At 44.5% G+C, this 62,493-nt stretch overlaps 1 protein-coding gene across 1 annotated transcript; it reads left to right on the top strand.

The window, feature by feature from the left end:
- The first annotated feature begins 4,139 nt into the window (after positions 1–4,139).
- On the top strand, positions 4,140–47,376 carry pla2g15 (phospholipase A2, group XV). Its single transcript, XM_078211036.1, has 6 exons — positions 4,140–4,632; positions 22,316–22,472; positions 33,814–33,932; positions 41,461–41,559; positions 43,486–43,710; positions 44,541–47,376. The coding sequence occupies exons 1-6, from the start codon at positions 4,497–4,499 to the stop codon at positions 45,059–45,061; spliced, it is 1,257 nt and encodes a 418-aa protein (XP_078067162.1). The 5' UTR covers positions 4,140–4,496; the 3' UTR covers positions 45,062–47,376.
- The last annotated feature ends 15,117 nt before the right edge of the window (positions 47,377–62,493 follow it).

The raw sequence follows: 62,493 nt of genomic DNA, 5'->3' as shown, positions 1-62,493 counted from the left end.
ATAAACCAGAAACCAAACAGACAGGCAACAAACTCATCAGGGGCTGTAAAGTAGAACTGGTGACCTATTCTTTGCTGATCACTTCGTTGAATATCCTATTTACTTATCTTCATTTTAACCTGATTACTTGTGTCCAGGAAGGGTTTGAGATTGGGGAGGTGAATGGCACAGTGGTAGTGTCACTGGACTGGTAATCCAGACTCCAAGATAATACTCTGGGTTCAAATCCCACCATAGCAGATGGTGAAATTTAAATTCAATCAAAATCTAATGATGTCTACGGACCCCTCTCTAAAACAATTCCTATGGATTTAAAGCAATGTACAGGTGATGCCAGCAGATACAGGTTTGGGTTGTTCTATTGCTTTCTTATATTCGGAACTTTCCACCTGTTCAACTGGGAAAAATTCAAGATGGCGGCGGCAGTTCCACCTAGCATCAATAGGCTTTTGCTGATGCAATTTTAATTAGTGGTAGCTGGTTCTGATTTCCCTTTTTGTTTTGTAAACTCTCCCAGTTTAATTTTAGCATGATGGGTTTCAGTTGTTATTAGAATGATTCCTAGCTGCTCAGTGAAGACTTGCTTCTGCTTAATGAGGCAGTCAACAAGAATTGTACATATATAGTATAACATTGAAGAGTGATGATAGGAAGTGTGACAGATACTTTTGAATCTCGTTTAGTCATGCTCTGTGTTCTGCTGATTTTGTGGAAACAATACGATATAATTTTTAAAATGTGTTATTTGTGGTGAAAATGCTCAACACCTGAAATGTAGGTGGGGTTCTCACTCTGTCCCTGTGATTACCCTGCTCAATACCCATCTTCTTTTTATTCATTCATGGGATGTTGGCATCTACTGTTGGCCAGTATTTATTGCCCATCCCTAATCACCCATGAACTGAGTAGCTTGCTCGGCCATTTAAGAGTTAAACACATTGCTGTGGGTCTGGAGTTACACATAGGCCAGGGTAGGAAAGGGTGGCAAATTTTCTTCAGGTGAGTTTTTAAAACCATAGAATCCCTATAATGCAGAAGGAAACCATTTGGCCCATCGAGTTTGCACTGACCACAATCCCATCCAGGCCCTATCCCTGTAACCCCACTTATTTACCTTGCTAACCCCCTGACACCATGGTCAATTTAGCATGGCCAATCAACTTAACCTGCACATCTTTGGAGTGTGGGAGGAAACCAGATCTCCCAGAGGAAACCCACGCAGATATGGGGAGAATGTGCAAACTCCGCACGGACAGTGACCTGAGGTCAGAATTGAACCCGGGACCCTGGCACTGTGAGGCAGCAGTGCTAACCACTGTGCCACCCAATCAACAATCATTTCATAGTCATCAATAGATTATCAATTCTAGATTTTTATTGAATTTAAATTTCACCATCTATGGTGAGATTCAAGCCCAGGACACCAGAGTACTATCCTGGGTCTAGCTGGATTACTAATCCAGCGGCATTACCACTACACCATTCACCTCCCCAATCTCAAACCCTTCCTGCACACAAGTAATCAGGTTAAAATGAAGATACATAAATAGGGTATTCAACTAAGTGATCAGCAAAGAATAGGTCACTCTCATTCTCAGGATTACAAGCACAAATTAAAAGACATTTTCACCTTTCTAAAATTGCACAAATTCTGCAATGTTGTCAACTGAAGGAGATAAAGAGGATTCTATCAGCGCACGTTGACTGATTATAGCAAATCAACAGGAATCAAATGAAAGATTTGAATCTTACGCAACAGAACCGGGCATGTCATTCTAGATCCATATAAAATATTTCAATTCAGCAGGTTTTGCATGTATTTTTGCTGAAATTGACTTGAAATTGCCAAGTAGCTGGAGACATATAGCTGGTTGTGAAACTAAATCCGTGCTTTTCTGGATTTCAGGAAGGTTTGTTGCTGATTTAGATCTTGTGATTTTTATAGTGACGCTCTTGTAGTATTAGCAAGGTCAGTAGAGGCAAGTCAGCTGCAAATGAATTACCTGGACAATGACAAGAGCTGATGGAACAATTTTAACAGTGGTTATACGGTAGGAGAAGGAGTGAGGGGAGGGATCTGGAGGCAGGACACTTACCGCAGAATAATTTTAGTTTTGACATTTCATTTGGTCTATTTTACAATACATAGCAATTGGAAGGATTATATTCTTCATCAACAGACACCACTGAACTGAAGTAAAAAGTATTAAGAGTGACTCATGGATTGTGTGGTAGTTATTAGCAAAATCTTCATCTTTAAATAACTTGTTGAGTTTTATGTGCAGTCTTCTTATAATGACTGATGGCTCCCAAATCTCTTTGGGCTGATGTGGAGTTCAGGGCCTGTAGGAGACATGGAGGGGAGTTCAGAGCTGCAGTGTCCCCGGTTGAATGGCCCACAGATCAGACAAGGAAAAGGCCAGAAACAAAAAACAGAAAATGCTGGAAAGTCTCAGCAGAACTAAAGAGAGGGAGAAATGTGTTGGATATTAAACTGTGGCTGGGACAGATTGCAACAAGTTGCAGCAACATTAAGAACAAGCGACAGGTGGCCTGGTGTGGGGCGGGAGGTGGGTGAAGGGGGGGATTTTGTATTGAGACAATAAATGTATGGCACATTAAAAAAGGGTTTAAGATGGATCGGTAGGGATTAGCAGGGTAAATATGTGGGGTTTTGGGGATAGGGCCTGGGTGGGATTGTTGTCTGTGCAGCCTCGATGGGCCAAGTGGCCTCCTTCTGCATTGTAGGGTTTCTATGGGGGAGAAAAATTGCAATTTAATGTTGTTGAATTCAATGTTGAAAAGGACCAGGACCTCCACCATTTTGCTCCTCCCAATTGTGAAGTCTGCTTTCTATTATTGCACCTTAAGCGAGCACTAATTGGGCTGGATTTCATGGATTCAAACTGGACACTCTCTCCCCCCCGGCCGGAACATTAAATACCACATGATGATGATGCCCAGTTGGCAACACAACGTCATCGTGCCAGTCTCAGATCCTACGGAAAGTGAGCAGATGCAGAATTCGGAAGCCCATCACCCATTTCAAAACAACCAATTAACAAGCAATTGTTACATAGCCAATAGTCTGCAGTTTTTCACTGCATTTGTTGGTCATTGGGTGGGGAACAAAAGTTTGGGAGTGCCTCAGAACTCTGTGAGGCAGCAGTGCTAACCACTGGGCCACCATGCTGGCCAGCTTCCTATCGTCCCATGACTTGATTCATCGTGCTGAGGTGGTGAGAGCAGGATTGAGCAGACAACTCATTTTCCATTCCACTCCCTCCACCCCGCTAAAAACTGTAAAACCACTGTTTCAAAAACAGGTTTGAGAGTGAAAAAAAGCTGGAGAATAAACAGGGCAAATCATTTACACTGGAACCAGTCATAACTCAGCCTGTTTCAGTTCCCTGCCAACAGAATATATTTTGTTTTGCAAAAGTACACTTCATTCATAAAATATCTGAAAGAAGATGACACAACATGGACAGCACGGTGGCACAGTGGTTAGCACTGCTGCCTCACTACACCAGGGACATGGGTTCAATTCCAATCTTGGGTGACTGCCTGTGTGAAGTTTGCACATTCTCCCCGTGTCTGCATGGGTTTTCTCCGGCCGCTCCGGTTTCCTCCCACAGTCCAAAAGACGTGTAGGTTAGGTTGATTGGCCATGCCAAATTGCCCCTGAGTGTCAGGGGAATTAGCAGGGTAAATATGTGGGATTATGCAGATAGGGCCTGGATGGGATTGTTGTTAGTGCAGGCTCGATGGGCTGAATGGCCTCCTTCTGCACTGTAGGGATTCTATGATTTCAAAATGACTATCACAGTGCAGTAATATTCAACTTTTCTACATAGATCCTGTTGCACCTGGAGATGCTTCAATACAATCAACAAACACCCTTTTTTAACCAACAGAATATTACCCTGCTGGGAAAAACTAATTCAAAACTGTCAAATGGCAGTGAATAGTGACCAGTGATACTGGAGTACCATTGACAAGACCAGTTGGGACACGCAACCATAATTTCCAAGTTTTACTGTGTTCTTTTGGGGAAAGGGATTGGAGTAGCAGGTACCGAGTTTTAAAATACATGATTTCACTTTATTAGTTTCCTCTGATATAAAGTCAGCCCTTAATCCTTTGTTTTTCCTCTGTCTGACGACCAATCCTGCCTCCTCTCCTTATTGGTTTACTTGCCAAAGGCGTACCAGTGGAATCCCGAGAGGGTGTTGTTTCTGCGTCTCTCCGGGCTCGATTGGTAGAGGCTGGTGTGTGTTGTTGCGCCTGCTGTGCTGGGCTTGCCATGGACGGGCCGAGTGGCGGCGTGTGCGTTTCATGTCAATTTCCCTTTGGAACTCAGCCTTAGTGACATTGTATCAACTGCACTGTTACATTGTATCCGCCGCGTTCCACCGCCTCCCCGGCCGGGTCCCTCTCTCCGGATCCGTCTCCATCTCCCTGGCTCTCTCTTCCCGAGTTATGAGCGCTGGGAGATGATTTCCAGGACTGGCCTCTCTCTCCTCCTCTCTCTCCTCGCCGTCCCCTGCCCTGGAGCCCTCTCCTCCGGCTGCACGGATAAGCCACCGCCGCCGGGTTGCTTCAATGTGACCAGACCTCCTGTAGTGCTGGGTGAGTCAATCTGTGTGTGACTCGGGTATTTTAGTCATTGGTTTAAGGTGTGGGGAGAGGCATTTTGTCTTTTTTTATGTAATTAAGTCCATTGCTAGTTACTGTGATCAGTTTATTTGGAGTGGGGGGCCTGCTGTCTTTCTCCTTTTTGTGTATGGTTTCCTTTTAACACTGTGGAAACAGATTGTTTTATTTGGGACTGATTTAGTTATGTTGACTTTTCACAGCTTCCCCCTGACATTCAATGGTGAAATGTTCTTTGCCTGGGCGCTGTTTCTTTTAACATCCACATAGGTTGGGCTAATAATGTGCAGAGAATGCTTCTGTGGTCTTAACACAATCTTAATGTTGGCCAAACACTTTTCTCATTTAGTTGAATGCACCGAACTCTTTAAGTAAACAGCTAAGAATAAGCTGGGTGTTTTTTTTTGGTAGCTCGCCAGCCTGTGTTGGAGAATTTTCCTTACGATTAGGAATGTGTCGTGACTGAGGAGAGAGGGGGGAGCCTCAAACCGAGGAGAATAGGCAGCGTGTTTGAGATTATGCTTCCAAAAATAGATACAGGTGTCTCTCAGCTTCTCTATACATTTTAGAATGCTTCTGGAACTAGGGAACCCATGTTGAGACATCATAGTGGTAGTTTAACACCATAATAACTGTCTTAAGTCGCTTGGAGCTGGCGTTAAGAATTTGTTCTGGTCTCTCACGACTTTGGTATTATCGCAAAGCACAACGAGGTGCTTCAAAGTGTAGTCCCTGTTGAAATATAGGAACACACAACAGTCAGAAGACTACGATAATTAGCAAAGGAAGTAACAGCCACATGAGGAAAAGCTTATTTTACACAGTAAGTGGTTAGGGTGGGGAATGCAGCGCCTGCGAGCGTGGCAGATTCAAGCATGGGCTCTCAAAAGAGAATTGCATAATGATTTAAAGAGGAATTTCCAGGGATACAGGGGCAAGACCAAAAGATACAGGAGCAGAATTATAGGCTGTTCGGCCCATCGATTCTGCTCTACCATTCGAACATGGCTGATCAGCCACGAATCATTAGGTGCCTTACTCTTGCAGAGAGCTTGTACCAGACATGGTGGGCAGAATGGCTTCCTCCTGTGCTGTTACTAAAGTAAGAAGTCTCACAACACCAGGTTAAGATTTAACCTGGTGTTGTGAGACTTCTTACTGTGTTCACCCCAGTCCAACGCCGGCATCTCCACATCTGTTACTAAAGTGCCAGATAAGCTATTTCAGTGATGTTGGCAGTGGCGGATTAACTATTAGGCTGAGTAGGCTTAAGCCTAGGGGCCCGGAAGGGAGGGGGGCCCTAGAGCAAAAAAAAATCACTTAACTGTTCAAGTGAGCGTTCATTTTCGGCGCTGAAGAGGATCAAAATCTATTTGCACTCAACAATGAGCGATGAGAAACTTAGTCATCTGGCACTCACGCACATTGAATCAGACATGCTTCGATCTGTTGATTTACATGCTGTTATCGACACTTTTGTAAACCAAAAAACACAGAAGCTTTTTAAACATAGAAAAACTACAGCACAAAACAGGCCCTTCGGCCCCACAAGTTGTGCCGAACATATCCCTACCTTTTAGGCCTACCTATAACCCTCCATCCTATTAAGTCCCATGTACTCATCCAGGAGTCTCTTAAAAGACCCTATTGAGTTTGCCTCCACCACCACTGACGGCAGCCGATTCCACTCGCCCACCACCCTCTGTGTGAAAAACTTCCCCCTAACATTTCCCCTGTACCTACCCCCCAGCACCTTCAACCTGTGTCCTCTCGTAGCAGCCATTTCCACCCTGGGAAAAAGCCTCTGAGAGTCCACCCAATCTATGCCTCTCAACATCTTCTATACCTCTATTAGGTCTCCTCTCATCCTACATCTCTCCAAGGAGAAAAGACCGAGCTCCCTCAGCCTATCCTCATAAGGCATACCACTCAATCCAGGCAACATCCTTGTAAATCTCCTCTGCACCCTTTCAATCTTTTCCACATCCTTCCTGTAATGAGGCGGCCAGAACTGAGCACAGTACTCCAAGTGGGGTCTGACGAGGGTCTTATATAGCTGCATCATTATCCCCAGACTCCTAAACTCAATCCCTCGATTGATAAAGGCCAGCACACCATACGCCGCCTTAACCACCTCCTCCACCTGCGGGGCTGATTTTAGAGTCCTATGGACCCAGACCCCAAGGTCCTTCTGATCCTCTACCGTACTAAGAGTCTTTCCCTTTTATATTGTACTCTTTCATCCCATTTGACCTGCCAAAATGGACCACTATGCATTTATCTGGGTTGAAGTCCATCTGCCACTTCTCCGCCCTGTCTTGCATCCTATCAATGTCCCTCTGTAACTTCTGACATCCCTCCAGACTATCCACAACCCCACCAACCTTCGTGTCGTCGGCAAACTTACCAACCCATCCCTCCACTTCCTCATCCAGGTCATTTATGAAAATGACAAACAGCAAGGGTCCCAGAACAGATCCCTGGGGCACACCACTGGTGACCGACCTCCATTTAGAAAAAGACCCATCTATACACACTCTCTGCCTCCTTTGGGCAAGCCAGTTCTGGATCCACAGGGCAGCAGCCCCTTGGATCCCATGCCCTCTCACTTTTTCTAGAAGCCTTGCATGGGGGACCTTATCGAACGCCTTGCTAAAATCCATATAAACTACATCTACCGCTTTCCCTTCGTCAATGTGTTTAGTCACATTTTTGAAGAACTCCACCAGGCTCGTAAGGCACGATCTGCCTTTGACAAAGCCATGCTGAGTATTCTTGAGCATACTAAACCTCTCTAAATGCTCATAAATCTTGTCCCTCAGGATCTTCTCCATCAGCTTACCAACCACTGAGGTTAGACTCACCGGTCGGTAATTTCCTGGGCTATCCCTATTTCCCCTTCCCTATTTCCCCAAAAGATTGTCTAGGTTATTGGGAACAATGAAGCCTGCTGCCCATTTGCTTTTTTGCAATCATTAAAAAGTTGAAGTGGATCTGGCTGAGCCACAGGGAGCTTGGTTTCAGAGCTTAGAAAGATGCCTTCATGCAGGGTGAGACCAGCACAGTGAGGGAGCCTAGTGCACACACCCACTCCTACAACTCTGTTTATATTGCATTTTGCTCCAGTTTGCAAACAGGTGGCCAAGGTGTTTAAGAAGGCATATGGCGTACTTGCCTTCATCAGCCAGGACATTGAGTTTAGGAGTTGGGAAATCATGTTGCAGCAATTTAAAACGTTGGTTAGGCCGCATTTGGAGTATTGCGTGCAGTTCTGGTCGCCACACTACCGGAAGGACATAGAAGCTTTGGAGAGAGTGCAAAGAAGGTTCACCAGGATGTTGCCTGGTCTCGAGGGTGTTGACTATGAGGAGAGGTTCACCTGGAAAGACAGAGGCTGAGGGGAGACCTGATAGAGGCCTATAAAATTATGAGAGGCATAGACAGGGTGGATAGTCAGAGGCTTTTCCATAGGGTGGAAGTGTCAATTACAAGAGGGCACAGGTTCAAGGTGAGAGCAGGAAAGTTGAAGGGAGATGTGTGGGGGAAGTTTTTCACACGGAGAATGGTGGGTGCCTGGAACATGCTGCCAGGGGAGGTGGTGGAAGCAGGTACATTAGTACCATTTTTGACAAATGTAGAGAGTGAGCCTTAACTAGTGTCAGTGTAACTGGACCAGTCCTACCTCTCACCTCTTGATTCAGAAGATTTTGGGTTGAAATTGCAGTCCAATGCAAAATTTTGATTCAACTGTCCATTAAACACCCCCCCCCCCCCCCCTCCCCCTCCTCACCTCATCCCACAACATTTTCATTACCAGACTTGAATGTAAGTGCTAATCTGCAGAGATTTATAAAAGGCAGTTGATCTGATATCACCCACTTTACACTTTTTCTGCAATGTCAAAATGACCCCTCTGGACTGAAGTGTGTAATGAAGCATTGGCACTTCAGTACAAGACTGAAGCAGTGCTGCATTGCCGCGTGTGCCCTCTTTCAGACAAGATGTTCAATTGTCTGTCCTGGTGGTTCATTCGATCATAAGGAACAGGGATAGGCCATTTAGCCCATCGAGCCTGATTCTCCATTCAATACAGTCATGTGCTGATCTGATTGTGGCGTCACTTCCACACTACTGCCTACTACCATAACGTGGACCCCCTGGCTGATCACAAATCTGTCTGACTCGGTCATCAATATATTCAATGACCCAGCCTCCACTGCTGCCTGGGGAAGAGAATTCCAAAGATTAATATCCCTCTAAGAGGGACATTTCCTCCTCCTCCTGGTCTTTAGAGGGCAGCATAGTGGTTAGCACTGCTGCTTCATAGTGCCAAAGACCCGGGTTCAATCTCCGCCTTGAGTTGTGTGTGGAGTTTGCGTGGCTCTCTCCCTGTTTGCGTGGGTTTCCTCTGGATGCTCCGGTTGCCTCCCACAGTTCAGAGATGTGAAGGTTAGGTGGATTGGCCATGCTGAAATTGCCCCTTAGTGTCCCAAGGTTAGGGAGATTAACGGGGTAATGCATGGGGGGTATGGGGATAGGATGGGGGATGGGCCTGGGTAAGATGCTCTGTCAGAGAGTCAGTGCAGACTTGACGTGCTGGATAGCTTCCTTCTGCACTGCAGGGATTTTATGATCAATAGGCCTTGTTTTTAAACTGTGCCTATTGGTTCTAGCCTGTCTCATGAGACCAACATCCCCTCAGCATTCACACCATCAGAATCTTATATATTTCAAGAAGATCACCTCTCATTCTTCTAAACTACAAAGAATATAGATTCAACCTGTTCCATCTTTCCCCATAAGACAAACCCCCTCATCCCAGGAATAAGCTTAGTGAAGCTGCTCTCAATGTAAGCATGTCATTCCTTAAATAAGGAGACCAAAACTGTGCACTGTACTCCAGCTGTGGTCTAATGAATGCTCTGTACAGTTGTAACAAGACTTCCCTTATACTGCATCCTCCTTGCAATAAAGGCCTTCCTTCTGCCTTTTTAATGACTTGTTCTGGTAAATGTTGACACTTTTTCAGGAGACGGCAATGAGTTCTTCTGGTGTTGTGGGCAAAATTCCTCCTTTAGTTCACACCATAGAGAAAGGAGTACCTGATCTATCATCCAAACTGCTGCTTGTGGGACCTGGCACACTTATTGACTGCCTATATTGTAGGAGTCACTGCACTTGAGATGTAATTCGTTAGGTCGTACAAGACTTGATGTCCTGAGATCTGATAATTAAATAAATTGAAGTTCTTTGCGTCGATTTGACAGAGGTAGTTGGGGAAGGGCAACTTGTGCTGACCAGTTAACTCATTCGTTGTATCCCCAATAAATAAAGGGCAAGGCGGAAAAATATTCAGTCTGTCAGCAGTGCCTTAGCTTGGGAACTGAACTGTTTCCAACACCTATTTAAATTGAAGTTGAGAGCTTGTGACTACAGTTCATGTCATGTGCTTTTAACTTGGATTGCCACGTGCTATATTTAAGTGGCAGGACACAGTGGGAAAAGCTGTTTATTGTTGCTGTTGATTTTATCATTAGCCAGCTTGATTTGCCTTTCTCCCTGACTGATATTTGCGATTGTTTGCAAATTTTTTGCTTTGCTTAATTCTGCAGCCGGCAGGGAAAGGAATGTCAGTGCTTGTGGTTAAAATATTTTTGTACACTCTGCCTGTTACCAGCATCAATCTATTCTGCTTTGTATACTCAAAACTCATTCTGCGTTGCTTCACTCAAAATATAGTGGAAATTTACACATCTCTGTTCCAAAGTGGGCAGGGTCAGCTAGAAAACTGTGACAGAACTTTAACTTTGGGATGATAGAACCAGTGAGGGTGGTTAGAGTTAGGTAACTGATCAGCTATGATCTAATTAAGTGGTGGAACCAGCTTGAGGGGCTGAATGGCCTGCTTCTTGTACCTTCACAGGACCCTTCCATTGTGTTGATCTATTTTTCCCAGCCATTTTGTGTTCTTTTCATAGAATTCCTACAGTGCAGAATGAGGCCATTCGTCCCATCGAGTCTGCACCGACCGCGATCCCACCCGGACCCTATTCCTGTAACGCCACATATTTACCCTGCTAATCCCCCTGACACTAGGGTCAATTTAGCATGGCCAATCAACCTACCCCGCACATCTTTGGACTGTGTGGGGCGGGGGGGTGGGTGAACCAGAGCATCCAGAGGAAACCCATGCAGGCACGAGGAGAATGTGCGAACTCCACACAGACAATGATCCAAGCCGGGAATCAAACCCAGGTCCCTGGCACTGTGAGGCAACAGTGCTAACCACTATGCCACCATGCCTTGCTGGATGAGATTGGGAATCAGTGTTACAGTATGCCCAATTCTGTGCTGTTGACTGCTCACTAGGAATGCAGTTAGGGCTTCTGTAACTATCAGGAGCCTCAAGCCACGATGAGGAAGTTAGGAGCAAGAACATAACTTGGTGCAAAAACCCTTTTATCCAATGGGTGAAAAAATTGTGAAGTAAGTTTGTGAATGCAAGCCATTGAAGTAAATTGGGACAATTAAGTGGGTATGTTAAGGATTGAATTGCAGTCGGTGGGGTACTTCTAACAAAAGCAGAGAGGGAGACTTATTGAACCTAATGGCATTTACCTGCACTGTCCAAATCTATGAATACAACTTTCTGTTATGATCTGGAAACTGATGACACATTCTCAGCTATATCTAGCATCAGTTTTTATCTGTCTAGTTTTTTTTCCACAACTCTCTCAGCCACCCAGATCGGAAAAATCCCATGATTTGATCTTTAGTCAAGATAGAACTATCTGATCTCAATCAGATGTGGTCAAAGTGCTGCAACTGGCCCCATGCACTAAACCCGAGAGAGGCCGATGATAATGGGTCCTCTATCTTTACAAAGGTTGGTAGCTGAGTCATTAACTAACCGGGTAGGTTTTCAGAAACAAAAGTAGGCGGCCCCAAGATGAGAGGGATGGTTACTCTTTAAAGCTGTCTTTGCTGAAACAGTAACTGCAAGAGGCTGGGTTCTTGAAACTAACTAAGCCATACTATTTTTTTTATCTAAGAGTTTATCTGCCTTTGACGTCACTCACTCAAGTCTCTCTCCCCGGAAGCATGTCTCTGTTTATCTCTCATTCCTGACATCCTCCCGCTTTCTCTCTCTCTTTTCCCATTTGTCTTTCTTGCTCGTGCATACACTTCTCCGTTCTGTGTCTACCTCTGCCTTTCTTTCACTCCTCCATCTGCCTCCCCTCTTTGAGGCAGCAGCGTAAAGGTATTGTCACTGGACCAGTAATCCAGAGACCCAGGGAATGTCCCGGGGACCCAGGTTCGAATCTGACCACAGCAGATTGTGAAATTTGAATTCAATAAAAATCTAATGATGACCATTGTTGAACCCATCTGGTTCATTCATGTCCTTTTAGGGAGGGGAAACCTGGTCTGGATGTTGACTCTGAAATGGCCTAGCAAGCCGCTCACTTAAGGGCAATTAAGGATGGGCAGTAAACGCTGGTACAGCCAGCGATGAATGAATAAAAAAATTCCCTCAGTCTGCCACTGATAACTAATGAACTTATGATTGCAGATAGATAATCAATTATTTAGAGAAAGAAGCTGAGCATATTTGTTTAATTCACAAATACTTCCTCAAATCCGCCTCTCTCCATATCCTTAAATAAAACATGCACACAGCTTCATCCTGTTGATATCAGGTGCGAGCCAGGAATACTGAGTGCAGCTGAAGTTCTTGGTTGGGAGGTGGGGTAAGGTTGTTTCCTGTTACACTCTGTACCACAGCAGTGTGCAGTAAATGGGCCGCTTCTCGCTCTTCACTGTTTCACAAGGTGCCCAGCTAAAAGAGCTGCTTTGTGGGCAGAACCCCGGGTTCCCAGAAAGGTAGCAAGCTCCAGGATATTCCTACCTCTGGAGAATTCCTACAGTACAACAGCAACTACGCTCCAAAAGTCTTTCATTGGCTTGAGCGCTTTGGGACTTCCCAGGGTTGTGAACGGTGCTATATGAATGCAAGTCTGTCTTTCTCAAATGTGGAGCAGCAAGGGGAGAGAGTGGGGCTAGGGCAGAGCAGAACTAGTGACGTTCTAGAGCTGACGAGGTCAGTTTAGGATCAGCAGAGAAGACAGATGTTTCAACAGTGGTGTACAGCTTGGCACCTCGTGACTGAATAGATAATCTTTCAACATCATGGGATTAGATTGATCTTGTCAGGGCATACTACTTTATGTATTGGAGATCTCCTGTAATGTTGTTGGCATATAGATTAGCTATGATTTTGGCTGACCAGGTTGAAGCTGTGTTTAATGAGGCCTACCCCTTTAAGGTCGCTGTGGGGGAAATTGGTCTAAATAAGCAAATCTGAGGACTTGTCACTGCCTGCAAGCTCCTGGCATCAATTAAAGGGCATCAAGTCAAGGTGTGCACTGAACACACCTCTTCCTAGTAACTAGCAAAAAAGAAGCCACATTTACAACATTTAGATGTGATGCCAACATCCAGACCCACCCTGACCTACACTCCTGGTCAACATACAATTGAGTTCTATAGGTTTGCATAGAACATAGAACATAGAACATAGAACAGTACAGCACAGAACAGGCCCTTCGGCCCACGATGTTGTGCCGAGCTTTATCTGAAACCAAGATCAAGCTATCCCACTCCCTATCATCCTGGTGTGTTCCATGTGCCTATCCAATAACCGCTTAAATGTTCCTAAAGTGTCTGACTCCACTATCACTACAGGCAGTCCATTCCACACCCCAACCACTCTCTGCGTAAAGAACCTACCTCTGATATCCTTCCTATATCTCCCACCATGAACCCTATAGTTATGCCCCCTTGTAATAGCTCCATCCACCCGAGGAAGTTGCAGTTCAGTGAAGCATTGTTATAATAACAGGTCAGAGATTTGAACTTTCCAATTGGCGCTGATGGAGTTGCTTGGTTAAAGTGATCATTGTACTCAAATATATCTTGTGGTGTTAAACTGTGAACTTGCCAAAATGCAAGAATTTGTAAATGTGTATAATATTTCCATTTTCTCATGACTGCGTATTTCCATTCAGGTGTCCAAGGCTGTGTAAGGATCAGCAGTTCAGAAAACATTTTCTCTTCAATTCTTCCCCACCCTCCTCATCTTTTAAAGAAACACTCTCTCACCAAGATGCATAAAAAACACATAAATACTGTCTGAATTAATGGCTCATTGGAGACAAAGTTCTTAAGTTTTTGCGTTAATTACGATTATTCAACTGTGAATGTTGGAATGGCAGTGCTAGAAATAGTTGGAAATGGAGACCGGCAGACTGATGTTAGGAAGGAGGGGGTGAGCATGTGCCTTGAACAGCTGTAGCCCATCTGGTGAAGGTAATGAGATCTTTAGGGATAGGAGTAGGAATAGGCCATTCAGCCCATCGAGTCAGCTCCACGTTCACGAAGGTTGTGGCTGATCTGACTGAGACCCTAACTCCAATTTTCTGACTGCCCCATAAACCTTCAGCTTCTAATTACAGACAACCCCTTCGTCCCAGTCGACAAAGTGAACCTTGCACTCGCAGTGCTGTTAGGGCAGGAGCTCGATATAGCAACCGTGGAGAAACATTAGAATTCCAAAGTCAGGACGGTGTCCTGGGAGGGTGATAAATGGGCTGAGTGGTGCTATTTAATCTGTGCTGACTGGACTTTCTGAAACACTCGCAGCCTGAGAGGAGAAATTCCTTTTGCCGTCTCTTTTGCCTTGCACGTGTTATAAATCAGTGTTTCATTTTGTGTTGAAGGAGGTGAGCCTGGGGCCTACCTGCAGACGGGGCCACACACTTCAGTCACTCGACTGACTGTTACATTAAGACAAGCGTTTCATAATTGCACATCACGAAGGGGAAATTAAATTGGCAAGGAATTCAGGTCAGGTTCCTCGATGGAAATACCTCAGATTTTAGGTCAAATCATATGTGGAGTAAATGGAGCTTTTGGACTGATTTTAACCCAGTCAATTACTGTGATGGATGAGGGATTAATAGTGTGATGAATATCTACTGGTTACAATATTTAAGCTTTCCTCCTGTACATTTATCTTGAGTAATGTGGAAGTGAGTCACAGATTCATAATGAACCAGAATCTGCACCCTTGCGTAGGCCTAAGGAGTGCCCCTGCCTCTGGAAACAATATGGGCTCCCCAGTTCAATCTTGTGTATATTTGTGTTTACCCCAGTCCAACACCGGCATCTCCACATTATATTTAAAAAGCCAATGAATGCCATCCTGTCTGACCCTTACTGTCCAGGTTATTTGTAGGTAAGATAGTTTCACTAGCAGCAGAAACACACACACGTTCTTCATGATAAATACGTTGTTGGAAAACAAATCAAAAAATAATACTGGAGGAATTAAAATGCCTTTATCTGAAAATTAGCCAGACTTCTAAAGGAAATGGTCTTATGCTGACTTCCCGCTGTGTAATTTGCACATGGGAGATGCAATTTCAAACTTGATCCAATGATCCATGTGTAACGAGTTGGGTGGAATTAACTGAAGTTGAAACAGCTTTGCCAGTCCTTTCTTCTGAAGGGGCCTTTTTTAGAATCACCGAATCCCTACAGTGCAGAAAGAGGCCATTCAGCCCATCAAGCCTGCACCAACTCTCCAACAACAATCCCAGCTGGACTCTATCTCCATAACCCCACATATTTAACCCACTAATCCCCCTAACCTACACACCTTGGGACACTAAGGGGCAATTTAGCATGGCCAATCAACCTAACTTGCACATCTTCGGACTATGGGGGGAAACCGGAGCACCCGGAGGAAACCCACGCAGACACGGGAAAAACGTGCAAACTCCACACACAGTCACCCAAGGCTGGAATTGAACCCGGGTCCCTGGCTTTGTGAGGCAGCAATACTAGCCACTGTGCCATCGTGCTGCTTTGCAAGTGTTAATATCAAGATGATGTTCCTTTCATTTACACCCTATATGACCGTCCCTAAAGCAAGGTTAGCAACCTTAAGATCAGGAAGAACTATTTTTAAAATAGCCTCAAACGCGTACTATCTGGAGCCAAAAGAGAAAATGCTGGAAAATCTCAGCAGATCTGGCAGCATCTATAAGGAGAGATAAGAGCTGACGTTTCAAGTCCAGATGACCTTTTTTCCAGCGTTTTCTCTTTTGGTTTCAGATTCCAGCATCCGCAATAATTTGCTTTTATGCACTATCTGGAGAATCACGTTGCTGTTACTCACGTGCCTATAATAATGAAAAACAAGAGCAATGTGTTTATTGATTCCTATGCAACACCAATTTACTGATGCTCATACATGTAAATGCATTAATTCAAACACTGATCATTATTGCATTACGCTGGGCTGCTACTTTGCAATCAATTCAGCCACAGGACTTTGCAGACAAACCTAATCCTCCCATCAGCTGGTAAATGCAGATGAGCAATTTGCAGCCAGGGTCACTGGTAATGATGTGGATTGGATACATTGGCTGACCAATTGCCACTTGCCCTGCCCGAGGCCAAGCCGAGTAAGACCCTGAGCAGCATTCTGAGGTCAGTCGATTCTGCACAGACCAAAGAAAAACAGCCATCAGGTGTTTCGAAACTGGCTGAGCTGCGCCTTCGAGGGAGTTGTTAAAATAAAACTTGTTAGGAATAGTTGAGAACATGTGACATCACGTGTTTAGAATGGGAAGTTGAATACTTAGATTTTTAAGTGTAAATTTGTTTTTTAAGATAGTGTCACAAGTAGGCTTATATTAACGCTGCAATGAAGTTACTGTGAAAATCCCCTAGTGCCCATTGGGCACAGGTTTATGTGAGTGAATTCTTGCTCAAGTCCTTTTTAATAAAGACTCTGATTCCAGTGTTAAATATTCAACCCGTAGGAGTGGATTTCTTTGTATTTACTCTTTATAACAGTGCACTTGCTGTCAGTAAAAAAAACATAGGAAACCATCCTGCAGTTTTCCTGCTTGGTAATGTGCTACAACGTTGTGTAACATATTCAACGTATTGCAAAAGTTTGATTGCATTGCTGCTGTTAGTCAACTTATCTTTGTTACAGCAGGATTTCATAATATTGGCAGATCGAGGCAGCATTATCTTAAGATGCAGGTTTATTGCAAGAAACTGCCACATTCTTAAGATTACATATTTTTTTGGTGGATCAAATCCAAAAGCTATTTTGCCTAAACGTAGAAGATGGAATTATTCCAGTCACTTAATATTATATTTCGGTTGGCAATCCTCGGCAAATATGTTCCGTCTTGATAAAAGAGCCCAGTGACTTTGAAATAAAAGCGAAACACTGTGGATCCTGGAAATCTGAAATAAAAAACAAAAAATGCTGGAAAAATCCAGCAGGTCTGGCAGTATCTGGAGAGAGAAAAACAGACTTTATGTTTTGAGGCCAACTTTTCTAAGTGACCTTTGGGATCAGTCTGATTGCAGTCTTAATATTTATGCCCAGTTTTGCAAGTACCCCCAATGATTGCATGACTGGTTCCATGCACTGACCCACACTGAAAGCACAGTCAGTAAGAGATCTCAACTTCCTACAACTCTTATTATTTTAAATCCCCAGTGGACCTTTGTCTGATATACTTTCCCTGTATCACTCTGGTGTAGTAAACTAAGAGATGGATTCTCAGTTTGCATTTTCACAAAATCAAACATTCCTACCACACCCTCTATTGTATTGTCCTGTTTGAATAGAATGTTTTCAAGGACATTTCAAAGGGGCTGTTAACCTTGGAGAGGTTGCCCAACTCTCCCGAGCATGTGACTGCTACAACTCTCGCTGAGAAACCTGAAAGACTCCCAAACGTGTCCAAAGATGTGCGGGTTAGGTGGATTGGTCATGCTAAATTGCCCCTTTGTGTCCCAAGATGTGTAGGTGAGGGGGATTAGTGGGGTGAATGCATCGGGTAAGATGCTCTGTCAGAGAGTCGGTGCAGATTTGATGGGCTGAAAGGCCTCCTTCAGCACAGTACGCAATCCGTGAATACAACACAGCAGTAACGTAGAAAATAATGGATTAGATGTGAATGTAGAATTGGTGGCCAGGTGATGCCAAGTCAGTCACAGGAGGGATAAACGGAGGAAAAATGTCCCATGGTCTTGAAGCCCTATACTACAGACAATGGAGCTGGATAGTGATCTTCAGTGTAATTATACCTGCACATGGTACTTGGCATGTAAAACAACATCCAATGTGTTATAAAACTCTGAGATTATATTGTGAAGGAATTCAGGGAATCAGTAAAAGGAATAGCCATAGGACTCCATTTATAACGGGGTTAGAAGCTTAAAGAGTTAAATGATGCAAAATAATGTCAGAGGCAGCTTTATGATGGAGAAGATGAGATGGATCAATAAACTTAAACGCAATGTGGAAAGTTTATAGCTGCATTTATGGGCGGCACGGTAGCACAGTGGTTAGCACTGCTGCTTCACAGCTCCAGGGTCCTGGGTTTGATTCCTGGCTTGGGTCACTGTCTGTGTGGAGTTTGCACATTCTCCTCGTGTCTGTGTGGGTTTCCTCCGGGTGCTCTGGTTTCCTCCCACAGTCCAAAGATGTGCGGGTTAGGTTGATTGGCCATGCTAAAATTGCCCCTTAATGTCCTGAGATGCGTAGTTTAGAGGGATTAGCGGGTAAATATGTAGGGATAAGGGAGTAGGGCCTGGGTGGGATTGTGGTCGGTGCAGACTCGATGGGTCAAATGGCCTCTTTCTGCACTGAAGGGATTCTATGATGATCATTTGGGAAACTATGGTAAGGTTTCCTGTAGGAAATGTGCCATTAATTTCTGAAAAAAATATTTGGAGAGATGGCACACCCTACACTTGTCTCCAGATACCGGAGATAGGGACGGCATGGTGGCACAGTGGTTAGCACTGCTGCCTCACAGCGCCAGGGACCCCGGTTCAATTCCCAGCTTGGGTCACTGTCTGTGTGGAGTTTGCACGTTCTCCCCGTGTCTGCGTGGGTTTCCTCCGTGCTCTGATTTCCACCCACAGTCCAAAGATGTGCAGGTTGGGTGCATTGGCCGTGCTAAATTCTCCCTCAGTGTACCCGAACAGGTGCTGGAGTGTAGCGACTAGGGGATTTTCACAGTAATTTCATTGCAGTGTGAATGTAAGCCTACTTGTGACTAATAAATAAACATTATTGTTTACATTTGCATGGAACATTTTCCTCCGTTAAAGGCCCCAACCTGCTTCACATGATCACCATCAAACAAAATGTGACATTTCAGTCACATAAGGAAACGTTTGAGCAGGTGGCCGAAAGCTCGATCAGGAAGGTAAATATTAAACAGCATCTTGAAGAAGGAAAGTGAGGCAGAGAAGCTTAGCAAGAGAATTCCAGAGGTTAGGTTCTCCGGCTGAAGACACAGTTGCCATTGGCGAAGCAATTAAAATTGGGGCTATGTGAGTGGTCAGCAAAGGAGGAGCACAGATACCCTGGAGGAGGTTACAGAGATATTTGAGAGCAAGGATAAGAATTTTAGAATTGAGGTGTTGTTTAGCCAAGTATCAGTGTCGGTCAGTGAGCATCGGGCTGATGACTGAATGGAATTTGGTGCCAGTTAGGACAGATGCAGCAGAGCTTTAGATGAGCTTGAGTTTGGAGGGTGGAAGGGAGACTGACCAGGAGTGTGTTGGAATAGTCCACTCTGGAGATAACATGAAGCACGGATGAGGGTTGCAGTAACAGTTAAGCTCAGACTGGAGCATGTTGGGAGTGTTATGGCGACAGAGATTATGTGCTCTTGGTGATGTGGGGATGTGGTCAGCAACTGACCTCGGGGTGGTCAGTGTACGTGTGGAATCAGATGTGTTTACAGGTGATATTGTCAAGGGGCAGCATGCAGGCGAAAAATAGGAGAGGGCCAAAGAGGAAACAGTTAATTGAAGAAGCTTAATGTTTACTGCTGTCATTATTTCCGTTCTTAGCTAACCAAACTTGGAATGTTTCTGGTGGTTTTGTGGTTTAATACTAAGGAAGTTGAAAGGAGTTGTTAAAATGTTCAACTTTTGGCAACGTAAAGTGCTCTAACTGCTGGATGTTATTGTCTACATTAGGCCAAAGTCCTGAAAAGCTGTATTTTAAAACAGAATAAGTTGAGTTGTTGAAAAAGCCGTGAGTGTTTGTGCTGGTGTAATAATGGAGAGTAATACAAGAGGCAGAACACGAGAATGGTCTTCACACAGCCCTCAGTGTGACCAGGAGTCAATCTTTCTCGATCTGACTGCTTTCTACATTCCAGCAGCAATTCCCATATTCTTGGGCACTGTGGGAATGCCACATGAGGTCTGAGCCAGTAGCGAGGATGGAAATGTTGTGGGTGTGGTGCTGAAAGTGACTGAACACCGCATTAGGAATGTACTGAGTGTTCCCCAGTCATCATATTAGTCAATCCATCGAGAGCTTGGGCAGTCCACTTACCATCCCCTAGAAAGTGCTTTTGTGTGCATTCTGGTTGAGTGGATGATGTGTGTTGATTAGCTAGGGGTGGAGGTGGTGAGTAGGGGAATATAGATTTATCAATGAGCTTTTGTAATTGCGTTTTTGTTTTTCGATCTTTTTATCCTGTGCATCGCTCTTGACACAGACAATGAATGGGTTAAGTTGCCAGTTCACAGATGAAATGTCCTTTTGACTCGCAGCTGGTTGTTGGGACAAGGGTGGACTGCAAGCTCCTCATGAGATGTTCATGTGATTTTTGTCTGCTGACATGGTAACACTGCCATAAGCAAATTGGATGCTCGCTGGCACCACTGCTATGCTGGATTGGCTTCCGACAAATACTCTGTCATTGTTTGTTATCTATATATAAAAGGTCTTGCATCAAGAGCACATCTTTAATACTCTTGATGCACGTCACGAGCACCATGAGTACATTTGAAATGTATTCTCGGGATGAGGGTGCCACCAACCAGGCTGGCACTTAGTCCTGTTGGTGCGGTGTTGGGATCGCATCCAGACCAGATTGCGAATTAATGGCAGCCTTCCTTTCCTGAAGGACATTAGTGAGCCAGTTGGGTTTTGACAATAATCCAGAAAGGCTTCATGGTCACTTTCACTCAGGCCAGCTCTAAATTTCTAGATTTACAAAGAAAATGGAATTCAAATTCTCAGTCCAATTCCTACCCACCAGCCCTTCAGGTCTGGTTCTCTCTCTCTCTTCTCCCCACCCCCCCCCCCCCCCCCCCCCCCCCCCCCACCCCCCAATACAGCCTCGCACATACTTGACCCACTGCCAGTGCGACAAGGCACTCCTACCATTCGTTCACACACATCCCACTCCTCGTGACAGCAAAACTAATCCTCTTGCAGAATCCAAAATCTTCTATAATAAAACATAGTCCAAACACACACATGGAACACCTGTTAGTCAGAGTGTAATGTACAGGATACACATGGCACTGGAGAAGCACCAAGTGATGAGGACCCCTTCCTGAGGGCTGGCTACCCTCCCCTATGCATAGTCATCCCTGGGTTACGTGCTGAAGAGTTGTTCCCACGATGCACAATACTGACCAGAATCTACTGCTGCTGTATTGTGCTGTAGCAACTGATTACCTCACATAATGGGTGATCATGGTCATATTACTGAGCACCACTTGCTCTTAATACAGAACTGTGTGACTATGTTTTACTCTCTGTATGAAACCAGGGCCTACACCATGTTAACTATAAAATGAGTTGAATCATATCAGCCATCATTTCATACTCTTTCTCTGACCTAAGGGGGAGGCGGTGGCTTGGTGGTATTATCACTGGACTAGTAATCCAGAGACCCAGGATAATGCTCTGGGGCCCAGTGTTTGAATCCCACAACGACAGATGGTGAAATTTGAATTCAATAAAAATTTGGAATTAGAAAAGTCTGCTGACCATGAAGCCATTGTCAATTGTTGTAAAAAAACCCACCTGGTTTAATGTCCTTTAGAGAAGGAAATCTGCCGTCCTTACCTGGTCTGGCCTACATGAGACTCTTGACATTGACTCTTAATTGCTCCTGAGGGATGGGCAATAAATGCGATGCCCACATCCCACGAGCGAATAAAAGAAACCAGGAACACTGGGATACCTGCAACCTGGCCAGAGCGTCTGTCTTCAGTGGCTGATCATGTTTATCCCGGGAGTTAGCTGGATCATACGGCTGAGCTGTACAGAGGGAGGAGCCCTGTACAATCCCTGGCACTTTGCTGAGTTGATATATTAGTGACTGAGTTGCTGTGTCTACGCTGGAATTGAATGGTCAGGAGAGGGATTAGCCAGGCTTACCACTCCGGGTTGCTGTCTGGCAATTCCTGCTAGCGTGAATGGATATCGGACAGGGGTTAGGCCTCTTTCCCCCCAACCCCACCAGTACCCCCTTGCTCCCAGTTCAGTGCCTTCCATCACTTGCTGACTAAGCTTGTGTCAGTATGTGGACCCATGAGGCAACTGGTCACTGTGGGGTTGGACACTAGGGTGGAGTCAGCTTGTCAGAAGTAGGGGCGGGGAGGTGGCACTATGAGGTTTTCTTTCCCCCTTCCTCCCATGAGTGTCGACTCCTTTTGTTTGTGTGGACATGATGAGCAGATGGCGACTGACTTGCTTCCTATTTGTAACTTTGTACTTTCTCTTTGGAATCGACAGTTCCAGGCGACCTGGGGAACCAGCTGGAAGCTAAGCTGAACAAGCCTCAAGTTGTGCACTATCTGTGCACCAAAAAAACGGTGGATTATTTCACCCTCTGGCTGAATCTGGAGCTGCTCCTGCCTCTGGTCATTGACTGCTGGATTGACAACATCAGGTACAGTACGAACAGCATCTGCCGGGTGTGACTGACAACAGAAAATGGCGGAAATACTCGGCAGGTCAGGCAGCACCTGTGGGAAGAGAAACAAAGTTACCCTTTCAGCTCGATGACCTTTGGTCAAAGGTTAGAGATGTAACAATGTTTAAACAAGCACAGAGGGAGGGAGATGGGGGGGACATAGTCTGTGATAGGGTGGGTGGCAGGTGTGATAAAATGACAGAGCAGATGAAAAGTGGCGGCGGCACAGTCAGGAGAGGGTTGCCTGGGAGTCCTCAACATCAACTTTGGACCCCATGAAGTCTCATGGCACCAGGTCAAACATGGGCATGGAAACCTCCTGCTGATTACCGTCTCCACCCCCCCTGGTGATGTATCAGTATTCCTCCATGTTGAACACCATTTGGAGAAAGCACTGAGGGTGGCAAGGGCACAAAATGTACTTTGGGTGGGGGAGCTTCAATGTCCATCACCAGGAGTGGCTCGGTAGCACCACCCACCACAGACCGAGCTGGCCGGGTCCTAAAGGACACTGCTGCTAGACTGGGACTGTGGCAGGGAACCAGCAAGAGGGAAAAACATACTTGACCTCATCCTCACCAACCTGCCTGCCACAGATGCATCTGCCCATGACAGCATTGGTAGGAGTGACTACCACACAGTCCTTGTGGAGAAAAAGTCCCATCTTCACATTGAGAATAGCCTCCATCATGTTGTGTGGCGCTACCACCATGCTAAATGGGGCAAACTTCGAACAGATCTAGCAAGAAGGGCTGAAAGGGGCCATGAAATGTCTTCAGCAGACAGGGTCAAAGAGAATCTTGAGGTTTTTTATACATATACTCGGCGCAAGAGGGTAGCAAGAGAAAGAGTAGGCCCACTCGAGGACAACGGAGGAAAGCTATGCATGGAGCCACAGGGAGTGGGTGAGATCCTTAATGAGTGCTTTACATCAGTATTCACCAAGGAGAAGGACATGATGGACGTTGAGTTCAAGGATAGATGTGGTGAATCTCAAGAGAATGTCAATTTATTGAAGGAGGAAGTGTTGGGTATCCTAAATTGGATTAAGGTAGACAAGTCCCCAGGGCCAGATATGATCTATCCCAAGTTATTGTGGGAGGCAAGGGAAGAAATAGCTGGGGCCTTAACAGATATCTTCACATCCTCTTTGACCATTGGTGAGGTTCCAGAGGACTGGAGAATAGTCAATGTTGTCCCCTTTTTTAAGAAAGGAAGCAGGGATGATCCAGAAAATTATAGGCCAGTGAGCCTGCGTCAGTGGTGGGGAAGGTTTTGGAGAAGATACTGAAGGACAGGATATATGCGCATTTGGAAGAAAATGGCTTGTTAGTGACACAGTAAGAGTTTTAACAACACCAGGTTAAAGTCCAACAGGTTTATTTGGTAGCAAATGCCATTAGCTTTCGGAGCGCTGCTCCTTCGTCAAATGGAATGGATATCTGCTCTCAAACAGGGCACAGAGACACAAAATCAAGTTACAGAATACTGATTAGAATGCGAATCTCTACAGCCAACCAGGCCTTAAAGATACAGACAATGTGAGTGGAGGGAGCATTAAGCACAGGTTAAAGAGATGTGTATTGTCTCCAGACAGGACAGCCTGCAAGTCCAGGAGGCAAGCTGTGGGGGTTACTGATGATGTGACATAAACCCAACATTCCGGTTTAGGCCGTCCTCATGTGTGCGGAACTTGGCTATCAGTTTCTGCTCAGCGACTCTGCGCTGTCGTGTGCCGTGAAGGCCACCTTGGAGAACGCTTACCCGAAGATCAGAGGCTGAATGCCCATGACCGCTGAAGTGCTCCCCCACAGGAAGAGAACAGTCTTGCCTGGTGATTGTCGAGCGGTGTTCATTCATCCGTTGTCGTAGCTTCTGCATGGTTTTCCCAATGTACCATGCCTCGGGACATCCTTTCCTGCAGCATATCAGGTAGACAACGTTGGCCGAGTTGCAAGAGTAGGTACCGTGTACCTGGTAGATGGTGTTCTCACGTGAGATGATGGCATCCGTGTCGATGATCCGGCGCACATGAGGATGGCCTAAACCAGGATGTTGGGTTTATGTCACACTATCAGTAACCCCCACAGCTTGCCTCCAGAATCTCACTGGCTGTCCTGTCTGGAGACAATTTGCTACCAAATAAACCTGTTGGACTTTAACCTGATGTTGTTAAAACTCTTACTGTGTTTACCCCAGTCCAACGTCGGCATCTCCACATCATTGTTAGTGACAAGCAGCATGGTTTTGTACGGGGAAGGTCATGTCTCACCAACTTGATTGAGTTTTTTGAAGAGGTGACAAAGATACTTGATGAGGGAAGGCTGTGGATGTAGCTTTTCTGGACTTTAGTAAGGCATTTGACAAGGTCCCACATGGCAGACTGGTACAAAAACTAAAATCACATGGGATTCAGGGTGGGCTGGCTAGACGGATACAGAACTGGCTTGGTTATAAAAGACAGAGTAGCAGTGGAAGGGTGTTTATGGAGATCTGTAACTAGTAGTGTTCTGCAGGGATCGGTGCTGGGACCTCTGTTGTTTGTAGTATGTGGTCTATTGAGTTTGCGGATGACATGAAGATTAGTGGAGTTGCTGATAGTGCCGGGGAATGTCAGAGGATACAACAGGATATAGATAGATTGGAGACTTGGGCATAGAAATGGCTGATGGAGTTTAATCCGGACAAATGCAATGTGATGCATTTTGGACAATCAAATTTAGGTGTGAATCATACTGTAAATGGCAGAACCCTTAGGAACATTAACATACAGAGGGATCTGGGCGTGCAGGTCCACAGTTCCCTAAAAGTGGCAACGCAGGTGGCCAAGGTGATCAAGAAGGCATCTGGCATGCTAGCCTTTATCAGCCAGGGCATTGAGTACAACAGTTGTGAAATCATGTCGCAACTATATAAAACCTTGGTTAGGCTGCATTTGGAGTATTGCGTGCAGTTCTGGTCACCACACTACCAGAAGGAAGTGGAAGCTTTGGAGAGAGTGCAAAGAAGGTTCAGCAGGATGTTGCCTGGTCTCGAGGGTGTTGACTATGAGGAGAGGTTGAATAAACTGGGATTGTTTTCACTGGAAAGACAGAGGCTGAGGTGAGACCTGATAGAGGTCTATAAAATTATGAGAGGCATAGACAGGGTGGATAGTCAGAGACTTTTTCCCAGGGTGGAAGTGTCAATTACAAAGGGGCACAGGTTCAAGGTGAGAGAGGGAAAGTTTAAGGGGGATGTGAGGGGAAGGTTTCACGCAGAGAGTGGTGGGTGCCTGGAACGTGCTGCCAGAGGAGGTGGTGGAAGCAGACACATTAGCAACATTTAAGAGGTATCTGGATGGGTACATGAATAAGGAGGGAGTAGAGGGATACGGACCGAGTAAGGGCAGAACGTTTTTTTAGTTTAGTTAGGGCATCATGATCAACACAGGCTTGGAGGGCCGAAGGGCCTGTTCCTGTGCTGTAATTTTCTTTGTACTTTGTTCAACTCAAGACTGGGCACCCATGAGATGCTATGGACTATCAGCAGCAGCAGAATTGTACTCAACCATAATCTGTAACCTCATGGCCTGGCATATCCCCTACTCTATCATTACCACCAAACCAGGGGATCAACCCTGGTTCAATGAAGAGTGCAGGAGGGCATGCCAGGAGCAACACTAGGCACACCTAAAAATGATCAACCTGGTGAAGCTTCAACACAGGACTACTTGCATGCCAAACAGCATAAACAGCAAATAATAGACAGAGCTAAGCAATTCCACAAGCAACGGAGCAGATTCAAGCTCTGCAGTTCTGCTACATCTAATCGTGAATGGTGACAATTAAGCAACTCGCTGGAGAAGGCGGCTCCACAAATATCCCCATCCTCAGTGATGGAGGAGCCCAGCACATCAGTGCAAAAGATGAGGCTGAATCATTCTCAACAATCTTCGTTTAGAAGTGCCGAGTGGATGATCCATCCCGGCCTCCAGTGGTCCCCAACATCACAGATGTCAGTATTCAGCCAATTTGATTCACTCCACATGGTATCAAAAAACAGTTGGAGGCACTGGATACTGCAAAGACTATGGGTCCTGATAACATTCTGGCAATAGTACTGAAGACTTGTGCTCTAGAGCTTGCCGTTCCCCTAGCCGAGCTCTTCCACTACAGTTAGAACACTGGCATCTACCCAGCAATGTGAAAAATTGCCCAGGTCTGTCCTGTCCACAAGATGTGGAGATGCCGGTGTTGGACTGGGGTAAGCACAGTAAGAAGTCTCACAACACCAGGTTAAAGTCCAACAGGTTTATTTGGTAGCAAATACCATAAGCTTTCGGAGCAGAGCTCCTTCGTCAGATGGAGTGGATATCTGTTCTCAAACAGACACAGAAATCAAATTACAGAATACTGATTCGAATGCAAATCTCTACAGCCAGCCAGGTCTTAAATGTACAGACACATTGTCTGTACATTTAAGTCCTGGCTGGCTGTAGAGATTTGCATTCTAATCAGTATTCTGTAATTTGATTTCTGTGTCTGTTTGCACTGTTTGAGAACAGATATCCACTCCATCTGACGAAGGAGCTGTGCTCCGAAAGCTTATGGTATTTGCTACCAAATAAACCTGTTGGACTTTAACCTGGTGTTGTGAGACTTCTTACTGTACACAAGAAACAGGACAAACCCAACTAGGCTAATTACTGCCCCGCTAGCCTACTCTTGATCATCAGTAAAGTGATGGAAGGTGTCATTGACAGTGCTATCAAGCAGCACTCACTCGGCAATAATCTGCTCAGTGACGCCCAGTTTGGGTATCGCCAGGGTCACTCAACTCCTGACCTCATTCCAGCCTTTGTTCAAACATGGACAAAAGATTGAACTCGAGGTGAGTTAAGAGTGATTGCTCTTCAGGTAGCTAGTGGGAGGAATGAGAGGGAACAAAAAACGCCCATTTGCATTCAGGTAGCACCTTTCAGGACCTCCGGATGACCTGGAGTGTCGTCAGTGAAATATTTCTGAACTGTTGTCATTGTTTTAATGTAGGAAACTTGACCCAGTGAGCTCCCAGAAACAGTAATGTGACAATGACCAGATAATCTGTTGGACTGATGTGGGGTGAGGGATTAGTAGACCGAGACCCTGTAATATGGGCTAATTGCCCACTGCCCAGTCACCACAAGTTGGGGAGAGCTGAAAGTTGGGAATTCCTCACTAACAAAGAACACTTATCCCTGTATTGTTAGAACGCACCTTTGCTATTCAAATGTTGTTGATTCCACGCTTGAGGTGGGTTTCTAGAGATCTAAGCCTGAATGACAGCTACAGTCGCTGAGTGTAACCATGTCTCAAATGCCATCTTTAATACAGAGTATAAAAACCGTTCAACGGAAAAGCAACTAAAATATGTTAGTCAAAACATTTTGTATGTAATAATACTCTGGAAGTCCAGCCAGTTTTCTGCCCTTTTGATCAAAACCTGTTTCCTGATTAATCACCAATGAATGATATTTCAGTAAAATAGCTCTCTTTGGCACATACACATTCTGTCACCACAGAAACTGGAATAGAGGATTATTCTGAGGAGGAGAGAGGCTGGAGGCGGAATAGCTCCCTGATATTTTTATTTTGCTCTCTGAATTGGGCTCACTGGGGAGCTGCCTTACAACACTGATTCCTCTGAGAGCTCCTTCTCCTGTCGCTGTCTAAACGTTTGACTCGTTAATGTCTCTATAGATAGAGCAAAGCTTTTAGCCAAAGCCAGTATGGTAACTGTGCTTGGCAGGATAGTGTATTTTTACAGATTAGGCCAATGGAAGGATATTAAAGAGGCTGTTTATCGATCGTGAGATCGCGCTTTATAAAACTCACGGCTGCTCTTGTGGTTCACTATTAACCGCCTCTGGGAAGAGAGCAAATTGGAATTGCCATTGGGTCGTGCACAAGGCAAATAACCATTAATTGTGCAGTAAAATGAAAAGCATGGCATTGAAATAGTAGGAATATTAACAGGCTTTCCTAATAGATCAGTTCATAGAATCATCGAATCTTCCATAGAAGGAGGCCATTCGGCCCATTGAGTCTGCACTGATCACAATCCCACCCAGGCCCTTTTCCCATAACCTCCTATATTTACCCTAGCTAGTCCCCCCTGACACTAAAGTGCAATTTTAGCATAGCCAATCCATGTAACCCACACATCTTCGGACTGTGGGAGGAAACTGGAGCACCGGAGGAAGCCCATACAGACACGGGGAGAACGTGCAGACTCCGTATGGACTGTGATCCGAGACCGGATTTGAACCTGGGTCCCTGGCATTGTGAGGCAGCTGTGCTAACCACTGTGCTGTCCGGTGACAAGGGTCATCCTGACTCAAAACGTTGGCTCTATTCTCTCTCTCCACAGATACTGTCAGACCTGCTGAGTTTCTCCAGCATTTTCTGTTTTTGTTTCAGATTCCAGCATCCATGGCATTTTGCCCTTATCTACATGTTCTTGGGACCTTGGGCATGGGGCATGTGACCATAATATCCCATTGCTAATCCACAAACAAAGATTTTCATTTTTAGTGAAAGCTATCTGATTTGTTTCCCATAATGCTGCAGAGAGCCCCAAGGTTAGCAGTGAGTTGTTTACTGTTAATTACATTGTGTTCCAATTGCAATTCCTTAAATAAATAAGCAGTCTGCCTGTAGCAAGACCTGGACAACATCCAGGTTTAGGCTGCTAAGTGGCATGAACATGAGAAGGTATGACAAATTCCCTTCACATTCACTACAGTGCTATCATTAACATCACCTTAATCAGAAACCTAATTGTACCAACTGCATAAAAGCTGTGACTACAAGAGCAGGAAAGAGACTGGGGATTCTACAGTCACTAACTCACCATCTGAATCGCCAAAGCCTGTCCACCATCTGCAAGGCACAAGTCAGGAGTGTGATGGAATACTCTCCACTCGCCTGAGTGCATACAGCTCCAACAACACTGAGGAAGCTCAACATCATCCAGGACATAGCAGCCTGTTTGAATGGCATCCCCTCCACCACCGCACAGTGGCAGCAGTACGTACCATCTACAAGATGCACTACAGCAACTCACCAAGGCTCCTTTGATAGCACCTTCCAAACCTGTGACCGCTATAAAGTAGAAGGCCAAGGACAGTAGGCACTTGTGAACCATCTCCAAGTCACCCACTATCCTGGCTTGGATGATATATTATCGATAGTTAACAGACTGGGATTCCCTCCCTAACTGCGCTGTGGGAGAACTTCCTGCAAACGGATTTCAACAGTTGAAGAAGGCTGCTCGCCATCAAAACCTTAAGGGAAATTAGAGCTGGCTAATCAATGCTGGCCTTGCCAGTGACACGCACATCCTGTGAATGAATGAATGAATCCAAGATGATATTGGGAGGGGGGAACCAAATACTTGGTTGGAGAGGTGGGGGAGTGTTGTAGAGAGATTTGAGAGTGTGGAACTTCAGGAATATCAAAGAATGCAAGAAAATGGGGCCAGAGTTGGAAATGCAGAGTTTGGAGGTGGCTACAGTGGTAAAGGAGATTCGATTGGGGTGGGGAGATGGGACCAGGAAGCTATTTAAACACAAGGATGAGAATTTTAAAATGTTGATGCATTGGGGATTTGTGATAATATGATGAGGTTAACATGATAATATGAGATGGAGAACAGGAAAGAGATAAAGAATCTGGTGAGAGGAGCAAGGAGAGGGTGCAGAATGTAGTGTTACAGTCATAGCTAGGGTGTAGAGAAAGATCAAGTTGGTCTTAATGCAAGGTAAGTCTATTCAAAAGTCTGAGGCAGCAGGGAAGAAGCTGTTCTTGAGTCGGTTGGTACATGACCTCAGACTTTTGTATCTTTTTCCCAATGGGAGATGGTGGAAGAAAAATGTCTGGGGTGCGTGAGGTCCTTGATTATACTGGCTGCTTTGCCGAGCCAGCGGGAAGTGTAGACAGAGTCAATGGATGGGAGGCTAGTTTGTGTGATGGACGATGACAATAATCTCTCCCTCAATGTCAACAAAACGAAGGATATTGTCATCAACTTCAGGAAGTGAAGTGGAGAACATGCCCCTGTCTACATCAACGGGGACGAAGTAGAAATGGTCGGGACCTTCAAGGTTTTAGGTGTCCAGATCACCAACAACCTGTCCTGGTCCCCCCATGCCGACACTATAGTTAAGAAAGCCCATCAACACCTCTACTTTCTCAGAAGACTTTGCTACGGATACACCATAGAAAGCATTCTTTGTGGTTGTATCACAGCTTGGTATGGCTCCTGCTTTGCCCAAGACTGCAAGAAACTACAAAAGGTCGTGAATGAAGCCCAGTCCGTTTCTCAAACCAGCCTCCCATCCATTGACACTGACACTGTCTACAGTTCCTGCTGCCTCGGAAAAGCAACCGGTATAATTAAGGACCCCACACAACCTAGACATGCCCTCTTCCACCTTCTTCCGTCAGGAAAAAGATACAAAAGTCTGAGGACGTGTACCAATCGACTCAAACAGCTTTTTCCCTGCTGCCATCAGACTTCTGAATGGACCTACCTTGATTAAGTTGATCTTTCTCTACACTCTAGCTATGACTGTAACATTACATCCTGCATTCCCTCCTTCCCTTCTCTATGAACTGTATGCTTTGGCTGTATAGTGCGCAAGAAACAATACTTATCACTGTTTTCTAATACATGTGACAATAATAAATCAAATCAAAGTTTAAGTGCTAATTTTGATCAGAAATGGACGGATAGAATTAAGTGCAAATGGTAACTCGGACATTACTGGATTTGACTGGAGTAAGTGGATAACCTGCTGATGTATGCTACATAAATAATTATCACTGCTCAAAGGAGCAGAGCACCTTAAAGTGTTTGTGGAACCAATAGCAACAATCCAGTCTTGAACATGCTGAGGTTTTATACAGAGTTGAGCCGTGCTGAGTTGGATGGAAGTGAGTGCACTTGAACACACAACAACGCTCTAAGCAGCAACAGGAATTGAGCAAATAAAGGAGCTGCATTTGAGACGTGAGGAAATGATGAAGGCAAAAATGTCAACAAAGGAAGAACAAAGGCTGGAGTCACTGGATTTGTAAGAGATATGAAGAAGCTGGTGTCTATGAAGACTTAGTGAAGCTAAGCTTTTGTTGCTTCATTGAAGGGGTCCGGATGAAATGTTTTAACCATTGTGTATGCATGTGTGCGAAGAGTGTTTGGGGCAGATTGTACCTTTTCAGGGAAAGATCGAGATACTTGAAGCAGCAGATGTGGGTTGAGAGCAGACCATTGGGTTACTTTTAGACTTGACTAGTAAAAGCTGGCACAATGAGTGGGCCACATTGTCTCCTTCTATGCTGTAAGCATTATAGAAACCTATAATGTGAGGTTAAGCTAGCAGTCTGGCAATTCAGGAGGTTGGAAGGCTGAGTACACACCACTGAAGCTAGTTAGGATCCAGAGCAAACCAATGAGAATGCTGGCAAATGACTGGAGGGAGGAAGAAACAATCTCTGTGACCATCGAGTTCTGCATTTAGCACTGAAAAGATACATCGAGAGATTTAGAAATTGAGCTAAAGGATTTCCCCATTTTGGCCTGTTTCCTATGCTGTCAGCTTCTCCTTTGGCTGGACAACTAACTGAGGGTGTGACAGTGGTAGAGTTTCCTAAGAAAGTGGCAGCTGGCTCATTGTGTTATTGGAGTCCCGCTTCCTTGCGGCCTACCCAGGGGCTTTTTGCTACAGCCTGACCTAGCAATCCTGGAAAAGACTTTTACTCGTTTTACTCTATGAACTTTTAGATTTCGAGGTTGTCTGATTAAGTTCTTTTCACAGCAAGTTCGTGTACCAAATTGCTGCACTTTGAGTGTTAAATGATCCTGTAAACTCAAATCCGTCAGGTGATGGCCCCCTCAGGAATTTTTTCTGTAAAAATGCACTTTCTGGTAAATATACTGGATGCGTCATTAGCAACAGGATTCTCACCCACACTATCAGCTTTGGAATTTTTGATCAGAGGTTTGTTCCTAATTGATTTTCTTTCTTTCTTTCCTTTCGCCCTGCTGCTGTGTACCACTGTCTTGAAATTGAATACTCTCCATTATAACGGAGAGTTGACAAAGAGGAGCATTTTCTGTCGGAATCTTTGTACCTTGCAATGTCGAATTCCTCTTGAGTAATGTCACTAATTGGGAGGACTGTCCAAAATGTAACGGCATTGACAAAGAGCTTCCTGATGTCCTACTTGCTCACCTCCATTGTTCCTTCCTTTTTTACATATTGCGAAATGTTGCTGTATATCGCAGCTGAATAATTGCAACTTGTTGTCCTCATCAGTTGCATTTTAGACAAGGTCCCTCTCCCCAGATATAACTTTCAATTATACAGTAACATTTTTGGGCTATGGAGCAATTCGGAACATTTCCAAGAATGAGCAGATGACACGATTTCTATCAACGTGTTCTCCTAAAGCTCTTTGTACCAAGTGCAGTCTGGCCTACGTGTGACTCCAGTGCAGGAGAAGGCCATTCGGCCCATCGAGTCTGCACTGGCCACAATCCCACCCAGGCCCTATCCCCTTAATTCCATGCGTTTATCCCGCTAATCCCCTGACAGGGGCAATTTTATCACGAGAAATCCACCAAACCCACACATCTATGGACTGTGGGAGGAAACTGACGCAGACACAGGGAGAATGGGCAAACTCCACACAGGAAGTGACTGGAAGCCAGAATCGAACCTGGGTCCCTGGCACTGTGAGGCAGCAGTGCTAACCACTGCCACTGTGCCGCCCCAGATTTTGAAGTGGGAGGTAGTGACTCTGAGTTCATGACCCCACTGGCATACAATAACTAACAATAGTGTAATGTGACTGGACTAGTAATCCCAAGGCCTGGATTAATGATCTGGAGACGTGAGTCCAAATCCCAAAATGACCCCCGGGGTATTTCAATTCCCTTCATTAAATGCATTGGGAATAAGAAGTTGTTGATAGTGGTGACCATTAAACTATTATTGATTGCCATAAAAACCCATCTGGTTTCCTAATGTCATTTTAGGGAAGGAAATCTGCTGTCCTTAGGCAGTCTGGCCTACGTGTGACTCCAGACCCACCGCAATGTGGTTGACTGAACTGGCCGAGCGAGCCATTCAGTTATGTTCAAGATGGTGGCTCACCATCACTTTCTCGAGGCCAATAAATGCTGAACGTACCAGTGAGTTTTCACTCAGTGAATGAATGAAGAGAAACATCAGCAGGGCCGAGTGACTGTTAGAATTTGGTTATATATTTATTTGTTTTCTTTTGCTTTGAAGGCTGATCTACAATACAACAACTAAAACAACAGAAACGCCACCTGGTGTTGATGTGAGAGTCCCTGGATTTGGCAAAACCTACCCGCTGGAATTCCTGGATCCCAGCAAAAGGGCTGTTGGTAAGTTTTAATCAAAAGTATCGCGTAGTTGGCAAAATCCTAACATGGGGCAAGACTTTTTATTTTGGAAAGGGGCCTTTAACTTTGAAACCTTGCACTGGTTTTTTGACTTCTGTTTAACTCGTGCTGCTTTCGAAAGAAGTGTGACACCCTCAGTATTTGTGTTGTCTATAGAGGTCCCTGAAGTAGCTACATGTAGTTCTGGTTTAGCTTTGTTTTTCATAGAACCCCTACAGTACAGAAAGAGGCCATTCAGCCCATCGAGTCTGCACTGACAACAATCCCACCCAGGCCCTATCCGCGTAATACCACATATTTACCCCGCTAATCCCTCTAACCTATGCATCCCGTGACACTAAGGGGCAATTTAGCATGCCCAATGCACCTAGTCTGCACATCTTTGGACTGTGGGAGGAAACTGGAGCACCCGGAGGAAACCCACACAGACACTAGGAGAATGTGCAAACTCCACACAGACAGTGGCCCAAGCCGGGAATCAAGCCAGGTTTATCTTGTATAGAATGGAGGATGAGTGGAGGCAGGGTTCAGAGACTAAGGGATATTCACCAAGGGAGCAGAGAGCGAAGGGTTAGGGAGAAGAACAAAAGAGGAGGCGAGAGCAAGGAGCTTGAATTTATAAATACCTTTTGTGGCATCACCGAGCACTTTGCAGCCACTGAAATGCTTTTGAACTAAAGGCCTATATTGCAGAGAATCACCAAAGTTGGTTGTGGGGTTGATATTGACCAGGATGTTGGCATTTGAATGGTGCTGGTGGAACATTTGTGCCTATCTGAGAATGGAGGTAGAGCCTTGGTTTAATGTCTCATTTGAAAGAGAGTGGCAGAAACTTTTTGGCTGTTCATGACGGTGGATCTTGTGGCCCTGCCGATGGGCTGAATGAGTTTCCCAGCGGAGAGGGGTGCACTCAACAGGAAACCACGTTGGCAAGGGTGGGACAAGAAAGGGACCAGAAGATCCCACTGCCAGCCAGCGGCCTCCGCCACCATGAAACACGTGGCAGGTTGCGCAGAAAATCCCACCCAGTATCTCCATCAGTGCAGCACACCCACAGTACTGCACAGGCAAGGGAAGACTTTTTTTCTTTGGCTGGAGTATCTAAGGGTGGGTCTTGAACCTGCGAACTTCTGACTGAGAGGTGACTGCTGGGCCAAGGCTGCCAGCAGAGCCAAGCTGAGGGAAACAGGACACGGGCAGTCAGAACGCCTCAATGCAGCAATGTGGGAAAGAAAGGAGCTAATAGTGATCAACTTGGAGAGACAGGTGAGGAGGGAACCAAGAGCGATCATGTTGAGAGGTACATTGGCAATTAGAAAGAAGACACATATTAAAAAGACCATTGCACCCACGAATGTCGGAGCTTTGTGCTGTAACTGTAGATTGCCAGTGTCATGCACTGCATTGGTTGACTTCATTACTTGCCCAGGTACAAACGGTGTTGTTGTTTACCCACATCATGCATTCGTATTTCAGATTCATTTTTTGCATGTGCCTCAAAACATTTTAAACCTGTTTCTTCCAGCCAGTTATAGTTATATGTTCTATTATTAAAAACGAGTGCCTTTGCTGTTATAGTGCCTCACATCTCGAAAATAGCAGCTGTTTGTTGGAATGAGGTAGTTCTTTCACTTTGAAACATGGTTTTCAGTTTAGTTCCCCCTTTTTTAGTCAGGCTTTTAACAACAGACGGAGTGTTAACCAGCCCTCTGTGCATTTGAGTAAGATTCCCTGTGAGAGTCTGATCCTCCGTTGTTGGCTGAGAGGTCACTTTGACTGCGAGTTATCTCTCTCCCTCTCCCCTGCTGGGTGGTTTTTGTGGTCACAAATGTAATGGTGCAAAAAAAGGGAACAGTTTTCATTTCTGGGGCGGTACGATGGCACAGTGGTTAGCACTGCTGCCTCACAGCACCACGGACCCGGGTTCGATTCCAGCCTTGGGTGACTATCTGTGTGGAGTTTACACTTTCTCCCTGTGTCTGCGTGGGTTTCCTCCGGGTGCTCCTGTTTCTTCCCACAGTCCAAAGATGTGCAAGTTAGGTGGATTGGACAAGGGGATAAGGCAGGGTGATGGGCCTGGATAAGATGCTCTGTCAGAGAGTTGGTGCAGACTTGATGGACTGAATGGTCTCCTACTGCACTGTAGGGATTTTGTGATCAATCACTCCCAAATCTAAGGAACACAGACTAGATATGGAGTAACTATGCCTCAATCGTGTACCTTAACTCCAGGCTTGAAACGCCACCTCTGCTGCATTCTATGAGAAATTTAACTTCACATTATGGAGGAGGATAGGAACAATAGGCCATTCTGCCCCTCCAGTCTGTTTTGCCATTTGATTTTGATCATGGCTGATCGATATCCTAACTCCATCTACATTCCTTTCATCTGAATCCCTCAATACTCTTAGTCAATTGTTTTTTTAAAAACAGTCTTGGAAATTGCAGTTAACCCAGCGCCCACAACCTTTTGGAGAAATGTTCCAGATTTCCTTGACCTATGAAAGTGATTCCCAAATTGAACCCTAGGCCTAACTCCAATCCAAAAATTGTGCCCCCTTGATTTCGATATCCTTCATTCAGAGGAAATAGTTTCTCTGTGGAAACAGAGCAATATAAATGCAGTATAAATTGTTGTTCCCTTTACAATTGGTATTCTTGTGAATTGTCCTGATGAGTGCAACATGAAAAGCTTCAACAACACCTGTCTTTATTTCAGCAATGCTCAAGTTTCATATCTCCCCCTCAAACCATTTTGCCATTTTATAGCTTAATTTGATCACTCAAACCATCTAAACCATGGGGAATACTGACCAAGGTTACGCAGCCTCTTTATTTTTCGTAACTTAGCCCTTGAAACCTGGAAAACGTTTTTGTAAATTTGCATCAGTCCCCCTCCAAAACCAATATATTCCTTCCTGGCTTACGGAACCCAGGATTAAATGCTCCACTACAGATAATCCTGACTAAAGACTGTCTCTAACTGTGAAGTGCTGCCTCCCATTTCAGTCTCAACCATTTGAAGATAAAGGCCAACATTTCTTGACCACTTTTTTGCATCAGCCCAATAACTTTTAGTGATTTACTGTATGTACATAGACATCCAAATCTCTCTGCTCCTCCGTAACTCCCAGTCTCTCACCATTAGGAAAACAGTTTTATTGTTTACCACCCCCACCAGACCCCTTTGCTGAAGACATTGCCTTTTGTTGTGGTGCAGTTGCCATGGCACCAAACGTTCTTGCAGCTCCTCCCTGTGACCTAAACAGGTGCAAGCCTTCATACAGTGCAGTTTAGCAAGTTATCAAACTGCAGTGAGTGTCACAGCTGGGCCCCTCTACATTTGACATACACATACCTAGCCCAGAGGCAATGGGGCCAGTTGCAGCACCCCTTCCTTCCCCTGCCCCACCATCCCAACTGAGAAGCTCTAACACAGCACTGACTAATTCAGCTCCTTTCACATGGAGTGTCTCACTTACCCAGCTGGACGACGTCATGTCCTTCTAAGAATGGCAATGGTTTTAGTTTTGATGTTGCATTCATTTGTGCTAAAGCCTGGTGCCTGGATGCTTGTACAATGGTGGTGGGCCCATAACACCCTTACCAGATTCACCAAGGTCAACTCATCTAGTGGACCTGGTTTAAAGCGAAGAAGCCTGTAGGCACCCAGGTCAGTTAGTCTTCATATTGCTGCAAGCTGCTGCCGATTCTGTTATAGGGAGGCAATTCCCCAGCATGTCACTTAAACCCAGCTTCATTCTCCTTCCCTCTTAGAGCCCCATGACTTTGCTGCCTGTTATTGGAATTTGCTCCTGCTCATCACTATTTCTGATCCGAGATTATCTCGATTTAAAAAATTTTTTCTGTTTTCGGAACACTTTGTGGCCTCTCTCCTCCCATCTCTGTAATTCCTTCAGTCTTACACTTCTTTGAGATTATCTGTGCTCCTCTGATTCCACCCTCCTGTTCATGCCCAATTTTAATCACTGCGCCATTGGCAGACATACCTTGAGCTTGACAGCTCTGGCAATTCCCTCCCAAAACCTCTCCAGTTCTCTACCTTCGTTCCCTCCTTCAAAACCTTCCTTGAAACCGGTCTTTCTAACCAAACCTTTGGTCATGTGTTCTAATTGATCCTTGCGCTGCTCAGTGTCAGATCAATAGGTTCTTGATCAATAAGGGGATCAAGAGTTACAGGGAGAAGGCAGGAGAATGGGGATGAGAATCATATCAGCCATAATTGAATGGCAGAGCAGACTCGATGGGCTGAATGGCCTAATTCTGCTCCTATATCTGATGGTCTGATTACACTGTGGTGAAGTGTCTTGGGATCTTTTGCTATGTTAATGCTGCTCTGTCAATGTGTGATTTTATTTAAAGGTTTATTAACCAATGATGTAGGAAGGGATTATTTGCGAATCAATCCAGTATTTCTCCAGAGCAGTTGTTCTCCTGTTTAAATAAATTCCTTTCCACTATGTCTGGTGTGTCGGTGTGGAAGAAGTCATCAGCCTGTGATGAATGAAATTATTTGTGGCTCTGTCCCAGAGTTCCATCAAACCCCAGATTAACATCAGGAAGACAGCAGGACCTGGAGAGAATTCTTGTCAAAGTGCATTACGGGCTTGGTTTCCAGTTGAATGGGTCTGAGCTAGAGGAGCTCACGAGCACATCTGCAGCCCTGAATCATTGAAGCGTACTATGAGGAAGAGGCCACTCAGCCCATTGTGCTGATACTGGCTTTTTGAAATAGCTGTCCAATTAATCCCATAGCTGTGCAATTTCTTTTGTTCCTTTTTCAGTTGAGGATTTGTTCCCTATTGATCTGTTTCCACGACCCTTTCCAGCACCACAAGAACTTGCTGATTCAAAATAATTTATCCACCATTCCCTTGTGGCTTTTTTGTCAGTTTATTTTAAGTCTGTGTCCCCTGGTTTGTCGATGAACCTACCAGTGGAAATATCTTTTCCTATTTGCCCTAGCAAAACTCCGAAATAATTGTGAGCACAAAAATCTTTTCAGTGAAAGCGAAAATGCAAAGTTGTTTATTATTCATTACATACAAGAGGCACTGGTAACTTTAACAGTGTAGCTACTTGTTTTCCTATTAACCGCTAACACATTAACTATTGCTGTTTCTGGTGGATTGACTTTGATGAGCCGTTCATAAAGAACCCAAATTCAACTTTGGAACTTTTATTTAAGAGATTCTTTGAGTTAAAATATATGAAACTATTGCCCCACGGTCAAGTTATAAATGTATACCCACACTCTTGCACCCACCAGAATGGGAAACTATGAACTGTCCAAACGATCGCCCCCTTGCCCCCATATCCGGGTTTACTGGGATTTTGCCCACCACATACAGTCCATACGGCGCTGAGACATGGTGGCACAGTGGTTAGCACTGCTGCCTCACAGCACCGGGAACCCAGGTTCGATTCCCAGCTTGGGTCACTCTGTGCGGAGTCTGCACATTCTCCCCGTGTCTGCGTGGATTTCCTCTGGGTATTCCGGTTTCCTCTCGCAGAAAGACGTGCTGATTAGATGCTTTGGCCATGTTAAATTCTCCCTCAGTGTATCCAAACAGAAGCAGAGTATGGCGGCTGGAGGACTTTCACAGTAAATTCATTGCAGTGTTAATGTAAGCCTACTTGTGACAAATAAATAAACTTTACTCAACTTTAGACCCAATGGGAAAATACTATGTGTAATATCTCAACCCTCTACCTCTCTGCCTGTTAATCTTTGCATTTAAATCCATCACCTGGCTGCCAGACATTATCGTCAATGATTAAAATCTGAAGGCATGAGACGCTACATTTGTAAATGTAAACGTTCAGCATTAGAGTGATTGTTCGGCAGAAATTAAGACTTGTGCTGTTAAAAGTTCACCTTGAATGGACGAGTGTTGTGGGGGCAGGTATTGCAATGTCACACCCTTCAAGTCTATAGAATTCTGTGTCTAATCAGTTACCGGTGTGGTGATGCTTATGACGAAACTGGATGAATCTGGGTTGAACTGTGTACGTGTGCAGAGCTTACCGCCTCAGTGACTCCATAATAAGTGAGCACCGAAGGCCTCACCATTACATCAAAACGTGGGGCGTTGTTTTATTTCTCCACTTTATCAACAGCAAACCTCATTGTATCGGGAGGAGAAGAAAACCCGAAATGTTCAAAACACTGTGTGGGTCTGGCAACATCTGCTGGAAGAGTAACAGAGTTAATGTTTCACATTGATGGCTTTGCTCCACTGTACTGGTGCTTGATACTGGTCAGGATGTAGGTTTACAGAGTGAATTATTACTTTGAGGTCCAGAAAAACTATTTGTGATGGAGAGTTCAAGACATGTATGCACTTTGAACAGTCAACAAACGACCTGATTATAAGCTGCTAAATGCAGTGGACTTTGTACCCATGTGCTAATGATTGAGTCTCCTTGGAGCAAGTACAGGGCCTGCATTACTGCTACATTGTGCTGGTCAAATTGGCTGAACCGATGCAAAAGAGGGAGGAATTTCAGCTCCAAATGCACCCAGCCCAGCGGGAAACTCGCATTACGCTGAAAGATACTGACAGCTATATACAAATAACGGGTGAATGTTGCTGTATAGATTTCCTTTAAAATTGGGTTACTTGTGTGTTGGCTGGACTCTGATTTTAAAATGTTTTCTTTTTGTAGTAAGCCCTGCATTAATCAAACCTTACCAAGTTACTACCTACATTTTTAAAATGCAAAACCTTTCTTCAACTGCATTCTAAAACGCTGCCCAGTTGTGTTGGTTAATGGCAGATTTTACATTCAAAAATATGCAAATCATTTTAAGCAGTAACACAAGCTTAGGAATTCACTTTGCAAAGTGGATGCATTTTGCACCAGATCACCATCTGTGCCAAGTGTAACCTTTTGGCTCAGAATTGACTGTTACGGGTGCTCTGCTTCGATAGATAAGGAATGGATTGAGTACTTATGCCACTGTGCTCTGCTGTTTGACCCTGGATTCCTACCAATAGCAGCACATGCACAAAGCCAGAGACTGATCTCCATCAAGGTCTTCACAGTGAGGAGCTCTCCCTAACTCTGAGAATCCTGACCACCCCCCCATATCATAGAATCATACAGCGCAGAAGAGGCTCTTCGGCCCATCGAGTCTGCACCGACACATTAGAAACACCTGAACTCCCACCTAATCCCATCTGCCAGCACTTGGCCCATAGCCTGAATGTTATGATGTGCCAAGTGCTCATCCAGATACTTTTTAAAGGATGTGCGACGACCTGCCTCTACCACCCTCCCTGGCAGCGCATTCCATGCCCAGAGTATCCCACAATTAACCTCATGTCTTCTCTGAGTTTCTGTTTTGTGTTGAAGATGGGCACAATGAAGGATCGGAGTTGAGAGGGAGACGTGCATTGGAATCGCTACAGACTGAGGAGATACTTTGCTCTTTTGCAGTAACTGGCTGCCACTTTGCTCATTATTTTTTGCCTGGTTTCTGCAGGGATTTACTTCTACACTCTGGTGAAGTCTATGGTGGAATGGGGCTATCTAAGAGATGAAGATGTTCGTGGTGCTCCATATGATTGGCGTCGGGCACCCAGTAAGTGAAGCCTAAGTTCTGAAGTGTGGGGGGGTCTTGGGTTTATTGATGTTTGGGAAAGGAAGAGCAAGTCCTTTAATGGCCAAGTCTGAACATAAAGCAATGGATATGCTGCAGGTTGGTGATTCAGTCCAGGTTTACCACTGGTGATTTGTCCAAATCAGATCCGTTGAACCTTGACTGTATCATTAGGAAAGGTGTTGAACAAAAGCAGGCACATACCCACAGATAGGGACAGACAGAGAGACACCCTGGGTGATACAGGTAGCATCGATACAGATAGGGACAGACAGAGAGACACCCTGGGTGATATAAGTAGGGACAGTCAGAGAGACACCCTGGGTGATACAAGTAGGGACAGACAGAGAGACACCCTGGGTGATACAGATAGCATCGATACAGATAGGGACAGACAGAGAGACACCCTGGGTGATACAGGTAGGGACAGACAGTGAGACACCCTGGGTGATACAGATAGGGACAGACAGAGAGGCACCCTGGGTGGTACAGATGGGGACAGACAGTGAGACACCCTGGGTGATACAGATAGCATTGATACAGATAGGGACAGACAGAGAGACACCCTGGGCGATACAAGTAGGGACAGACAGAGAGACACCCTGGGTGACATTTACTGTGTAGTGGAAAGACCTGGGAGCAGGTCTTAGCTGATGGCATTTGGTAGAGAGAGAAGAAAGATTGTGATATAATTCATGGCAGAGCAAGCTCTTAAATTGTTCAGCTTCTGTTTCTGTAGGTCAGCCTCTCCCCCAGTACCTCCCTGTTGCAGAGAGACCTCAGCGTGCACAGCAGCTCCTGAGGACCTCCATCATTAGTTGACCTCTGAACCACACTAAGAACAGCAAGGTCTCCATGTTTAGAATGCTTTTCCGATTCCTTATGAGTAACATTTGTAGCTGGTAATTATTCTATAATAAAGTAGAGTTTGGCTATGAGGCTGGAGGTAACCATTCCTGTGTTTTGAAAAAAAATGTTTTATTATGCATGCCTCTCATCAGTTACAAATGTTTTAAGTGTTGTAATAGTGAAGAGTTTTCCATGATTCTGGCATGGTTCATGGGCACCTTTCTGTCCAAAGTACCTATGAAATGACCAGTCTTTAGCCATGTTATTCCTGTACATGTTGTGTTACACATGGAGCAGAATAATTTTATACAGAGGGGGAGGTTGCTTCTGGCTTTTGCTTCATAATATAACTTTACTGTATTTTGCAAAGGAAAATAGGGTGAGGCTCAACACTTCATTTCAGCCCTGCCACTCCCACCCGCTGTCTCGCGCTCGCGCTCGCTCTCACACCCTCTCCCTGCTTGTTGCTCACTCAGTGACAGACCTGTCAGCATATTCACTGCACCCCAGCCTATTGGTCAAAACCAGGTCCCTGATCCTCATGGAAACATTAATTTCTTCAACAAAAATTGTACCAAGATCCCTGTTTGTACAACGACAACTGACATATTTCCAGCAATGGCTTCTCTTCAATTTCGTTCTTGCCCTGTTGAAATCCAGATCCTTAATTCTGTCATCAATAGACTCTGCTTATACCTTTTGGCTTCTCCTGTACATTAATAAGTACTGTTTCTTGCACGCTATACAGACAAAGCATACTGTACATAGAGAAGGAAAGTGAGGATGCAGAATGTGGTGTTACAGTCATAGCTAGGGTGTAGAGAAAGATCAACTTAATGCAAGGTCGGTCCATTCAAAAGTCTGATGGCAGCAGGGAAGAAGCTGTTCTTGAGTCAGTTGGTAAGTGCCCTTAGACTTTTGTATCTTTCTCCTGAATGAAGAAGGTGGAAGAGAATATGTCCGGAGTGCGTGGGATCCTTGATTATGTCAGGAATGTGTCGGCCAATCTCATTTTACTTGGGAGAAAACTCAGTGCTGTTCCAATGTTTTTATCTCCAGATGAAAGTGGGCAATTTTTTAAAGATCTACAGAAGATGATTGAGTTCATGTACATTAAGTATGGCGGCCCTGTTGTCCTGATAGCGCACAGTATGGGTAATCTCTACACACTCTACTTCCTCAACCATCAGCCCCAGGAGTGGAAAGACAAGTATATTAAATGCTACGTTGCGCTGGGGGCTCCTTGGGGAGGCGTGTCGAAGACTCTGCGAGTGTTGGCTACAGGTAGGTCATGGGGGCACACTAACCGCAAGAGAGTAAAAGCTCTCGAGGGTGATGTTCGCTGACAACAGTATAAATGATACTTACATGTAGTTGTCTTGCTATCATTTGTGCTTGTACTAAAACTTAATGCGGGCTGAACGATGGCACCAAGTGGTAGGGAATAGTTGAGACAGAGCCCATTGATTCCTGCAAAATAATGGAGAGGGAAGACCAGTGGGATTAGTTTAGAATTGTTCTAATCTAACAAATAGCCGGTACAGACAGAATGGGTCAAATGATATAATTGTGGTGAACCATAGATGGTTACCACTATGGGTACTTGTACATATGTTACTCTTGTTACTGTTGGGGTTAGGGTTGGGGTGTTCCACCTGTTATCATTGTTTATATGGTACACTCTGTTCGGCTCCGCCTTCTTACAGGGGTATAAAGGTCACTGCTACTTCCTAGTCGCCCTTAGTCTGGGATAGTATTGTTAAGTAGTGTGCTCCAATCTTGTTGTGAATAAAAGCCTTTATTCCCGGGTACGTCCTAGCCTCCCATGTGAATCAATCGCGCATCAATAATTCTACGTTATAAACTGCTATAGTTCCATTTTATGTTAAGGGGAATGTGTGTAACTTCAGGCTGGCTTTTTGCTCGAGTGGTTAGAATGTATAACAGCATGTTCCATCGAAAATGTTGAGGCAAAGGGAGAAAGGATTGGCTGGGAGGGAGTGAAATATGGGAGGATGTTAGCATTGACGCATTTGGGCCAAATGGCCTGTTTCTGTGCTGTACAATTCGATGAGCACTAAAGACTGGGTTTAAACTCTGCTTAACCTCCATAGGAGACAATGATCGAGTTCCTGTCATCAGCCCACTGAAGATCCGTGAACAGCAGCGTACTGCTGTCTCCACAAACTGGCTCCTTCCTTATAACAACACCTGGTCCATGGACAAAATATTCATCACCACGCCAACGTACAATTATACCATGAAGGACTACCAGAAATTCTACCAGGATATCAACTTTAAAGATGGGTGGCTTATGAGGCAAAGCACTGAATCGCTGGTGTACAACTTAACTGCCCCTGGGGTGACCATACACTGCCTATATGGAACAGGAGTGCCAACACCCGAGTCCTTTTATTACACTGTTTTTCCTGACCAAGAACCCAAAGTCCAAAATGGAGAGGGTGATGGGACGGTTAACCTAGTGAGTGCCCTTCAGTGCCAAAACTGGGCAGGGAAGCAGAAAGGCAAAGTATATATGAAGGAGTTGCCTTCAAATGAACATATCAATATGCTGTCCAACCTGACCACGATATCCTACATCCAGAAGATCCTATTTGATTTACCTCTATTATGAATTCACCTTGGTTATCCCAAAAGCGAGAGGACACCTTTGAGTCTCGCCACGTTTTGATGGTGACCTGCGGTAGAATATTGGTGATTGAATTCTGTGTCATGAATCTATTCTTTACAATGGTTGACATCTGGCTTTTTTGGAGCGTGAGTGTGTAACAATCCAACTAATTTCCTTTCTCTAATCGAGGAGCTCCGAGTAGTGAAACCCTCACTCCTGCCACTCTGAATAGTGCATGTATAATCCAAACAGGTGCTAAGTAAGCTGTGTTCCACATTTTATGGGGTTAATGCTGTTTGATTTGAGTCTTTCCCGTTTTGTTCAGGCAGGAACATAGGAATGACGGTACAGTAGTCAACGTACAGAGTAGCAAGTCTTCTTCAACCATGACTGAGCCTCTGGTTAAGATGAGGTTGTGGGGGAAAGTGAGGGGGTGGTTGGCAGCAATAATTCATCATGAATACAGTTTGAGAAGTTAAACAGAAGTAACCCTATTTATTCTTCACAACCATTTAATGATTACAATCCGACCACGTCTATCGCTTCCTGGGAAATAGATTGCTGCTGAACCCTTTAACCAACGGATACTGAAGCAAGATAAACGTTAGCAATCTCTGCTTCCGCAAGGATAGTGGTTCTCAAATTGTTTTTATTCAAATGGGGCACACACACACTCCTGTCCCATCATGCTGCATGTAAGGAATGTTTCAATATGCTTTTTTAAAAAACTAAGTATTTACTTACAGATATCCGTGAGATGGGTGTGCCTGTTCTCTCTGCGGAGTCTGTCTATCCGGTGTGATGTTTGTCCCACTCTGCCTCTACCTCCTGGCACACACCAAACCCATCACTCGTGCTCACTCCTTGACCATGATGCCTCCCCCCACCAGACCATGGCACCCCTGGTGGTCACCACTCGTAGAGCTGGCTATGTTCAGTAGGCACCTCCATGTTATTTTGAAAAGTCTGTTGGTAGGCCCTGGTTTGAGACCATTGTTAAAGAGTGTGAGTTCACTCCACACTTCCTGGCCCAATTTGGTGCCAATCACGTGTGAACCATTGTGATTAAATACATTGGTGTGCTATTCGTAAAGTAGGATTAGGGAATGTTAGCAAGGGAAATCTAGGAAGCAGTACTGGCCATGGCGAACATGCTGAGCTAAGTACAAAAGCAAAGCTAAGAATGACATTCAGCTCATTAAAGCCATTCCTCTCGTACCCTAACCCCTCTCATCTAGGCATCTAAACTGTAATTTGAATTTTTGTTATTTATCCCTATATTTAACTTCCATTAGACTATTTGACAGATTATGCCATTGTTTGATCAACATGGGTATTTCTTAGCTTCCTAATTTTGGATTTGCTCTCCATAATTTGAATCCTCCTCCTTGGGACCTTTTTACAGTTGTCACTATTCAAAATAGAGGAGAAATAGTGCCTTGTATTCCCCAGAACTGATGTTTCCGAGGGCAAATCCACTATTGGTCATGAAAATCAAATCTTGTCCTTTTGACAAGATTTAATTTTCATAACCAATAGTTGTTGTTTGACAAGGGAGACTAGGAGGGTAAATACATGGGGTTACGGGGATAGGGCCTGGGTGGCATTGTGGTCGGTGCAAGATCGTTGGGCCAAATGGCCTCCTTCTCTACTACAGGATTCTATGATTCTATCACCTTTTCTATCTTCTGTGGTTAAAGTTGTTTAAATTTTTTATGACTTCCAGCCAGGAATATTAGAGTATGGTTGTGTAATATTTTGTTCCTGTTAGTGCAATAGATGTTGATAAATAATTTGTCTATCTGTCTATTTCTGTGCCTTTTTCACTTGTGGATTTTGTCACCACTTGTTTAGATTGCTCTATTTCCCTTCTCTCTCCCCCACCCTGCCCCCCACAAAATCATCTGTCTCCCAGCTCTCCCCTATCCAAATCCTTCATCCACTTTCTCTCCTATTCTGTATCATGTCCTACCCAAGCTCACCCTATCCCATGTCCCACGTTCATTTTCCTTCATATTCCACTCATGAAACTGCTGACACCTCCTTTCTGGCTCAGATACCAAACGAACTTGTAATCCTCCATGGTTTGTGACAACAGTCTAGATGCTTGAAAGCTGGGTGGGCTTAAACTCGTTAGTACAGGAATGTGGCATTTGGAGGGAGGGACACACTTTACAGTCTGACAGCAGTGAAATGGCATCTGGATTTAGAAAAAAAAACTGACTCATGCACATATTTGTAAAAAGAACTTAAAATGGGATTAGCATTATACATGTGGTACATCCTCCATCTTGGGGGCGGGGCAGTGTGACCGGGTGGTGGGCGGGGCAGTGTGACCGGGTGGTGGGCGGGGCAGTGTGACCGGGTGGTGGGCGGGGCAGTGTGACCGGGTGGTGGGCGGGGCAGTGTGACCGGGTGGTGGGCGGGGCAGTGTGACCGGGTGGTGGGCGGGGCAGTGTGACCGGGTGGTGGGCGGGGCCGTGTGACCGGGTGGTGGGCGGGGCCGTGTGACCGGGTGGTGGGCGGGGCCGTGTGACCGGGTGGTGGGCGGGGCCGTGTGACCGGGTGGTGGGCAATGTTTGTCGAGACCAAGATAGGATGGGGACCAAGATCCAAGCTTCAACTTTGATAGTTCCTTGGCTCCCAAATGACAATTAATTGAAAATCAGCAGTAGTGTGCCTGAATCTAGAGGTGAAAGCAGGCTGGGCTTGAGGAGAGATTTTTAGAAAAAGCCTTTAGTGTCTAGTTTACATTTCAAAACGTTTCTGACAATTAAAAAATCCTAGACTGACGTTGACTCTGAAAGTTTGTTATAAATGTTGAGTGTTGACAGTTTCATAAGTCTAAGTCTAATATTTGAATGGTATATTTTAATATATAGTACAATGATTGTAAATGCAACATATTCCAGATATTTGGTCGGCGGATTTGACCAGTGATTATTTACGGATATGAATATTTTCTTAATGTGGTTATATTTTTGATATGTGGCACATTTACAGTGCCAAGTCTGGATGCAGCCATAATGCGAGCTGCTACAGATATTTCCATAATCGCTGGTTCCTTGTCCTCCATTCTGATGGTGTGATTCTTCAAGGTTGAACGGCAATACTCCCGGTAACCATTGGAGAGACTGGCTGTAGCCTTCACGGTCTGTTTTTCAGGGGTGGTTTTTCTATTGCCGGCCAGCCCAGCAGCACTCCATTCCCCTCGACTGGCTATTCCCGATGGAGGTTGTACTGCAAGAAATGTGGGCAATGCCAGGGGCAAGTCAGCGAGCAGAACCATTAAGTGCTTCGTGAAAGGGCCGTGACTTGGGAACAGACTGGTAGCTCGTCTTGCCCCTTCCCCACTCCCCCCTGCAAGCAAGTGGTGTGTGGTTTGAGAAGATGGGAATAGAAAATCAAATATTTATTACTTTGAGATGGCAAGAGTTGACGGTTAGTTTGATATCTCGGTCTGAGAGGCCTAGTACTGTTGTGTATTAATGCTGTTGCCTATACCTCTACTGTTACAAACCCAGTTTCTTTGTTGCTGACAATGTGCTGGATAATATCCGATGCCTCCATTGACAAATGTCAATATTGCTTCACTAAAAGCGTTGTCTGTTTCTACTAGAGTGTTATATTTTTCACTGGATAATAAACTTGATTTAACGCACAATGGATCTGTGTGCCCAGTTTCTAATTTTCTGTGGTAACAGCTGAAAGCGGTCAGGGAGTTAAGCTGGAGGTACGATTGGCAGCAAAGCATAGTACCTGCTTTCAAGGTGTTATATATTAATGTGGTCGGCTCGCTTGTACAGCAAGATAAAAGAATGAAAAGGTTGCCTCATGGTGGCTTGCTTAACCAGTTAGTGGAGCTTTTATTAGATAGGTGTTGCTTGTCAATGGTCCTCAATGGAAGAGAAGGAAAAATCTGTGGATGTCTCTGCTGTTAGCACTACACAGTCACTTGACTGATCAAATAGAGATGCATTGGTTTACAAATCACATCCCTCCCCCTTTATTTCAACAGTACAACCACAAACTTTAAGCATTAACACTTGCCCATTATGAACATGGATTACAGTAAGTATTATGTACATATGTACAGTTAATAAGTCTTTTTGGTGGATGTTGTTTCGTTTTGGGAAGATATGACATTCTGGAACCAAAAGAGAAAATGCTGGAAAATCTCAGCAGGTTTGGCAGCATCTGTAAGGAGAGAAAAGAGCTGACGTTTCGAGTCCAGACGACCTTTTGACATTCTGGATTATTGGATCGCTGTCACTTTTTTGGGTACTATATGGAGGCTGCCTTTACCAGATAACTGACTATTTTAAAATTTCTCAATCATCTTTCTTTGCACAAAGATTGTGCTTTTCAAGATGCTCTAATATTTCTTCTAAGTTTTGTAAATGTTCTGTGCATTTTTGTCCATGATTAGAATGTCGTCTAGATAACATTAGACATCGTTGAGGCCAGTTAGGATTTGATCCATGGATTTTTGGAATAAGTAAGAAGTTTAACAACACCAGGTTAAAGTCCAACAGGTTTATTTGGTAGCAAAAGCCACACAAGCTTTCGGAGCTCTTAGCCCCTTCTTCAGGTGAGTGGGAATTCTGTTCACAAACAGAGCTTATAAAGACACAGACTCAATTTACATGAATAATGGTTGGAATGCGAATACTTGCAACTAATCATTACAACTAATCTCCACATCATTTTTGGAATAAGGTCAGTGCTGATGTTGTTCCGAACAGTAGGCGTTTATACCAGAACAACCCTTTGTGGGTAACAATCGTTAGCAGTAGTTGCAACTCAGTTGCCAACTTCATTTGGAGGTGTGCTCCAAGTCTATATTACTGAGCTGCTGACCCCCAGACAACACCGCAAGTAGGTCCTTAATTAAAGGTAAGGGGTACTGGTCAATACTGGATTTATCATTGTTTTGAGGTCATCGCAAATTATTATAGATCTCTCTGATTTACTGACCGGGATGATTGGAGTTGCCCAATCGCTTGTGGTTACAGGTTCAATCACTCCTTTACTCGTTTCTCAAGTTCCACTTCTACTTTCGGTTTAATTGTGAACGGAGTAGTTCTTGTCTTTAAACATCTAGGGAAGCTAATCATGTTTGCTTCTGTTCCAGTCATGGACCCGAAAGTATTCTCAAACACCTTCCTATACTTCTCTAGAAGATCTTGTAGCGTATTCTTGTCATCAACCAATTGGTTAAGTGCTCCCCAGTTTAGCTTGATTTTGTGTAACCATGCTCTTCCTTTTACTCTGTGCAGAGACAATTCTACTAATTGATCATTTGCTTCTATTTGACCCATGATATAGCCCTTGGAACTACCTCCTTGGTATAAATTCACAGGATTATGTTTGATGGTTTTAGTGGTAGATGTTTAAGCTTCTGATTATATATATTTTCTGAGATGAGTGATATAGCTGCTCCAGTACCTACTTCCATCTTTACTTCTTTCCCATTTAACTTTGGATAAACCCAGAACCTTTGCATATCCCCTTGCATGGATAGGACATCTAGTAAGTTTGTAGATCTTCTCTGGTCTTGGAAATTTTCATCTTAGAATCATAGAATCCTACTGTGCAGAAGGAGGCCATTCGGCCCATTGAATCTGCACCGACCACAATCCTACTCGGGCTCTATCCCCATAACCCCATGCATTTACCCTAGCTGGTCCCCCTGACATTAAGGGGAAATTTAGCATGGCCAATGCACCTAGCTCACACATCTTTGGACTGTGGGAGGAAACCAGAGCACCTGGATGAAACCCATGCAGACACGGGGAGAATGTGCAAACTCCATACAGATAGTGAGTCAAGCTGGGAATCGATCCCGGGTCTCTGTCGCTATGAGGCAGCAATGCTAATCACTGTGCTACCGTGCCGCCCGTGTCTTCATTAGACAATTTGTAGACACCTTTTGTAGATCTTGACATGTTCATGCATTTGTACACATTCGGGGAGATGTCTGTCATGTCCAAACATGCCTTTATTATGTGGCTTTTTTTTGTCACAGCTTCTACATTTATGTTCTCTGCTCCAACATTCATGTGGAGAATGCCACACCTGAAAACACCCACGGCATGCTTGCATTTAAAAAGATTTCTTTCTGTCAGTTCCCATCTTGTGTATTTTGGCTCCAGCACCAATTTGGGAAGCTTCGTTCACGGCCAATTCCATGGACACTGCAATCTCAGCAAGAAGTTTAACAACACCAGGTTAAAGTCCAACAGGTTTATTTGGTAGCAAATCTGGTAGCTTTTGCTACCAAATAAACCTGTTGGACTTTAACCTGGTGTTGTTAAACTTCTTACTGTGTTTACCCCAGTCCAACGCCGGCATCTCCACGTCATCACTGCAATCTCAACAGAAAGTTTTAGTGTTAAAGAATTTTTGTGTGCAATCGTCTTTGAATTACTTAATTTCAAAGTCCACAAACAAGTCTGTCTCGCAGTGTGTCTTAGAGGGTCAGGCCAAATTCATGGTTCTTTGCTAGCCTTATTAATGTTGCTACGAATTGCAATATACGTTCACCCGCTTCCATGGCTCTGTTGATGAATTCTGAAAATCTCAGCAATTAATAGGCGAAAAGTGATTTTGGAGAATTTTGTTCAGTTCCTCATGGGTTTTTCCACCAGGCTTCTCGGGTTGGATGAACTCTGTATTGGTGTATAGGTTTTATGACCCACTACGCACAGGAAAGTAATGACTTTATGTTTATCTGTTATCCAGTTTGCTGCAAGATAATATTGAAATCTCTCTTCGTAAACATTCCACGTTTTCATTGAATGCTTCCGTGGTGTCGCCTTTGCCCACCATTGCAATTATCACTTCTCGGATCATAGTGCTTCTTTTTCTTCCTCCCCTCATTTCTTTTCTCATCCTTTTCAGTTTGAATTCTTTCTTTTGTTGTTTAAATTTGGTTTTTGTTTTGAAACTGTAGCTTTTTTTCAATATGCAATCACCAATCCAGTCCAAAACAAAAAGATTTAAGCATTAATTCTTGCTTGGTTTTGTTAGTATAACTTTATTTCTGGAGCAGTAGCTTTCCCTTTTTAAAAGAATGCAGGCGCTCTGTGTGTGTGTGTGTGTGTGTGTGTGGCAACCCGCCACTTTTGACGGCTCACAATTCAGAAAAGTCTCCCCAGGTTTACCAGTAAGTAAACTATTTTTTTAAAACGGCCTACTCACTAATTCTATTACTTTCCTCGACTTTCTGGAAGGATTTAAAAAATTATTTTTATTGCATCTGCTGGTGTACTTTGACTCACTTTGCAGTCGATTCACTGACATCTTTTTTTTCTGGTTTCCCACCTCCGACTCTCCGGGGTCACGGTCGACAGAAAACAAAGTTAGGGTCAGTCCGGAATACATAGAACATAGAACATTACAGCGCAGTACAGGCCCTTCGGCCCTCGGTGTTGCGCTGACCAGTGGAACCAATCTAAAGCCCCTCTAATCTACACTATTCCAATATCATCCATATGTTTATCCAATAACCATTTGAATGCTCTACTCCTAGCCTTTGCTAATACCCTATCCCCACAGACCGTTTAATCTCAATGCATTCGATGGTGGTGTGGTCTTCTGAGAACCGTTCCTTAATGCCAGTTCCAGATCGGAGCTGATCTTTTTTATTATATTGCTGGAAAAGCCTTTTGTCTAAAACTGTTCTTTGTTGTTGATCTTGCTGGAAAACTCACCTCGTCATCAGTTTTATCATTTACTATTGTGGTCAGCTAACTTGTACAGCAAGATAAAAGCAATTAATAGGCGAAAAGTGATTTTGGAGAATTTTGTTCAGTTCCTCATGAGTTTTTCCACCAGGCTTCTCGGGTTGGATGAACTCTGTATTGGTCTATGCAGAAGAAAAGATTGCCACACAGTGAGTTACCTAACCAGTTAGTTGAGCTTTATTAGATAGCTTTGACAAAAGGTCATCTGGACTCGAAACGTCAGCTCTTTTCTCCCCTTACAGATGCTGCCAGACCTGCTGAGATTTTACAGCATTTTCTCTTCTGGTTTCAGATTCCAGCATCCGCAGTGATTTGCTTTTATTAGATAGGTGTTGCTTGCTTATAGTCCAGGATGGAGGAGAGGCCGAACCTGATGAATGTCTCTGATGATGTCGCGACATGTTACGTGACTAAGCAAACAGAGATGCTTTGGTTTACAATACATAAACAAGGCTTGTAAGTAGCCTGGCCTATAATACCAAGCTGAGACTGACAATGATACTCGTGGATCGGTACAGGGCATTCTGCTTTGGTCTTTGCTTTCCACCAACCACACTCCCAGTTGCTCATTTTTTGGTGCACTTATTTTCACAGCAAAGCAAAATCTCAATATATTTTGTGTGGTCGAGCACAAGAGGCAATTGGAGTCTGAGTGATCTCTGGCAGTTACATCAACTTGGAGCTAAATGATTCCAAAATTGCATAGGTTTTCCAATCCATTCTGGAGGGATTCGAGTGGAAGACCACAGAAATGGACGGGGATCTGATGTGTACTGGTGTTGGGAGGTTCTGGGTGTGTAGTTCATTGGATGTTGGGAGGCCTTGTCTGCAACGGAAACTCCCTCTGCCTATTATACATGATCACCAGAAGCAATGAGTACTCCCTAACCTGCGGGTGCCTGCTTCCCTAACCTATACTGGATCTGGCCTGGTGTTGGGAACCAGAACGCCCAGTGAGAGAAGACATAACAGCCTCTAGAATGATGCAAGTGACCCCCAATATAATGAGGGGCCACCGGTGGAATGGCCTGGATTCCAAAGAACCTTTTTAAATTAATCTTTGAAAGGGTGCCAAAATTCTTTTTTTTTTTGTTGGGGGATGCTGGTGGTGTGGAGGAGTAGGAAAAACCAGATGCCACTCTACACCCCCATATCCCCTGGCATGTTCCAAGATGCGTCTGGCCAATGAATATGTAATCTCGTTGTGGTGACCCTGCTTTCTCTGGCACTGGAGGGAACCAGCTGGAACAATCCTGCAATAACTGGTAGCATTTCAATCTCTGCCATTTTGGAACCATTGTCTCCAACCCGAGCTGCCCGCCTCAGGGTTTGTATCTACGGCTGAGACCAAAGCAGTTCAGAGAAGATTTAATAGACTACTACTAGGAATGAGCAGGCTGTCTTATGAGGAAAAGTCGGAGAGATTAGTTTTGTATCCATTAAAGTTTAGATGAGTAAGAGACAATTTGATTGATTGAAACTTTTAAGAGGAGTACTGACAGGGTGGAGGGGGGGGAGATGTTTCCACTTGTGGGAAAATCTAAAGCTGGGGGTCACTGTTTAAAAACAATGGGCCCAAAAACGTGGTAAAGTCGGGCGTGAGGCCATTAACGCGATCTGTGCCCACATCCGCGCAGATGCCCACTTTACCGAGGCCCAGGAATGGCTGCGATCCAATTCGCGCCCGAAAAGGTGCAACGGCGATTAAAATGCATTTGCATGCATTAAAATTGAATTAATGAATGGCCCGCCCAACTTTATCAGCATTTCCCCCTTTACTACCACGTTCGCCAATCCGGAATCGCGCCAAAATGGACATGCTGAATAAAAGTCTGTTTTGGGCGCTCCAGCTGCTGAAGAGGAGAGTTCAGAGCTTCCAACGACTCTCTGACTCAGATTGGGGGTGGGGAGGCGGGTCAGATATATCTCTTGGGGGGTGGGCCCTGAGGGAGACCAGATCATTGTCTGGGGGGGAAGGAGGGAGTGAGCCCAGATCGTTCTCTGGGAGAGGGAGGCCAGATGGATCTCTGGTAGTGTGGGGGTGGGTGGGTGGGTGGGGGGGGGTCCACTGCCACTCTGCAGACGATCGGTGGGGGGGGGGGAAGGGGCAGGGGGTTACGATCAGTCTGGGTAGTGGGGGGGTGGATAAGGGGGACAGTTATGTCTGTGGGGGCCATCACTCCCGGGCCACTTTCTCTGTTTTCTGCGACCCGGGAGCGATCTGACACAGGCGCGCTTTTCAAATTTTTTTCTAACTGCACATGCGCAGTTCAGAGCTCCGATTGTTTCAGCTGCGCTAAGCCCCACCCACAGCGTGATTCAGACCCACAATTTTTTTCAGGCAAAGTGCTAATGGGGGTGCCTGAAAGCAGATTTCCAAGTCGGATCTGAATTGCGCCCAGATTCAGCACTTGGAATCAAAATGGCAAAATCAGGCCCAAAGGGTCACTCATTTAAGACAGAGATAAGGAGAAATTTTCTCTCTCAGAAGGGGCTGCAGGATGGGACAGTGGTTAGCACTGCGGCCTCATAGTGCCAGGGACCTGGGGTTGAATCCTGGCTTGGGTGGAGTTTGCACATTCTTTGTGTGTCTGCGTGGGTTTCCTCGCACAATCCAAAGATTTGCGAGTTAGATGGATTGGCTATGCTAAATTGTCCTTTAGTGTCAGGGGGACTAGCTAGGATAAATGCATGGGGTTATAGGGATAGGGCCTGGGTGGGATTGTGGTCGGTACAGACTCGATGGGCCAAATGGCCTCCTTCTGCACTGTAGGATTCTATCTCTATTCTATAGAAAGTTGAGTCTCTGAAAATCTCTTCCTCAAAAGGCAGTGAGGGCAGAACTTTTGAATAATTTTATGGCAGAGCAAGATAAGATTCTTGATTACCAAGGGGGTGAAAGGTTATTGGAGGTAGGCAGGAATTTAGGGTTGAAATTACAATTAGATCAGTGTTACCAAACCCTGCTGTTATGTGCAAGAGTGTTCCAACCTGAAAGACTGGCCTCCTGCCGTTTCTTTTGGAAAATAGCGAGGAATGTTTGCAGAAACGGTGAGAATTCTGAACTCTCTCTTGTTTAATAAATACTTCCTATTTGTTGTTAAAGTAGAAGAAAGAAAATGAAACACTATAAAGAAAATCTTGTGCTTTGGCAAATTAACAGTAAGCACTTAGTCCTTCTCAAAGACTGAAAACGCAAAAGTATCTGTTTCCCCCTTTATCCTAAACTCTGCTTCCCAAACAACAACCATAAACCTGTTGTCAAATCTAGCCCATGATTACCACACCAGGACTTGGGCATGGTCTTTGACTCAGCGAAGAAAATTATCTTTTGCACAAACTGCTTTTTGCCTTCAGCACTTCATTTCCAGCTGAGCTGTTTCCTGAGGATGGCTGCCCCCTCCCCTGCTCTTTTGCTGCCTTTGGCCCCCAATTTCTGGCTGAACTGGTGATGCGCTACTCAATCACGAGGCCTGAAGCTCAGTAAATGAAAGGCTTTTATTTACTGTAACGAAGCTACCAGAACTTATATACACTATCCCAGACTGAAGGGGTCCCGGCCAGAGCAGGGACTCTTATACCTCTCCCAGGAGGCGGAGCCCTACTGGGATGTGCCACGACACTACAGTACAAAGGTGTAACAATCCCACCATAACCCCAACAGCACAACCCAACAGTAACATATGTACATCCTTGTAGTACTGGCCAGCCCCTGGCTCAGTACTATCCAGTGAGAACCAACGATGGTTCACCACAACTGGTTCCTGGGCGTGACTACTGCTTTCTCTCTTGCTGCTGCTTCTTCAACACCTCATCTGTGCAGAGGAACTTGGAGTGGGAGGGAAAAGATCCAGTTTTCATGGTCCATATAGGTACCAAAGATACAGGTAGAATAAGGATGGAGGGAATATGAGCAGCTAGGGACTAAATTAAAAAGCAGAACCAATAAGATTATAACCTCTGGATTACTACCTGAGCCATGAGCTAATTGGCACAGGATTAATAAGATTAAAGAGGTAAATGCGTGGCTGAAAGATTGGTGTGGGAGAAATGGGTTTGAATTCTTGGGTCATTGGCACAAGTACCGGGGAAGGAGGAAGCTGTTCTGTTGGGATGGACTTCACCGGAACTACTGAGGTGCCACAGGATTCGGTCCTCGGGGCCCCAGCCATTTAAATCTATGTTAATGAGTTGTATGCAGGGATAAAAGATACTAAAGCCAAATTTACACCAAAATAGTTGGAATAGTAAGTTGCAATCAAGAAATAAGCAATTTACAAATGGATAAAGATAGGTTAGGTGAGTGGGCCAAAATTTGGCAGATGAAGATTAACATGAATAAGTGTGAGGTTATCAATTTTGTTTGGAAAAATAGGAAAGCAACTTATCTAAATGGAGAGAAACTTCAGAGTGCGTTGGTGCAGAGGGATCTGGGTGGATGAATTGCAGCAAACGAGTATGCAGATACAGCAGGTAATAGGGAAGGCAAATGGAATTTTAGGGAATAGAATCTAAATGTAGGGAAGTGTTGCTGCAACTATATAAGGCATTGGTGAGACCGCACCTGGAATACTGTGTACAGTTTTGGTCCTCTTACTTGAGGGGGAATGTAGTTGCTTTGGAGGCAGTTTAAGAGGAAGTTCACTGGATTGATCCCAGAGAAGAGGGGTTTATCTTGTGAAGAAATATTCAGCAATTAAAGTCGATACTTGCTGGAGTTTAGAAGAAGGAGGGGAGATCTAATTGAGGTATGTAAGCTGCTAAAGGGGTTGACAGGGTAAACGGAGGGGATCTAGAAGGAGAGATCATGGTTTTAACATAAGGGATAGCCAATTTAAAACCAAGATGGGGAGAAATTACTACTCTCAAATGGTTGTGCATCTGTGGGATTCACTACCTCAAGAATGCTGGAGATGCCGGGACATTGAGTAAATTTAAGAAGGAGACAGACAGATTTTTAATTAGTAATGGGTTGAAGAGTTGTGGACAATGGATAGGAAAGTGGAGTTGAAGCTGAGACAAGATCAGCCATGATTGTATTTAACAGCGGCAGAGGCCTAAGGGGCTGAACTGCCTACTCCTGATCTTAGTTCTTGTGTCCTCTTCCTGGCTCACAGCACTTTGACTAATTGTATCAACCGCAAAGAACACCCTGTTCCCTATTCTTTCCTTTTTTTCATTGTTGCTGCCCAGACATGGTTCACAAAATACATGGCAGTTTGATTTTACTTGTGCAAAATATACATTCCTTTTAATAGCATCCTACCATTTGTGACACCAGCCATGATCTTATTGAATGATGGGTGCGGATCAGGCTGGAGGGACCGAGTGGCCTGCTCCTGATTTATGTAAACTTTCTACCTAAATTGACTGTCAACTCCAATTGTTTGATATTCACAGAACAAGAGGTTTAGAATGGCCTCTGCTCTGCAATATCTCCTGTCTTCTCTCCCCTTCTCCCTCCCAAAACCACCAGTGATATTCTGTCAAATGAAATAAAATCACTTACCCACAGCTCTGAAACATTTTGAAAGGTTTGTGTCTTCCCAAAGCCTAAATATGTAATTTTAAAAAATATTTTCTCTGGTTACTTTTTAATTCAAGGAAATATATTTTGAGTTAAACATCACACCAATAAGCCCTGATAGGTGAGAGTGCTCACTCTGTATACAGAGAATGCTGGGCCTGTATGATCCCTACCATAGGTTATCCTCTGTAAGGACTGGTGTAGATTTCTGTATTTTCACATTCTGGTACTTAACTGGTGCTCTCATAGATCTTATTGTCTTGAAAGTGACTGGTTTGTGTTGCAGGCTATGGCACCGCTAGGATTATAGCAGCAGATTGTAAAATCCATCATACTGATTTTCATTGGTACAGCCACAGGCTCTTCCAAAATAAGAAATTGTGACATTTCTGCCCTGGCTTGTTGACATGGGAGTGGCTGGTTTGTATTTATCCAAGGGGTCACTCCAGTGTTCACTCTTTCTGTGCTTCCTTTTGAGAGTCTGGCAGCTGATCTATGCTCATTGCTTGATTGGTTAAGCCTGGGTGTTGACTCTGAGATAAGTAAACCAAGTGGCTAGCTGCCAGAAGGTAAGATTTGAAGCAAAGTTTGACACTTTGCTTTAAAGTATAAAACTGTAAAATTCTTGCACATTTAAAAACTAGTGACATCTCTGCCTAGAACTGAGATATAAATTGCACCACAATCGCCACTTAGGTTTCTTGTGAAGTTTGATGGGGGAGGGACAGGGAAGAGAGAGAGACAGGATAGTTTTTATTTCTCTGCTCAGAAACATAAATTTGTTTTGAGTTTAAAATTAGTTCAACATCCTTCTGCTAGGTGGAATAAAAAGGCCTGTGAACTTTGCTAGGGATGTTGTCTATCTTTGCTTTTTTGGAGACAGAGAATTGTTCAGAAAACTAAAGGGGTGGTTTCCAACTTGTTCCTTGCTTAGAACTAGCATGGTGCAAGAGCTGTCTACTTGTGGAAGCTAAAATTGGGCAGTATCGAGAACAGGTGGTCAATATTGGCTTTTTGCCCAGCTGGTCACGTGAAAACCTAGCCCATGGAGTCCCTGAGCTTATTTGTGTAAACAAAATGGAGAACCTAATGGTTACGCATCACTGACCAAATCCTCATGGCTCTGGAAACTTAGCCCAGTTGAACATGCATCACTCATTTCAGATGAAAAGAGATTTCAGTAAATCTGTTCTTTTGCTTTGTACTTAGAGCGTGAGACAGTTTGAGGTGAACCACAGGAACAGAAATATTGCACCATGTAGCAGAAACATCTCTTTGGTTACTCTGTAGGTGGTATTAAAGTATTTACGATAATAGTTTTTATCAACTATCCCACACCAAACTGCAAAGGAGCTCAGCCATCTCTTGCTGTTGAGTTTAACTCAACCATGGAAAGTTTTTTTTTGCTTCTCTCACTCTTCCATTTAAGGCATTGACTCATCAAAACACATTTCCTGTACCACATCCCAGTAGGCATGAGTGAGCTTCATAAGTGAAAGGCTTTCTGATAGTGGATGTTCTCACCACCAAATGGGATGCTTGAATTAGGGGGGCATAGTCTCAGGATAAGAAGTCAGCCACTTAGGACTGAGAAGAAAAAATTTCTTGAGCGCTGTGAAGACAGATCGATAGGTTAGTTAACCTGACAAATTCAGAGACTCCATGTTAACTGTTTCTCCCTCTTGATGCTGCAAGACCTGCTGAGTTCTGCCAGCATTTCTTTTGTTTTTATTTTAGATTTCCAGCATCCACAGTATTTTGCTTTTATTGTAGGAGATCGGAAATTAAGGGATTTGGTATTGGTGGTAAAACTGTTGATGCAAAGGTTCAACCATGATTGTATGAATATAGTGGAGTTAGCTCAAGGGGCTGTATGACCTTAAGTTCACATGTATGTGTACACATTCCAGACTCATGGAATATCCATCAGGTACCACTCCTAATATTTCTCCTCCTTAGCCCAGAATAATTAAGGGCATTATATCAAGGTAACTAATGCCATTATTGGTGGTGTTGATCTATACTTTTATTCAGCCCCTCACTGGTCATTGTTGTCTCGAGCTAAACCAGACACTTCACAACTTCAGTGTCTAGGTTGACCATGAGTATAATTTCAGGTCCCTATATCCTCTCCATCACGAACACTCCCTGTTACTATCTCTGTAATATCACCTGCCTTTGCCTCAGCCCATCTACTGTTGAAATTTCACCTTTGTTTTTGACCATCCCAGTCCTTTAATCTCTAGCCTCCCATCTTGTACCCTCCATAAACGTGACCTCAACCAAAACCCTAATGCTTTCCTGAACCTTGACTCACACCAGGTTCTGCTCCCCCATCACCCAGTGCTTGTTGATCTATATAGGCTCCTGATCCATTAAAATGTTTATTCAAAAGTTAAAATCCCTTTGTTGCCTTGTCCCCACCACTGCAACCTCCTCTAACTTAGGCTATGGGTGAATCACCAGAGTCTTATCATTATTGGCTATGCCTTCAACTGTCAAGGCTCTGACATTTATCTCCGAAAGGAGCAGAGAAAGATGGGAATATTAATGAACCCCCTTCCCCTTAAACTGTAACTCTATGGTCTCATTCTAGCCACGTGTCTTACTAGCCAAAATCATCTTTAGTTCAGTGTTAAATTTGTTCTCATTATGCTTCTGTGAAAGATGCTTTTTTAAAAAGCAAGTTTTAGCAACCAGTGGATAGAAAGATAAATATTAAGCATTTTTAGAAAGTTTATGAATGGTCATTGAATCAAAGTTTACAATAAGTTGTGGTTTATATTGTTCCTGTATATTGCAGTCAGTATATCTTTTTCTTTAATCTCAGCCACGTTTCATTTCTACTTCTCTGTTTCACTTCAGCTCACAGAAGCTAGACGCAATAAAACCAGTAGAAACTTATGAAATGCCCATTTCCTAATAACTTTTAATAGCATTTGAGGTACTTCTACAGTTGAGTTTTTGTTGTTCAGATTGTCGGGGAATAAAAGTAGTGTGCCAATTAACCACATTTACATTACTAAATCTGGCTGTGTTATCCTGGTATAAGACTATGTCCCATGAAAGGGATGTCATACATAGGGCCTGATTTTACCAAAACTTCGCGTTTGCGGTAAAGTTGGGCGTCGGGCCTTTAACACGATCTGTAACCAACCTGCAAAATAAAAGTCTGAAGCCGCCGCTGCAGCCTCCAAAGAGCGGGGTCCGAGACTGCAATGGCTCTCTGACCCAGGTCATCCTCTGGTCGGGGTGGGAGAAGAGGGGGTGTGACGTCTCATCCTCTGGTCAGCTGCCAGTTGCGGCCGATCCCTCCTGGCACCATCACTGGTACACTACCAGCCACAGATTACTCTTCCCTGCAGGGGCAAGAGAGCGGGAAAGATGGCTGTGGCTGGTAGTGTACCAGTGATGGTGTATCCCTTTACACTGTGGAATCGGTCGGTTCTGCTTCATCTTCTTAGCGAGGAACCGCTTTCTGCTTTTTTTTTGAGCCTGGGCACACTGTCAGATTTTTTTCGAACTGCGCATGCACAGTTCAGAGCTCCGATCGGTCCGCCAGCGCTAAGCCACGGCACGGATCGGGCCAGAGCCGGCAAAACGCATATGGGCACGCTGCAAAGAGGATTCCAGGCGCGGATCTATTTGACGCCCAGATCCGGCACTTAGGCTCAAAATGGTAAAATTCCCCCCATAGACTTCGCTCTGCTGTAACTTGAAGTGTCAAATGTCCAAGAGTGCCAACAGGCCCAGGACCAATTGTGTTCTCGGTTTACTCACAGATTTCACATCATAGGTTTATAACAATGAAATAGACTCTTGCTATAATAAAACTAATTAAATAGCCAGAAAAGTAAGTTTTGATATTATGCTTGAATTTAAAAACATCAAACAACATAAAACAAGTGCCTAAAACACAATCTTGTCACTCTTTTCATACATCTTTAATTTCAATCATTTTCTATTTCATCCATTTAAAATATTTTACTTGGTATGCTTCTATTAAAAAGACCCGCATTTGTCTAGTTCCTTCTGATGGCCTCAGGACACCCACAGCCCTTTAAAGTTAATGAAGTAGCCCCCACAAAATGAAGTCACTGTTCTAATGTAGGAAGCACAGCAGCCAATTTGCATACTGCAGGCTCCTACATACAGCCATG

The sequence above is a fragment of the Mustelus asterias genome, chromosome 4, assembly GCF_964213995.1.
Source record: "Mustelus asterias chromosome 4, sMusAst1.hap1.1, whole genome shotgun sequence".
NCBI classification, from domain to species: domain Eukaryota; kingdom Metazoa; phylum Chordata; class Chondrichthyes; order Carcharhiniformes; family Triakidae; genus Mustelus; species Mustelus asterias.
The sequence above is the reverse complement of the archived record's forward strand: the minus strand, read 5'-3'. Positions and strand labels throughout refer to the sequence as shown.

Coding starts and splice junctions, on each gene's coding strand:
- pla2g15 (XM_078211036.1), top strand. CDS start 4,497: ATGATTTCCAGGACTGGCCTCTCTCTCCTCCTCTCTCTCCTCGCCGTC. Junction 4,633..22,315: donor CAGACCTCCTGTAGTGCTGG/GTGAGTCAATCT, acceptor TGGAATCGACAG/TTCCAGGCGACCTGGGGAAC. Junction 43,711..44,540: donor TCTGCGAGTGTTGGCTACAG/GTAGGTCATGGG, acceptor TAACCTCCATAG/GAGACAATGATCGAGTTCCT.